The sequence below is a fragment of the Tenrec ecaudatus genome, chromosome 15 (genome assembly GCF_050624435.1).
Source record: "Tenrec ecaudatus isolate mTenEca1 chromosome 15, mTenEca1.hap1, whole genome shotgun sequence".
Taxonomy (NCBI): domain Eukaryota; kingdom Metazoa; phylum Chordata; class Mammalia; order Afrosoricida; family Tenrecidae; genus Tenrec; species Tenrec ecaudatus.
Window position 1 is genome coordinate 47,580,484 of NC_134544.1, and position 72,089 is coordinate 47,652,572.

The window sequence follows — 72,089 nt, forward strand, 5'->3', positions numbered from 1 at the left end:
AGGTGTGAGTGGCGATACTGGGAAGGCAGAGGGAGAGTGGGTTGGAAAGAGGGAACCTATTACAAGGATCTACATGTGACCTCCTCCATGGGGGACAGAAAACAGAAAAGGGGATGAAGGGAGACGTCAGACAGGGCAAAATATGACAAAATAATAATTTATAAATTATCAAGGGCTCATTAGGGAAGGGGAAGTGGGGAGGGATGGGAAAAAAGAGGACTTGATGCCAAGGGCTTAAGTGGAGAGCAAATGCTTTGAAAATGATGAGGGCAATGAATATAAAGATGTGCTTTACACAATTGATGTGTGTATGGATTATAGTAAGAGTTGTATGAGCCCCTAATAAAACGTTTTAAAAAAACTAAACTGAAATGATACGCATTTATTTCTTCCAACAGAAGTCTTACAGACAGACCAGTGAGTCATTCGAAACCTTCTCCTTTGCGCCTTTGTCAATTACAACAGTGTCCGTCCAGCTGGATCTTCTGAGTTTCTAGATGAGCTCAAAAAGCTGCAAGAATTCGTCTCACCCCTCAGGTTCCTGCCCAACCCACTGAAAAGGTTAAGCGAGCACGAAAAGCACGTTCGTTGGGCTCCTACACTGACAGGTAAGGGCTGCTTGTTATTACAGCATAACTCAGAATATCCTGATAGGCAGAGCCCCAGTGAATTGTTTTGCATATGAGTGAATTCAAAGTATTCTGATGAGAGCTGAAAAGGCTAACATCACGTTCCCCAAAAGCACCTTCCAAGTGACTGAGGGACTTTGAGGAATAGAGAAATTATTTGCCTATTTTCTTAATATGAATACTAATCTGGCCCCATCCACATTTTTATCCTAAGAAGAGCTGCCTGGTCCTTTTGGCTGCCAGAACCGTCTTGAGAAATGGATCAGTGCATACTCGAGGTATGGTGATAGGAACAATGGGACTGGAGCACCAGTTGTTAAGTAGCACCAGTGGTTAAGATTTCCTTCACATGAAAAAGGTTTTATCAAATTTAACAGAGAAAAACAGACCACCTATACATTTGCATTCACCATTGCCAGCAGGCTTGCTAGTAATTCTTGCTGCTGACGGTGCTGGGTTTTATCAATGTGTAAGAGATACAGCTCTATTAGCGGACAATTCCACTGTCTCAAAAAAATTAGGTAAATCATATACGGTTCTCTTTCTATCCCCTTAAACTTATGAAGTGAAAATTGTATTAATTGCAAATGTCATGGTTATTTACTTCTCTTCAGTTTCCAAGGAGTGTGCTCTGTTAACTATCTATGATGTTGGACTGGTAGTGTGTACTCTGTGCAAAACAGACTTTCTAATGCTTAGCTAGCCCGGTGACTTTCCTCTGAATATATCTACATTGGTAGGTAGGTAGATAGATAGATGATAAATAGATAGATAGACATATATAACGATGTACTACTGTGCTTTATTTATGTCCAACATTTACTTTTTGGTTTTCTTTTATTGCAGAGATAGAGTATCATATAAGCATACTAACTTTAAAATTGAGTTTCCAAAACTACTGGTGAGTATGGGCATATTACTTAACCTCTCTGTGTCTCACTTTCATCATCTATCAAATAGGAGTAATAATCTCACTTGTCTCATAGATTCTTGTGAATATTATATGTTGACACCTGTAAAGTGCTAAGAACAGTGCCAAGAATATTGTACATACTTAATAAATATTAGTTTTTATTTTGTTATATTTCACTTGTTTTTCAAATGAAGGAAATCTCTTAACTGGAGAACTTAGAACTGTACTTACCTTCGCACCTCTGCTTAAGATAAAACAGAAAATGGAATTAGAGTGTGTAGAAATATTAATAAATATCTCCTATAGAAAAATAAAAATATTCACTTTTTGAAGATTAAAAAAAAAGAAATACCTTTTACGTTATTAAAAATAGCCTTTGGATGCTAACAAGGATCATACATACTTATTCATGGACAATATTTTTTAATTTTATATCCTCTGCTCTACCTCCCAAAACAAATGAACAAGCACAAACAAACTCACTACCATTCAGTCGATTCTAACTCTAGTGACCCTATAGGACAGGGTAGAACTGCCCCTGCGGGCTATGAGATTGAAATCTATACAGGAGTGGCTGGTAGTTCCTAATGGCTGACCTTACAGTTAGCAGCCCAAGCATAACCACTGTGCCATTATGCATAACCAAATGAGAGCCAGTGATTGATAAGATGAATAACAAATATTCATTATTCAAAGAAACCAAATAAATGAATGGATTTTTCAAATCATAAGTCCCCATTACTCTAATGGACTTCAGTGCCCTCCAGTATATTTTAAATAACTTTCCAAATTTAGCTTCTCATCCATTTTAGGAATTTGATAAACATACCAACTCCTTGGCCTCATCCTATTAGATCAAATTCTAATTTGATAAAGTATGACTGGGAAAGACAAGGAGTAAGTATATGTGACAAGCTCTCTATGAATTTCAAACCACCTGTCACACTCAGTAATCACTCTGCAAGGATCTCTTTCTACGCACTCCTGTGCTGTGTGTTGGTGCTAAGTGTAGCACAATTCAAAGTCATGCAAAGAATGTAAAACCTGCTCAACACCATATCACACGGGGAAGCCTACGCTCCTTTTCCTCTTTATAATTTTTTTAATAAAATAAGTTCTCAGATCAAAGAGGGGTCAGTGACTTCATAAAAGTCTTTGGTGTGCCCCCTCCCTCCCTTTAAACCTTTTGAGGTGGGAGCAATGTTGTCTGCTCAGTGAGTCCTTGATAAATTATCATCTCACTGAAAATAGATCTAAAAATACAGCCATTCAGCCAGTAGACGGAGGAACAGTTTGGGTAGAATGGTTATTGAGAAGCCTCAAGCCACCAACAGTTTATTCTCCCACTAAAAAATGAAATCACCTAAGTCCATGAACTCAGATATTTGCCAAGTTTCAGTATTTGAAAGGCTGTAACTTACACAGCAGACATTCCCTTTGACACATGATTCATAACAAAATGTTGTAAGGAATCACAGCCGTCTGCAACTAAATCCCTTTTTGCCTCAACTTTTCAATTATTTATCTTTTCAAGCTACAATAATTAATCAAATTGAGACAGAGGAGGTGGCAGATTGAGTATAAGCTATGTGTTCATAACCAGCAATAAAACTGAATTATTGCCAGTGAACTTTTAGATTGTTTGACCCAACTGAGATCATCTGACTACGTCAGAATGGAAAGGAAAGGTGAATATGTGTTATAATGCACTTTTTACATAGAAACAGCATAATAGTCTCTTAAATCTAAGCAACTAAAAATAGGAAATAATAAGGGAAAATCCACATATCATCTAAAATATGCCACCTACTGTTCTCTATCAGAACCCTTTTTGGTTGCTTTCTTGCCATCGTTGCAGTTTATAATATTTCATTTATTGTCTGGTATGTATTTTCCCCCTTAACTTTTCTACAACTATAACTGATCTTGTTTTGAATAGAGAAAGCCTTCCATGGTGCTTTGCACCTGATATTAGCATATTGTTTAGTACTTAAGAAAATGTTGAAAGAACGCATGCCATTTTTGTTTTGTTTTCAATGGATGTGTCTATGTTCCTGAAACGACACTAAGTACACAGAAATACTTTTATTATCTTAGTCTGTGGAAAAGGTATGGTTTTGTTTTAGAGAAAAGGAAATAATTCAACTAGTTTCCCAAGAATAAAAACTCACTGCCATCAAGTCAGCTCAGAATCAAAGGAAGTTCATGGGACAGGGTAACCATGTCCCTGCAGTTTCCAAGACTGTACCCTTTTACAGGAGTAAAAAGTCTCACTCTTCTCCCCTGGAGTGGCTGGTAATTTCACACTCTTGACTTTGCATTTCTCAACCCAACGAATAACCCAAAATCCCACCAGGACTCCAACGCCGGTGCAATTTGTATTCTTACACACACACACACACACACACACACACACACACACACACACACACGAAACTGGAAGACCTGTGTCTCAAATCCTAAAACTCTTCTCATCGACTTGTTGCCAGTGGGTTTGTTTTTGTTGGTTTGGTATTTCCATGACTTACCACTTGAGCTCCTAAGCACACGGATGAGGCTTTCTACCCCCATAGAGATGCACAGTCTTAGAAACCCACGGATGATATACACTCTGTTGTGCAGACTCACTAGGAGTAATTATCAAGTCAATGGGTGTTGGTGAGTGGGTGGGTGAGTGAGTGAGTGAATGAGTGAGTGAGTGAGTGGGTGGGTGAGTGAGTGAGTGAGTGAGTGAGTGAGTGAGTGAGTGGGTGGGTGGGTGAGTGAGTGAGTGAGTGAGTGAGTGAGTGAGTGAGTGAGTGAGTGAGTGAGTGAGTGGCCTCAGTGGGCCTCGGCTCTAAATTGAAAGGCTGATGCTTTGAACTTACTCAGTGACCATGGAGATGAACTGCCAAGCTGTCATGTCCCTAAAGATCAAAGCCTATGAAGCTCAAACCACTCTGCCATGTAATTCTCAATGAATCAAAATCTACTTGAAGATAAGAAATAAAACTATGACTCTATTTGGTTTCCAACTTCTTCTTTGAGAATAAGAGTGGAAACCCAATAAATTAAAGTTAATGTAAACATTGTATTACAAAATTCCACGTTACTAGCGATTCGTCTTTCTTCTCCACCTCCCCTTTTCTTGAATTTCCATTCATGTGACACTTCAAGTTTATGTCTTTTTTGTTTTTGAGTTGCTATTCCTTTCTCACTCCTTTTCTAGCCTTTTGGAACACAAACAATAACAGCACCAATGATAATGAAACCTGACCTATCACATATTGATCATGGGCCTGGAATTACACTAATTGCTTTCAAGAAAATATGCTCAGTTACTGCTCAAATAGTCCAGGAGGTAGAAATAGTTATTGCCTCCAGGTTTTGTATGTTAAAGCACAATAACATTTCCCAGTGGACTACGGCTACATAATCTTGAATATTAAGGTAATGGTCTAGAGTAGACGGCTCTTAAGAAAGAAACACCAGTTAGTAAAAAGAACCATATTTCATCTGACAATATCCACAGCGTTATGCTACCCAGACTCAACAACTCTCGGCGGTGTGGTGCCAGTGGAAAGAGAGCTAGCTTCAAGCCAAGCAGTCCTAGCCGCCTTGTCTTGCCTCAGTCTTTCAGGACTCACAAGCACAGCAGAAAAGGTCATCGTCTGACACGCAGGGCATCAGGGATTTAAATGCTTAATAATTTTAAATGGTTTACTATTAAATTATTTTATTGGGGCTCTTACCATTCTTATAACAATCCATACATCAATTGTATCAAACTAATTTGTTCCCATCATCATTTTCAAAAACAGTTTCTTTCTGCTTGAGTCCTTGGTGTTGGTCCTCTATTTTCGCTCCCTCCTCCAACCTCCCCCCCTCATGGACCCCTGATAAATTATAAATTGTTATCATTTTCATATCTTACAAATGTCCATGGTCTCCCTTTTATTGGTCCTCCGCTCTTATTCTTAAAGTGGATATTGGTAACCAAATCAAAGATGACGAGGCCAAATCTAAGTCAAAGAAATTGAAGTTAATTGTTTGCTTTTTTTTTGTTGACTTCAAGGTGGATTCTGACTCATTGAGATTCATGTGGCAAAAGTAGCATAAGTCCCACAGAGTGTCTTTGGCTTTGTCCTTTATGGAAATGATAGGTGTTCGTCACCAGAGGCTAGCTGGATTCAAACTGTCAACCTTTCTCTTGTAGCCTAGCATCACCCAGGCTCTGTTAACATCTCAGACTCACTGCTATTGAGTTGATTCTGACTCAAAGTGGCCCTATAGGACAGAACGTGACTACTCTTGTGGCGGTTTTACCTTAACATATTTCACCCCTACCTCTCTCAAAAGTTTACGTCATCCTTCAAGGTTCAACAGCTATAAAGTCACCTTCTATTCCTCAAAAAAAGAAAAAGTAATTACCATCAAGTGGTCTTCATCATTTCAATGTTATAATTTCATTTCATTGTAGAATAGTGCTTGCTAATGTTTATCTCAGTAACTCATATGGATTTAAACACTTTGCATATCAATGTTTTCCTCAGCTCTCTTTTCCACAGGCTCTCAAATTCATAATTTATACCAAGAATAACTCTAAAGAACTTGATTTTTTTAAAGAAAATAAAGTTACCCGAGGCAGACTCCTTGCCTTCCTAATCTTTGTCCCGTAGCTAGTCGAACTGCCAGTGTAGCCTGCCCAAGGACGGAATAGAGAGCGGAGCAGTCACTTGAGACTAACTTTTTGGGAAATGTTCACAGAAATTCCAAGCAAAGGGTAATTGTACTGTAAATTCAACAACAGAAAATAGGTTTATACGAAATGTGCTGACTTCAGTTCACTTATTCAGAATTCTAGTAGCGCTTTAGCACATGTGTAAATTTTACTTGCTTTCTAACACTGTTTTACTATGAGTTAAATGAAGGTCGTGGAGCACCTCATCACTTTCACATGTGACAATGCCCACACGTGTGCTTCATCTCGCTGATTGCAGCCCCTCATTCCCAGCCCTCCTCCTGGTGTTTCTCAGTCATGTTTCTTCTTTCCTAACCCTTCTGAACTGTGTCCTTGTGTGGATGCTGCCTTTTTGATCTCAGCGAGCTGGTTAGTCTAAGGTATACATACTTTCTAATGTTATTACTCCCCTTAGGTTTCTCTATAGTTCAATTGAAAATTGAGCCATAGGGAGAAAGTTCTAGAAATGAAGGGTGACGAAGGGACATAGTCTTGGGGGTTTCACTGGTCTCTGACTGCTAAGCCTGATATGTGGTCCACATTTTTCCCCAACTCTCCCTAGAGCTTTCTAATGGGATCACTTTCCAAGTAATTGGTCGTGGTAGATGAGCATGGTCTCTATCTGCTAGCCTAAGCGCTGTGGAGATGGATTTTCACAAGGTCTCTTAGTCTACTGTACTAATTGTATCCTGTGACTTCCATTTCCATTACTCTTCTTTCCTCTAAATGAGAAGAAACCAATTATTGCACCTTAGATGGGACTTTAAGATTTTAAGACCCAGTTGCCATTCACTGAATAAGATGTAGAAGATTACCTTCGTGGGCTATAATTTGCCAATTAATTAATTTAAAAATTTTGAATGATGTGCCTACTTACAATTCAGATATTCAATTTTGTAATCAACGACTTAAGCTACTTATCAAACCTCTGAATCCCTTGCCTTGCTCCACTTTGATTTCTCTTCTCCCTCTTGTAGGGCATTCTTTCTCCTTCAAGCAAGTTATCAACTGTCTATACTCTCTGGCCTCTTGCTTAGTTTTCCCTTCCTCCAGCATCTTTCCACAGCCCTAAGCTACTTCCAGAAACCATCAGTCTTTTCCTTTGCTATGAAAACCTTTGCCTTGGTTTTCCTTTATCACAGTGGTCTCATACGATATTTGTCCTTTTGTCCTTAACTAATTTCGCTCAGCGTGATGTTCTCCAAGTCCACCTGTGCCATGAGGTGCTTCACAGTTGCTTCCTTATCCTTCAGCAATGCATAAAACTGGACGGTCTGTACTAAAGTTTATTTAGCCATTCTCCCAATGATAGACTTAGGTTTTCAGCTTCTTGCTATTGTGAACAGTGCTACTATAAATATTCTTGATAACATCAGTTTCCAGTTTTTTTGTTTCTTAATTTGCAAAGGAATCGCATAGAAATATGATGGAATGTCAATTGAGAGTCGTTAGAATTGTTATTCTACTGAGCTGGGATTCAGGAGAGCCCTGGTGCTGTAGTGGGCTGCCTATGGGAGTCAGCACTTAGAATTGCCAGCCACTCCTGGGGAGAAATATGAGGCTTTCCACTACCATAAGAAGTGAAAATCTTGGAAAACTACATGGGTCAATCCTACTCTGACCTACAGAGTCACTACAAATTGAAATCAATGGGATTACAGTGAGGTCGGTTTGTTTTTTATCTTGCTACAGGGCATGACTCAAGTCACCAAGTTTGATGTTGAGGGGGATATGATTGAGCCATAAAACCAGGCCAACATCAAAGCCATCTTTGTGATCTCCACTTGACTGCTGAGCATGCACAAAACACTAGTGTTGAGTCACTGATGACAAACACCCATCAAACTGCAGTTCCCACCCAAATAAAACTACTGAATCAGGACTCCGGTAGCATGTTGCTGTGAGCTGCAGCACACATTGGGGCCTGGCTAAGTTAGCTCGACCTGCATTCATTTTTGGACGTTTCACTCTCTTGCTTGGGATCTTACATCTGGCTTGCTCCTCTTTGACCTCTGTTTCTTGCAGCCTGGCACGAGACCTGATTGTGCCAGTTTCCTCTGAGGGATGAGGGTGATCCTTTGCACATCGATCTGATTCTGGATTTGGGATTTACCCACACAACTACAGGAGCCTTCTCTTTGACTGTTCATGAATTCTCTGAGACCTTGCAGTGGATTTCCAAACTCTGGGGAGTGAGGGAATTTACTAGGGACATGAATGATGGCTGATATCTAGAATAATGGAGTGGTATCACATTTTAGAGATGTTGGATATTTGGGACAATTTCACTGGAACTAGTTTTATATTAATCTTGATGAAATAACTTATTGTTCCAAAAGACATTTAGGAGTGTCTATTGCAGAATATTCTGAGCCAAGTTAAAATAATTGACCGAAGACACCGGTAAGCATAGTCATCCGTGGTGTTCATCACCCAGGAGCATCGCGTTGCTCTATGAAGCCCTCTGGAAAACACCAGTCTCTGCCATGGCCCCCCAATCTCGGGTGATCAGCTTCTCCACCTGGAATGGCCCTTTGCCTTTCTTGGGATAATGTTTAAAAATTCTGATGGATTTGACTCAATTTTCCCACCTCAAGTAAACTTTTCCTCACTGTCTTTGACTGCATTAAATGGTGTCCACTCTGCCCAGTGCTTCCTATTATTATGGCTTTGACGGCATTCTATTATAATTTTTCTATTTACTTGTCTGCCTATTTCTAAGAGTATGAACTCCTTGAAGAAAGGCAATGTGCTCTTATTCATTTTGTTTTTCCAGTGCCTAACACAAAGCTTGTCACATCGTGTTCAATATGTCTTTGTGGAACGAAGAAATATGCTTAAATAAAATATCTAAACACAAAGATGTTCTTATAAATGGACCTGGAGGGAGTTATTCCCTCTACTCAGCTATGTTTTATGAGTCTTTGCATAAAACAAATCATCCCACACAGGGAAGGTGAATCTGATCCATTATCTTCCTGTTCCCACATCTTCCATCATTGTCTTAGTATGGGGGTGTGGGAGATTGGCGGAGCATTGACAGGCCTACACAACACAGTTTGCAGAGGCTATTGACACCCACAGAGAGGAACGAATGTCAAAAGGATGGATGCACAAAATCCAGAATCTTGCCCACTTTTTCATAAATGTAAAAACAACTGGCTATAGATAAATGAGGCACATGTCAGGTTGGCATTACAGAGTTATACTGTGTGTGTGTGTGTGTGTGTATTTGGACAACATCAGTTACGAGCATGGGCTGTACAAAGATCAATAAGGCAAAATGAAATGAATGTCTTTAGGATTTACAAACAGAGCCCCTGAAATCACTTGAAGCCTTAGTTTCTTCGCTTAAAAAATTAAAACTAGATTTTTTTAGGCTACTAAACACTATAATTTTATAAAATCTCATTAAAATATAGTATTTTAGGTAGTATGATAAATAAGCTCTAATGTACACTGTAGATGCTTACATGTAACATGCATCTATATTGATATCGAATATGAGAAGAGAAGCCTACTTGTCTGCAGATTACAAACATGTTCAAAATCAATGACAACAACATTGTTTGGATTGAGCTGTCATTTGTCTTATGGTTTAGAAAGGAGAAATAGATGTGAAAATCATAAGATTTATTTATATCAGTTGCCCCTTGGATTTATGAAACCTTGTCTACAGAACATCTAAGATCCTAGTAAGTTTCTTCTTCAACTGATTAGGTAGAGTCGCTACATTAAACAAAAGGGGAATTGGAAAACACAGAAACAAGGCCATTCATAATTACTGATATTACTGATACATACAAGGTTGAATCAGTTGACCATTGTCATAAGGAAATTGCTATACAGAGTGAGAGTACAGTGACAATACCAATATCAAAAGATCAAAATGAATTTTAAAACATGAAAGAAAAGACAGTATAGAACAATTTGGAATATAACTCCACTTAGAAGGGAAACCGCTCAGTCCTCAATGGAAACCAGATCATGTGCAGATGCCCGTGGTGGATGAGAGTGAAAGAGAGGCAAGAAAGGGAGCAGTAAAGGGGACAAATCAGAAGGAACCGTCTACTATTCTCACTTTAAGGGCACTAAAAAGATTCTAAACAAGCAAATCACAAAGGTATAAGAAATTGAGAAAAAGCTTAGTGATGTTTTCCAACAGCCTAAAGATCAGGAAAGAGCAGGGGGAACATGGGTAAGGACCACTGCGGTTGCTTCAAGAACTGGGGTGAAGGGCCAGCTGGCCAGCCTCCTGGTTGACACGTGAAACAGTGTGGAGCCACTGGGTAGAAAGACTGCGGGCTGGCCAGCAATCAAAATGTTTGGTTGGCCCTCAAAATTGTAGCCATTCCTGCTCCCAGACCATCTTATAAGTTAACATCCTGAAATAAAATGTCAGTGATGGGATTTTGGCGTCTTCAAGAGTTAGCACTGTTGGTTTAGTGTGCTAGCGTTCCTGGTACTGCAGCTCAACGGTTAATGGTTCCCTGGAGAGTTGTGCCTTGTGCTTGGAACGTTACCGGTTTCCAAAGAAGGTCTATATTAAATTTCTCAGTTACAGATGCTATAAGTGTGATATATACCACCATCTGTCAGCACTCTCCACGTTACCAAGTAATTTCACTTACATAATAGGTTGAATAGCTCTTCTGATATAGCCTTTGCTGCAGCTCTATGACACAAACTTTTACTTTAATGCCAACAGGATAAATCCATATTTCTTTGCCTATACATTTCATCAGGTAGATTTTCTACACTCAAAAGGTTAGCAGGTGAGAGATGGAATGTTTTTCCCTAATCAATTCAACATCCTGAAAAAGTGCACCATTTTCAAGTGCTTCCTTTCTGCGCATATAGACTTAAGTTATTCATCCACTCATTTCTTTCCCCCGTGTTTATACTTAGCGCCTCCACTCCCAGGCGCAATTCCAGGCAAACGGAAAGCCTTCTTGGAACTGGCATCATCGGACAAATATTGAACAATCAAACGGATAAAAGAAAAGATGATTTCAGGGGAATGCTATAAGTATCCTATGGGGATCAGGGGCAGAGCCTGGGAGAAGAAATCAGCTACGTGCAGAAGAGTGACTGATAATTATTTAGATGAAACCTGAAAAGTGAGAGAAAACCAGCTTCAAGAATGGATACCTTGAAGGCCATCTCAACAAAGGTCACTCTCTAGTCATAAAAGGAGAAAAAACATAGCTTAATTTACTGGGCACAAGTATTTTAAATATGTAGATTTTGCCTTAAAAAAAAAAAACAACCTAAAAGCAAACTCATGGCCATTGGATGGATATCTGATTCATAGCACAGGGTAGTTTCTGAGGCTGTAAACTCTTAAGAGGAGTAGAAAGCCTCTTCTTTACTCCAAGGAGCTGCTGGTTTTGAAATGCTAACTTTGTAGTTAGCAGCCCAGTGCAGAACCAATACCCTACCAGCATCAAAAACTAGAACCAAATTTGATCCCTCTTTATTTTAATTCCCACAAATCAATGTGCAGTTTTGCCTGGTAAGGTCAATAGTTTAACTCCACCAGCCATTCAGGGGGAGAAAGATGAAAGTATCTGTCATAAAGATTTACTCTTATAGGTTTAATATGTGTCAAAATTGACTTAATATCAGAGGTTTGGTTTGTGCTTTGTTTCTTAATTGATAAAAATAAAAATATTTTAAATTAAGTGTATTTTTATAATTATCAACATATGTTGATATAAATGAGGCATTTCACATAAAGAGAAGGCTTCGAGAATTGTTGTGCTTCTCAAATGAGACCTTTCCTTTGATCTTGGAAATCTCTGAAAGTCGAGGCATTGAATCACAGAGAATGGGACTAAATTGTCCCACTAGTCCCCTGTACTGCAAACTTAATTCAGGGCATTTATAAAGGTGAACACAATTGTCAATGTTAAGGACTTTTTTTTTAAGCAGCAAACTAATGATGTATCATTCCTAAGTCATATCATGCTATCCATTAATAGTAAGTTTGAGGAAATAATTGGAACAAGGTACTGCACGGTACTTTAGTTTCTAAAGGAATTATTGTCTGTGAGCAAGAGAAGGTTTTATTCTTTAGACTAACACAAATAATGTTCAAAATATGCTCAGAAGCAAACTCATTTCTCAAGTTTTCTCCGACTCACCATGATCCTGGGAAAATAAAACACTGTTCAATTCTGCACCACCTTCACAATGGTTATGTGTGGAGCAATTAGGCAGACAGATTTGGGGCAAGGAGGAAAGTGGAACAATGGAAGGAATTCCCAGCACAGAGGGGGGTGGGAAGCATGTTTCCTTTACCAATCAGTTCCCAACACAAAAGGAAGTGAAGGGAAGGGGAGGCACATTTCCTTTATCAATAGTTTTCAAAGGGACGGAATTCCTAACACAGGGACAAGGAGACATTGAAAAGGGTACGTGTGGGCTGAGACAGGCCACAGATGCACCCAAGCCCTACAAAGGATTAAGTTGACCCTCGGGTTCTGGCTCTAGAACAGGTGGCAGGAAGAGCTTTGAGTGTACACATATTTGTAAAGGGAGGTGTACCATAAAGAGCTAACCAGTAATAAGAAGGTTCTCCATCAGCAGTAGGAAAAAAAATTGGACTTTCATCGAGTGGAATACTTTCAGACCAGTGAGATGCCCATGTACATTATTACAGCAGGGCATAACTCAAATAAACTCAGTCACTGGATAGGACAATTCAACTCTGTTCTATAGGGTCACAGTGAGTCAAATCTGCTAGATGGCAATGCCCTACGTCCCGGCTCCCAACCCCCGCCACACCCCCACACCCACACAATGGAGTCATCTCTCAAGATATTCTCAGTTGATGTTGGATTTGTCAAGCTTAGTTACCCACACAAGCTAAATGGTTCATCATTTTAAAATTTGCATTTATATACCCAAATCCCACCTTTCACTTTTTACTCATGACGATCCTACGTGTTCCTTGGGACTTTCTTAGCTGTAATCCTTATGAAAACAGTCCTTTTTCTTGGACTCTAAGAATTTCAATAATATTTTTCTTATTAATAGTTGAATTACCTCCCCTCTCCTAAATCTTTGTATTGCTTGTGGAATAACCTACAGAAGCAATTAAAATGGAGCACTTAATATAAATTGATCTCCAATGGTGGACATATTTTAAACTGTGTAACTTTTTGTTCAGCAGTATCTGACACAGTGGGCACTTCTCTCAGAGGAGTCAAAAAGTCAGTGAGGTCTGACTGGCTCCCCAGGCAGGGACATTCTTCCTAGCAGGAAACATGTCATTCCTACAGATGGCGGCTCTGACACTGGCAGCCAAAAGACCATGGTCTTAAACATTTGTAATCTCTGTACATTTTAAATTTCTGGTCATGTTCAAGTTTGTTGTCAGAGGTTAAGTGGTTAAATCTGGAATTGTGATAAGACAGCAATAGACATGTACTTTTGAGTCAAACTTTGGTCTTCTTATAAAATAAATTTTGGAGTCTATTAACAAATATATTTGGGGGCATAAAGAGCTTTAAAAAGAGCTGTCGTAGACGTCTAGTGTTTGATCAATTGTATAGTGATTGATCGTATAGTATTAAGGCTCATAGTAAGGTTTCGTACTGCAGACCTTGCAGATCTCAGTCCAGTGCATAACCACAACCCCATCAGGACTCCTTAATAACAGCAAGGCAGTGAATGTGGTTGTGTTCCCCACCCCTGCTCAAATAGAATTTCTAAAGCACCAAATAGATTTCAGTTTACTATATGAGGCAAAACAGAATAATGAAAAAGATAGGAAGCCAAGATTCTGGATATTTCAGTTACAGCCCTATTTCTTACTTGAAAGAAATAATTTGTACTATTGTTTAATCATTCATGTGATCATTGATTAATTTTAAAAGTCTTAATACTGTGAAATGTGTGTGCTCTGGACTGCCTTGATTTGCCCTTGTTGCAAAAGGTCCATTTGTTGGGGAATAAAATGTCTTAATATGGCTCTTCTATACTTGTCTTTGTAACTCCCACCAAATGGTTGGGTGGGACTTGTAACACGAATAAAGGGGACTGAGTCATTTTAGTTGCCACTACCCTGGTTATATGGAGGAGCTTTCTCAGAAAGCCAAGAGAAAACCTAGGACCATCAGTAATAGAGTACATTCAAGGTCTTTGTCTGAAGTGGCAGAGGCTGCGGCCAGAGGCCATGGAGGCCAAGGTAGGAAGACCATGAGATGGAACAGGATTTTGGCTGTACTTTCCATGAGTTTTCTCATTTGGCAGTTGTGTTAGTTCAGGTATACTAGAGAAACAAATCCATAGAAAGTCACATGTGTGTAGGAAAGAGTTTTACAAACAAGAGACATTGAACATTGAGAAAATTTCCCATCCCAGTCCAGATCAAGTCCATAAGTCTGATCTTAGCCCATATGTCCAATACCAATCTATAAAGTCCTCTTCAGACTCATGAAACAAATGCAGTGACACTGAATGTGGCAGATCACAGGGCAGTTGGTAGAAAGTATTTGGATCCAGTGTCATTAGAAACATCTCAGTGCTGACAGGGGTCTCGGCATCAAGGTGGGTCCATGTGTCTTTTTGTCAGCTGCCATGTCTCCCAGGATGTAGCAGAGAGAGAGAGAGGTGGCTTCCGTCTCCAAGGAGGAAGTGCCAGATTTCCCAGAATTCTCAGAAGGCCATTCCCACAGAAGTCTCACTGGCTATCTCCAGATTGACAGCTTAGAGTCCACCCCCACACGCTTAATCCTTAAATTGACACCAGTTAGGTGACTATGACAGTAGTCCTCGATCCTTCAATATCAGTCACCAACACTGTAATTCCAATGCATCAATTCCTCTTTAGTTTTTGTAGTCAATATCTAACTTTCATATCCATAGGAGGCCATTGAAAAACCCAAGGTTTGGGTCAGGTGTACCTTAGTCCTCAAAGGAACATCCCTGCTATTCAACACTTTCAAAAGGTCTTGTGCAGCAAACCTGCCCAATGCAATGTGGTCTTTTATCTCCTGATTGCTGCTTTCAGAAGCATTGATTATGGATCCATGAAAGGAAAAATCCTTGAAAATGTCAAGGTTTTCTCCATGCATCACAATTTTGCCCATTGGTCTAGTTGTAAGGATTTTGGTCTTCTTTATATTGAATTGTTATCCACCCTTGAGGCAGTAATTCTTGATCTTCATCAGTAAGTCCTTTCACTCCTACTCACTTTCAGCAAGCAAGGTGGTGTCATGAGTAACACAAGGGTTGTTCATAAGCCTTCCTCCCATCCTGATGCTGCACTAGTCTTCATTTAAGCCAGCTTCTGGGATTATTTGGTCAGCATTCGGACTGAATAAGTATGGTGAGGTGATACACCATTCCTGAGTTTAAGCCCCCCAGTATCCCCTTACTCTCTTTGAACCACTGAGTCTGGGTCTTTGTATAGGAGCTGCAGGAGCACAATTAGGTGTTCGGGAATTCCTATTCTTTTCAAGGCTATCCATAGTTTTTCATGATCCATACAGTTGAATGTCAAAAATTCATTAGAGGATTAGAAGGAAAATAAGCCACACATTAGAAAATTAATGTATGTGAAGAATCATTGAAGGAATTATACAAAATACAGCACAAAGAAACAAAGAGAACAAAATATTAAAAAGGCAAGAGACATGGAAAAATTAAGAAGAATTGGTATATATTGATTTGTATTACAGATAAAGAGTATATTGGGAATCAACTGATCTGGACCAAGATGTTTTTTTCCATAAAATCTAAAACCAGACACATGATCTCCTTAGGCTAGCAGCGACAAAATCTGTGACACCACGTCAGCCTTGATAGGTTTTCTTTAATAAAGGCAGCACATCGGTCATTGTGCTGATGTTCTAGGAGCTCAAATCACTGTAGAATTTTGAAAAGCATACACTCCTCCTCCATTATATTCAGGAGGGAAGCGCTGCATCTTACAGCAATAAGACTTAACTATTAAAATTATTGGTGAGCTGAAAGTGTGGTGGCAGCAGCTCCAGCATCATAAGGTCAGGCCTGCGAACCTTGTTGTTCTAGGGAACACTCAGAAACATTACAAAATAATATTTAATGTCATTTCATTGGAGTCCTTCCAGCTGGTCACAAAGCAGCCCAATAAAAATGCATTCCAGCAATGTATACATTAACATAAAACCATTTACCAAGGAGAAGGCAGAAAGGGCTGCTACTTGTGGCAATAAGTTCTGCCCAAACCAAAGATTTAAATATATATATTTTCTTGATATTCATTGCTCTACAACAGTGATTCTTCGCCTTCCTAATGCCACAAAACTTTAATACAGTTCCTCATGTTGTGGTGACCCCCCAACCATAAAATTATTTTCTTTACTACTTCATAACTGTAATTTTGCTATAGTTATGAATCGGGCGACCCTGTGAAAGGGTCATTCGACCCTTTGCCTGGACTAAGGTAAACATCATAGCAATGACACTGTTGTCAGGAGACACTGGCCGATGGTGATTCTGGGATGAAATCCAGCATTACATCCCACAGCCATGTGACTTTGGGTGGGTTACTAAGCAAGTCAATGTTATGGTCCATAGAATTACAATCTGTTAATCTCCATAGAGATTGAGTGCAATATGGAATATGAAAGATGTACTACAAGAACTGCTACTGAAGCACTGTGTTGCTGCACTAATTATCACCTTTTATCATTACCAAATATTTACTGAAACATTGATTTCCATCTGAGGGACCTATTTCCTTATGCAATAAAAAGTAAAGAGATACATTTATTTTAATCTTATATTAAGAAGTAGTAATTCTTAAAAATTCAAAATAAAGACAATCTCAGGAAAATGATGAAACGCTCCTATGGCGCTGGCATGTGGATCTCGTTAGCACTTCATTAGTTAAGTTGTATTTCTGGCTGCTTCCTCCATAACTCAGGCTTCTCCCAGAGTGGTTTCCTGTCTTGTGCACTTGTTCACTCCTGCCCAAGACACATCTTCCCTCTCACATACGTACTCTTCCTTATTTCCACTTGGCAGACCCTATTAATCTATTTACTTTCAAAGTTCAACCCATTGATGATATGTTTCAGTAAAATTTCCCCTAGAATATAGCATACAAAAATATAATCATTTTATTTATTTTAACCATTTATTTACATAATTTATGTACCATGTAATTCAATAGTGTAACTATTATTAACATCTGAACTCTCATCACAATCAATTTTAGAACATTTCCTTCATTCTTTACTCATTAACTACCCATTTCCCCCATTCCCCCCTGCTCTAACCTAAGAAATTATCAATCCAGTTACTCTCACTGTATATTTATCTATCCTAGATTTCATATAAAGAAAAGCATATCCAAAGACCCCCCAACAATAATAACAAATGAAACAGAAATTTTTCAATCCAAAAGAAAGCAGAAAGTACAAAAAATTTTAATTTTAATGAGTCAAAATGGAGAACAAATAAAAAAGTGTTCAATTTTACCCTGACTGTATCAGCATTAATCTGCTTTCTAAAGCACTGTGTCTGACACTACAGCTACTCACACCCCTAAGCAGTGGCCAGAAGGGGTACTCCCAAGACTTAATCCATGAGACGACGCTGCAAATGGATTTTGGACACTTACTATCATTCATAGACTTCTGCAAACCTGATGTTCGCAATTTAAGCTCAAATAGCATTCCCTTCTCTGGTCTTGGGTTTAATTATTTATAGTCCTTGGATTGCACAGACTAGATTGTTTCTTCCATGTGGTTTTAGCTGACACCTCACTTAGAAAACTGCTTATTTTAAGATAAGCTTAAAACTCCAGATGCTATTATTTCTGATAGCTGGGCACCAAAAGATTTCTTCACCACACTTTGCTATAGCACCCAGATCTTCAGTGAAATCTTCCAGAGGGCAAGTAGAATGTGGCCAAGTCATACAAACTAATTATTCTTAGATTAGGGGTCATGATTAAGAAAGAGCTCAAAAATCTATTCATATTTACATGATTTATCTGCCCTTTGTCCACACTAGACACACCATTGCCATTTTATTAAACAATATTATGAATCATCTGCATAAGACATATGGCAATTATACTGATAGTAATATTAACTTAAAGAGCCTTGGCAGCATGCTAGTTACGTGTTGAGCTCTGTGGTAATTCCCTTATCTGCTGTCAATTTGAGACTTAAGAGTGAAGGGGTGGAGCTTAGCCTGTCAACTAGATCACAGTTTGATGACATCATTTGGAGGCTCTAAGGAGATAAATAGCTTGCTTGGAGGTAGGACACAGACTCGCTCCATGCAAGACATGTTTGCTGGCAAGACAAATGGAGCTATGCTAGATGACTGAAATTGTATGAGCTATGAGTATACCCCTGCTAGTGCTTAGATGCTTACAATATCACTGGATCTACAGGACTTTCCACCCATTGGCCTGTGATCTTCCTGCCTTTGGTGTCATTGTATGTGTTTCATGATTCTCAAAGGGAATTTATAGAATGGTATCTGACATATGGGCTAATATCAGACTATGGACTTGATCTGGACTGGGCTGGGATGCTTCCTCAATAATCAATTGCTGTTGTATATAAAGCTCTTTTTTATACACATATGAGTGTCAATGAATTTGTTTCTGTAGTCTAGCCAGACTAACACATTATGGTAGCTTGGGAGTGAGGTACTAGAGAAAATATCATAAAGATGGAGAGTGGATGTTTATTTGACTTCTGCCTCATGTTACTGTTTTTCCTTGACTAGCCAGAACTTTTTCTGGGGAAAAAAAAACATGGAAGCTAACATTTTGATTCTTTTCCTGCTTTGTGGTCTTTGGTTATTCCTGTGTGAAATGGCACAAATGGATGGGGTTAATGCATATTTTGAGGTCAGGGGACAAATTTGCCACTTAAATTTCTTAGAGTGGCTTAGTGAATATAGCCGACAGAGGGTCAAAATGGCTGACAGAAAGCCTGGCTCTGACTTGACACTGTCAGAGGCCTAATCCCATATCTTGAATCAATAGAATAGTTTAGGTAAGTATTAAGATAAGACAGATAAAAATTAAACTTGGCTGTTTTAATAATTGATTTGAGGATCTGATTCTACCTTATTTATACTGATTTATTCTGCTTATTGTTGTTGATATAAGGATAGATAGAAATTATTATTGGGAAGAATGAAAATAGAGAGTTTGTATACCCATTTGCCTTGAGCCATTAAAATGAGATCTTTAAATGGGTTTAGGGCATGCCTGCAAAGAAGGCTCTGAAAGGATAAGCCCTACCCAGTACTTTGGAGAACTCAGGACATTCAAATTGCAAGAGACTTGCTTAGGGAGCTGTTAACAGATTGCAGAAACACGAACTCTTTGACTTTGAATCTTGAACTAATGTTTTTTGTCAGAAGCTGGAAAAAATCTGGAATCATGATGAAAACTCCTCTCTAGGACTGAACATTAAAGGGAGCCTGTGGGAAGGCTGAAATTTTTTCTAGGTGACCACCAGGATCCACTTGTTGATTGGAAGTGAGAGAAATTTAGCAATAAAGAGCTGTGTTGGGTCTGGCCACTGACACCTATGGGCCTGTTTCACTGGGTCTAGAGGAGAAGATGAGAGCAGATTGACTGATCTGAAGTTCATGACCTAACTCAAGAGGCCTAGAATTGTTGGGAATTTGTGTTGTGCCCCATGGTCTAAAGGCAAGGCAGCCAATGGGCATGCTGGTGAGGCTAAATGAGGCAACCCTCATTGAGTTGACCAGAATCCAACCAGATCAAGAGAAGAGTTTTTAGCCTGTGAACTAGTGCATATTTTTGCTGACTTTGTGGATGGCCTTTCTTGATTTGAGTTTCCTTATGGAGGCAGATTCAAAGTTTCCAACTGGAATGAAGATCCTTCATGTCAAAGAATATGACTGTCTCCTCAGAGCACTGGGTTGATGTCATTGAGCAGAATAAAATTGGATACCCAAAATTGGGCAGATAAAAGCATGAAGTGGCTGACTACAAACTTTCATAGGTAGGGGAACATATTCACGGGATTATAGGATTAAAGTATAGGTGTTACTTAATTGCAATTGTTCACTTACAGAATGTTATGTTTAAATGGAGTGGCACATATTGAATTATATGCATTCTGTATCTTGTTAGGTATAGATATGATTTTATTATTGTCTGCTTGAAAATTATATATGGCTAAAGAGTTGTATGAAAGTGTCAAATTGACAAGGGGTGGTCTGTGGTAGCTACATAATCTGTTGTTAGTTTGAGACTTAAGAGTGAATGGGGTGGTACTTAGCCTGTCAATCAGGTTACAGATTGATGACCTCATTTGGAGATGCTAAAGAGATAAATATCTCACTGAAGGCGGGACACTTGCACACTCCCTGCAAGCCATTCCAGTTGAGAAGCTGCATGGAGCTGTGCTAGAGTCCTGAAGTTGAAGGAGTCATGTAGAGACACTTGCCAGTGCTGAGATGTGTACAATGACACTGGATCCACAGGGCTTCCCACGGCCTGTGATCTTCCTGCATTTGGCATCACTGCATGGGTTTCGTGAGCCTGAGGAAGACTTTACAGATTGGTATCAGACATATGGGCTCATACAGGACTTATAACCTTTATCTGGACTGGGCTGAGATGTTTTCTCAATAGTCAATTGTTCTTGTATGTAAAGCTTTCTTGTACACATAGTAGTGTCTATGAATTTGTTTCTGTATCTACCCAAAGTAACACAGGCTCCTAACTGCAAGACCAGCTGTTCAAAACTATCAGCTTCTCCTTGGGAAAAAGTAAGCCTTTCTACTCCTTTTAAAGAGTTACAGCATCAGAAACCCACAAAAGCAGTACTACATTGTTTTCTAGCATTACACTGAGTCAGTATTGACTCGATGGTGATGGGTTCATGAAATTGAATTTCATGTACTGTTGAGAAAAGGTATGTATAGGGAAGCTTTTTAGACTAAAATGCATAAATTGTTGGTTTGTATAAATTAAAAGCCTAATTGTGACTAGACATTATTTGCACAATGAGAGGTGGAGGTAGGACAATGCTTTCAACAATACTCATTCACTAAAGCAGAACTGTGCTTGCTGAATAAGACATGTCATAAAAATGCAAATAGAGTACAAAAATAATAAATGTATGGCAGTCTTAAATTGCCTCTTATTGAGCCCTGAAAATAAGAGATTTGAATCAAAGTCCAAAGGTTTCCAAATCCATAACCTTGAGAGAATAATCATCTGCTTCTTCTCACACTGTAGTATTTCCACCTTAAGTCCAAGGGAATATTTCAGTTTCTTTAATCTGTTACAGTATGATTTAATTGACTGGGTTATAGTTTCTTCTGTGCTGACATAGAAAACAGAGGGAAAGGACTTTCATTGTGACCATGGAATAATTTCCATACTACTGTCAAAAAATGACCATATTTTTGGTGACCTGTTAGCATATTGTTCACCCACTCTATGTTACCTTCACAAAAGGAATATGGTTTTATGCACCCTTGTATTCCCAGCGCTCAATACAATGTTTGTCACTTGTTGTGTGCCAACAAGTCAATTGAAACTCATAGAATTCCTATACGACAGAATAGAACTGACCACGTAGATTCATAGTGGGTTACATGTTCAACTACTAAACACAAGGTTAGCAGTTCAAACTATCAGGACTCCACCAGAGAAGAAATGGTTTTCTACTTATGTAAAGAGTTACAGTTTTGGAAATTCATAGGTGCAGTTCTACTCTGTCCTGTAAGGGTGTTATGAGTGGGAATTGACTTGTGGGCAGTGAGTTTTGTTTGGCTGTGGAATCCTCATGGACAGGAGTCCTGGTGGAATAGCGGTTTGAATATTGGACTGCTAAGTGCAGGGTCAGTGGATCCAACCCACCATTCACTGGGAGAGAGAGTGATTAGCCTATCTCATTTAATGCCATTCCACCAATTACAACCCCAAACAAACTTATTCTGTAGGGTAGAATTGCCCACCTGTGGGATTTTTAGACTGTAAGACTTTACAAGACTAAAAATACCTCATCTTTCTCCTGAGATGAGCCTATATGCTCCCATAAAGACTTATTGCCTCTGGAACCTTATGGCACCATTCTACTCTGTCCAGTTGGATAATTATTAGCTATATTGTACTCTACATCAGTGTATTCACCTTTTAGTTGGAGATAGTCGTTATGGGAGCAGAACTTCAGGTCTTTTCTGATGTGGAGGGACTGACTAGTTCAAACTAAGACATTTTGATTAATAAGCAGTCACATTACCATTGTGTCATCAGGACTCTTTGCCAGATAATGATATAGAATAAATATTACCCTGATCATCAAACAACTCATTTTTACAATATTTATGTCACGTGGACCCCAACCCCAACAACCTGATGGTTATCAGAGTAGATATGTGCTTCAGAGAATTTTTAGGGCTGATTATTATTTTGCAAGACAACATGGCCACAGCAGTCTTTGGCAGTACCTATGAATGGATTCAGACATCTAACCTTCCTCTTAGTAACTGATTGATAGCAACCATTTATACCATGTAGGCAGCCCCAAATGAACAACATCTAAAAACCATACATATTAATATTGGCTAGTTAGATAAATGGAGAGACAAATAGACAGATAGAAGTGTGGGTGGTAGAAAAGATGTATAGAAGGTTAAAATGCATTGCTGTGTCTCTTCTCCTAAAGAATAAATAAATAGAAGTTATATTTCTATTGGACAAAACATAGACTGATGTAAAGCTGACTTTCAGCATGATCAGAGACACATTTTACTAATCTCTCAGAGTAATAAAAATAGCGTTGTGTGTGTTGAAGTTGAAATGATTAATGAAATTGTGCCTCAAATTCTCCTCTTCCCCTGGCCAAAGTGACTCCCTTGTAGTCCGTTAAAGCCGTGATAAACGTGCCCTGGCTTTCTCCAGTCCTCATTTCGTCCTGCAGCTAGCTGCAACCAGGTTCTGGCACAATCACTTTCATCGGAGAAGTAAAGCCATCTTTTAAATTAGAGGGTGCAGTGAACTGAGCACCATACCCAGAGGACACGAATGGAAATCATTTAGAGTTGCCTGATATTTCCTTTCACTCAAAACCAACACAAAACCAGCTAGTTCAGCAAATTGAGGCTATAAATAATATACCACACTTCATCATTTCAGTTACCTCTTTGTATGGCATCCAAGACGCCGGCAGGCCTGCCTGGATCCAGCAGCCTCGTTAGAACACCAACGGGATGTGGTGGCCGCTAGCCGGCTAATCACAATACAGTCAAATTGCTACATCAAACGACAATAATTCACTGAATAGGGCAGTTATTAAAATTCTGAACTCTGTCTACGATGTGACCAGAATGATGACAGCAGTACAGCCAGTCTCCCTGGCAAACAATGAGACACATTCGGAAAGGTCCATGTCCTACTTTGCCTTCTACCTCGCCCCTGACAACTGCCCTCCAATAAATCAGGAGCTTGATCAAAGCTGCGTCGTCTGTGATGTAACAGCATTTGTGCTGAAGAAAATGTCCCTATTATGTTAAAAGTGTTGGTTCAAGTTAGGTCTTAATGTTCTATAAATCACAGCACAGAACTCTACACTAAGATCACCTTTCAAAATTAGGGAAAACAACAACAAATTGTCTTATTAGCATAAGAATGCACAAGCACAGTTGTCTTTTAAATGCCATTATTAAGCCTGCTAAATATAGTCATTTTGATTGCAAAATCACAAAGTATTTTGTTGTTGCTTCTTATAATAAATCTTGGTGCCCTTGTGACAAATGTTTTATCCCCACTAGGCAAAAAAGCCCTAAGAGAACATAAAAATGAACTTTTTTATGAAACCTATGAATCTAGATATGAAACAATTGAATTAATCTTGGCACCAGCCTAAAACACACTTAGACTGGAAAATTACCAAATTTAACTCAATGAAATTCTATTACAGTTTAATGAAAAGCAGTAAAAACAAGTTTTGGATTAATCTTTCTATCTGATCATGAAAGAAAGATCTTTCATTAACACTTATGGCAACCATAAAATCCCCTAACAGTGATTAGAAAATTATTTTGTTCTAAGAGCAAATTAGTTAGAGTACTGTCACCTAAAACCATAATGTGAAATCAGTTAATAATTATAATCTTCCATGTTCCAAGAGAAGACAGGTTGCCAAAGATATGTTGCAGTACCATGTTCATTCAGCAGCGTCATTGGTGGGAAACAGCACTGGTGTGAATTATTGTTTGCTAAAACAATAATTGAATTTGAATGTGTCTTATTAACGTGGTCATTGAATTTTTTTCCTAAATCATCTGAGGGTGTTAGAATAGACAGATAAATAATAGATAAGGATGGATGATAGAAAAGTAGAAAGGTAGGTGGGAAGATAGATAAATAGACAAATAGAGATAGACAGACATAGGATACTGTCCAATGAAGTAAGTAATGCTAAGTAAAAGATTGGTTGAAATCCACCAACAGAAGTATAGAAATAAAGCCCTATGTGTGTACTTCTGAAAATGAGACCTTCAAGACCCTGTGGAGCACAGTTCTACTCTGACCCACAGTGGGGCTGCCATGAGTCAGAAGCCACTCCGTGGCAACTGGAAACTTGTAAACAAACATCCACAGACACACTGAACTTCACTTCCCTCAACCCGGTCGATAAAGCCCAACAAGAACACGAACAGATGAACAACATCAGTTTTTTCTCTGAGATAAATTCCTAGATGCAATCTATTAATTGTCATACTTGTTGCAAAGAGCCTAAAAATCATTTAAGTTTCACCTTAACACATTGGATTTCAATCTATTAAACAGTGGTTTATATATTTGTGGACTGCATTTCTAGATGTTGTTAACAAAGGATGTGTTAATCTGCATAAAGTCAAAGACAGTTTTCAGGTTGGACATGTCAATATCATAAAGACAGTGGTTCTGTCCCAAGTAGCAAGAAACAGATATTTAACCAGAAGATTCCAAAGTTTATGGAAGGATAAAGATACATATCAATGATCAGTCAGGAAGGTTTTCAAAAGAGAAAACTAACACAGCAGATTGGTACTGAACATATTAAAACACATTAAAACTGTACTCTATAATAAAAGGTGTGAGCAGTGTAGCAAGCTTACATAGGCCGTCCTTATGGAGACATCAATTCTTGAATGAGGACTTTTTCCTAAACGATGATAATTAGTATACTCCTATACAAGTAGTTTTTGTTTTAATTTTTACTGTTTGGTCCATGTACAACTTTGTGCTGCTTATAATTTGTTTTAAAATATAGATACCCAGTTGCTTGGGAAGCTGGTTGGCTTTGTGTTGAAACAAGTACCTAGAATGGCATGTTTTATGGCATTTATTCTTAACGTGAAAAGAAACTTGTAATAGTGCTTGAGCTAGGCTGTGAGTGTGAGGGCCAGAGAGAGGTCTACTTCTGGGCATGGCAGAAAGAAACTTTACTGATGATACTGTATCCTGAGCCTATCTTAATTGAATTGTCACTTGTTAATTTCCCTAATTCCCCCAATGATTGTGAGCACCAATGATGAGTTCTTTGTGGCTATTGTAATGAATTAAAGAACCCAGATAAAAATCAGAAAGTGTTGTGCGAGGGACAATTGATATCAGAATTGATAAGAAAGATTGAAGGGTGGAGAAAGGTCTGAGCCCTCTACTCATAAGAAATGACATTGGGCAGCTGATGTTAATGATTTTCCTTCTCCCTTGTGAAGTTGAAAGTCAATATCACCCACACATCATTTCATGCTTTTGTATAACACTAAAACCCCCATTAATATATCTTTGATAGTTAATTTGATCAGCTTAGTTGGTTATTTAGTCAAACCCTGAGGTATTTATATATGATTAGTATTAAAATCCACCACTTATTTAAATCACCAACTCATTATTGTGGGTTGTCTATTGCTCTGGGGAGGAAAGCTTAGTTACTGGTATCTCCAATAGCATCAAGGTTATGCAGCATCAGAGGGCAATTTAAATTATTGGAAGATCTCTCTCAGTTAGCAATGGAAATTGTGCCACCAAATATAGTCGCACATGACGTACTCTAGATATGCTTCTGTAGATGGTGGTCAAATCTCAGAAGAACTTTCTTCCAGACTGAGTCAGACTAAAAGGAAAAGCTGGCGTTAGACTTGGAAAAATAAGCCAAGGGGGGCGGGGACGACGCGGTAACCCACAGATTAGAACGTAATACTGTCCATTAGAATGCCAAAGGATGAACCTCCAGTTTGAAAGCTGCAACAAACAAAAATGATGCGGACTGATGTCTTCTTCTGTTACAAATAGGTTTTCCAAGAGGTGTAGCTGACTCTACAGCAACTAATAATCAAAGTATTTAAATTTTGAAAAGACACAAGTAAACCAAACCCATTGTCATCAAATCAATTCCAACTCACAACAACCTTGATGTGACAGATTGGAAGTGCTCTGTAGGATTTCCTTGGCTGCCATGTCTTCTTTCCCCCTCAGAATATCTAGTGGTTTCAAACTGCTGACCTTGTGGTTAGCAGGCTAGCACATAACTGCTACACCATTAGAACCCCTTATAATAAAACAAACCATCAGATAAAATACACAAATCTTAAATCGTTTCTATATGATGCTGCTGCCTCCAGTATAATAATCATTTAGGTAAGTATTTATCAATCTTACCTATTTGCTTTGTTCATGAAGTAGTTAAATGAATTATTTTGTGTGGAACTCATAATATGAATCAAGTTTTATTCAAAAGATACCAAAAGGAACTTAAATTTAGTCTTTATTTCCATCTTCATTAAATTCTGTATTCATTCTTCCATTACAGTTAGTAAATACCTATCTTTACTCTATCTCCATATCCTTGTGACATGAGATAGGGCATGTTTTGAGCTCACACCTCCAAAATAAAGTGAGTTCTTAGAACAGTATCAATTTTCAGGGAGATGATGATGAAACCCCACACATCTGTATAAGCATATGAACTGAATCAACCTGAACTCTCCTGATCTGGAACAATGGTGTGTGTGTGTGTGTGTGTGTGTGTGTGTGTGTGTGTGTGTGTGTGTTTCTGTCTCTCTCATCATTGTCTTCTCTCTCCTTTTCTCTTTCACTATCATCGCCTTCTCCCTCTGTCCTCTCACCTTGCCATTTCTATTTGTCAGGCCTGTAATCATCTATCTGAAATGTGTTCCATATTTCTTGATGAACAAAAATGGTAACTCATTCTTCTTTTTTTGCGTTTCTTATCCTATCTGAAATGAACTTCTCTACCTGCATTGAAGGGTCGATTTCCCTCACTCCTCCCACAGATTATCAAACCTAGTTGGTCTACTGCCTACATCCAGGAGCGGGGGTGGGGGTGGGGAATGTGCCCTCCTGACAATGACATGCTTTGTCCTTAGCCCATGTTCAGGATCAAGTGTAGCTGTCTATTTTTGCAGCACCCACTGGAGACTTCCAGTGTCCTGCCAGGGGTTGTATCGCCCATTTTGGGAAACGCTGCTCTATATAAATGTGATTACAGTCAATATCCACTATTTTTCTCTGCGTTTGCTCTAAGGTGGTGCTTTTCTGTGTTGATCTGATGCTGGACACTATGCCATCAGGATCGCAAATATTACCAGGCTAAGCTATCGTGCCAGGGCACTTAAGAACAAGGCTGACTGGGGAAAAGGACCTGGTGATCACTTCTAAATGATGGCCAGTACAAACCGAATGAACAGCAGCGTATTCCTTGGTGGGAAGATAGAAGAGGAGCCCCTCAGCCAGAAGGCAGCCCACCTGTGATGGGGAAGGAACTGCCTCCTCCCAACATAGTTGTCTTAAAGGTACAGGAGGAGCAAAGCTGTGGGAACCTTCATTTCTATGATGGCTTAACTCAAAATGAGAAGAAGCAGCTACAAACATTCATTTGTAATCATAAAGAGGAACACCAGGCGTGCACATATAGGAAGATTGTGAGTTGTAAAAAGTTAAGTATAGCAACAATATCAATCAATATCTTAGGCAATAGTAAGCTGAAATGACCTGGTGCTAGCCATTTTGCCTCTGGCAGTCATATAGACCATTATGTCAAAAATGACAAATTGAGGAGGAATCCCACCAGATTCATTGTTCAAAACCTAATTTAGCATTAGTTAAAATAATATTTAAAGGTTTATCTAGAAGTGCAACAACACTGTGAATGATAATACCTAAATATTTGCCACAAAGAGCAGTGAATATGACAGTAATTCAAATTTACTCACCAAACACTAATGTCAACATAAGAATATTGAAGAATTTTCTCAACTTCTAAAGCCTTAAATTGTTAAAATATGCTATCAAGGTGCAGTGACAATTGCTGGTGACTCGAATGTGAAAGTTGGAAACAAGGAAGAAGGATTGATAGTTAGAAAATATGGCCTCAGCAATAGAAATGTTTAACAACAGCTCACATTATGGAAATGCAACTTTTCAACTACACAAAAGGCAACTATGTATGTGGATTTTGCCTGATGCAATGTGCAGGAATAAAGTCAAATATATTTACAGAAAGAGATGATGGCGAAGTTTTAAATAATCAAATAAGGCCACGGCTACTTTGCAAGTGATCATCAATTGCTCTTAGTGTAGTTCAAGTTGAAACTGAAGAAAATGAAATCAAGTCTATGAGCGCCAAAATATGACCTTGATTATAACCTATCTGATTTTATAGTCCATCTGAAGGGTTGATTTGATACTGATGAGCAAACACCAGGTGATTTAAGGGATAACACCAAAGACAGCATACAGAAAGTAACCAAAAGTAGATAATGAGAATAATAAAGAAAATAATATTAAAAGGACTCTGAACCATGTTCTAGACTGTAGAGAAGTTAAAGCAAAGGAAATAAATAATGAAGTAAAAGAGCTGAAAAGATGTTCCAAAGGGCACTTGAGAATAACACACACACACACACACACACACACACACACACACAAACTTATGTCATCAAGCCAATTCCAACTTAGTAATCCTATAGAACAGAGTAGAATTGTCCCTGTGAGTCTCTGAGACTGTAACTCTATACAGGTGTAGAAAATCCCCTTTCTCCTGTAGAGCGGCGATATCAAATTGCTGATCTTGCAATTAAAAGTTTAAGCAGTAAACACAACACCATCAGGGCTTAAGAAGACAATGTACTAAAATAGGGGTTCTCAACCTGTGGGTCATGACCCCTTTGGTGGTTGAGCAACCCTTTCACAGGGTTCGCCCAATTCATAACAGGAACAAAATTACAGCTATGAGGTAGCAACGAAAATAATTTTATGGTTGGGGGTGTAGCAATGAAAATACTTTTACAGTTGAGGGGGTACCACAACATGAGGAACTGTATTGAAGGGTCAAGGCATTAGGAAGGTTGAGAATCACTGTACAAAAATGAGGAAAGATTTGGAAAAAACTTTGTAGGCATTTCGCCAGCTAAAATAATTGAAGGAAATAAAATGTAAGCCTTAAATTGCAGTTTTAACAGATTCTGTGGTAGTTACATAATCGGTTGTCAATTTGAGACTTATGAGTGAATAGGGGTGAAGATTACTCTGTCAATCAGACCACAACTTGATGACTTCATTTTGAGAAGCTACTGAGATAAGTAGCTTGCTGAAGGCAGGAAGTTCACTCCCTAGGAAACATTCCAGCTAACAAGACATATGAAGTTATGCTAATGTCCTTAGCTGGAGGATCCAAGTAGGGAGACCCCTGCCTGGGCTGAGATGCTTCCACTGCCATTGGAGCCACAAGACTTCCCACCCACTGGTCTGTGATCTTCTTGCATTCAGCATCATTGCATGTGTTGCATGAGTCTGAAGAGGACTTTACAGATTGGTATGGGACACATGGGCAAATATCGTACTCATGGACTTGATCTGGACTGGGCTGGGCTGTTTTCTCAATATTTAATTGCTCTTGGGTATAAAGCTCTTTCATATACACATATGAGTGTCAATGAATTTATTCTCTAGTCAACCCAGACTAACACAATCCCTAAGCATAATAAGAAATCTAATAAAATGAATATGCTCTGCTATCTTGAAATATTTTATAATTATGTATATAGCAAAGGGATAAGTTCGTGATACTTTAAATCCTTAATTTAGGTAACAAAGCTAGATTTCCTTGTTTACATTACATAGGGAACATTAACTCTTTTACAGAAAATATTTCAAAATTGAACTTCATAAAACTTACGTTCAGTGTAGCACGACAATCTAGGCCCCTGTTCTGCTTGGAGTAAGAAATGTGGTGAGAAGAGATAGTTTGAGGAGATCATTCTTCCTCAATTTCCGGTTCCCTGTCTGGAACGAGCTCATATGTCAAAGGGCTGGGACTACTTAGCATGTCCCTTTTGCTTTTGATGAATAATACGTGTCATTACTGCTGAAATGTGTGATGCACATGGAGTTGTAATAGAGTTAAGGAACCTCTGTATATCTATATCTGTATCTGTATCAATATCCCTCTATCTACCTATATATATGCCAGAAAATAGACTTTAATCTCACATATACAAATGTTCCCTTACATTCACAAGCATTAGGGAAAATATGCACAAAGCAAGGGTGAAAGGAAATGCCAAGGCATGCTGTAGTCAGCCCAGGAAGATGACCTTCATCATCTCAAAGATGCACTGTCCAGGCTACCAGTCTCCACTCTCCTCATGCACCTCGGGACCACCCCCTTGCCCCCCTTGCCAGTCACAGATGCCAGCAAGCAGGCAGGGAGCAGGCCTCCTCCTAAAGAGTGGCGTCCACCACATGCCAACAACCGATCTTGCACAGAGTAACAATGCAGAGAAAGTCATATGGATCCCTCAAACAGTTCAATGTCCTTTGACCCATCTTCATCCTCCAAGACCTTGAACTTTTGGGATCGGCGAGTTGAAGAGGGTAGTCTTGGCAGCAATGGAGATGGCATCAGACAGATTTCCACCACATTCCACCAGAAGCACTTCCACATAGAGGACCCAGCAGTGCTCTCGAGGGCTGGTGCAGAGGGACCGCAGGGCAACGCTGCTCTGGTTGTTGAGTGTCAGGTGGTGCCGTGTTCAAGATCTCTGTGTCAAGGTCATCACCTTCCCAGCCTCCTTCAAACTCAGGTGTGGTATTGGCTGAGCAATTAACTCTATGAACTCTCAGTAGCTGGCATTCGGTCTCTCCAGCCTTGGCGCCCTCATCTCTGCTTTCATGCCCACCAGGATGGCCATGTGACCCAGCTTGACCCCGGTAGACCCACTGGTGTTGGACACCACCAGCCCCGGCCACCCACGGCGGTCCTCCTGGACACCCTTCAATAAGTGGTCAGGAAGAGAGAGGGTAGCCATCAACTCGCACAATCCTTAATTAGATAGCATATCCCAAGCAAACACCATGTCAGTGTGCAAGATAGGATTCCAAGTGTTTTTAAAAACTAAAATCATTTTTGGACAAAGGTAATTTCAAAACATTATCCGAGACACAAGAATATGACTCCTTTCAGTGTTGGAACGAGAGGAAGAGGCAATGCTAACTCCACAAAATTAGTATGAAGCACTTTATGTAGGAATTCGCTCAGTGGCACTAGAATTTCCTTTCCAAAATAATCTCTGAAGAATCATCCTCCCTCAGTCTGAGTCACTTTCAGATTCTGGGGCAAGGATCCCTTTGTCTCTTCCTCCCCAAGCACTACCTCGGCCTTATTGGTAAGACTGTGGGTGATTTGATTTAATCCCCAACACCTGCCACTTGTTCCAGCCAGCATTCTGCCCCACAATCTAGTCTGATCAATATTTAGCTTTCCTTGACTAACTTGAAAAACCTCGACACATTTCAACTTACATAATATGCTAACACTTCAACTTTTTATATAATGCATGACCCAGCAAGATCCTTCAACCACGCAGCAAAGCATTTGCACTAATTTTGGTATTTATGTATGCCAGGAGTTCAAGTTAAAGACACAGATATAGTCAAGGTAGACTACTATTTTTCTCTTTTTTGGAAGCAACGTAAGGAATTTAAATATGTATTAGTCCATTTGTGTTCTCCTGACTGTTTCATTTTTAGAGTAATGTGACTCTGCTGGCAATTGCCGTTGTGTGATTGATTGTAACTTGTCTGTGGCTCTTTGGGACCTTCCTGAAAATGAAATCGACCATCTTTGAGTGATAATGTCAGTGAGATAGAATGTGTCACTGGATAATGGTCTCCTGCTGCTGTATAAATGCCAAGGCAAGGCAAAGGTATTTATGGGGGAAAGTTCACACTAAGCTAAGATTTTTAATTTCAATGCAAAAGAAATTGGATCTATGGTCAGCTATCACTACTGTAGCAAATGCTATATGTGGAACTGAAGAATCTATAAAATAGGCATGATATTCAATTGACCCATTCGTATGCAAATCCAATATGCTGAATAATTGAAAGACCTTCTCTGTGCATTTAAGCAAACCTTAAATAAGACTAGTTTGCTTTTTTCTTAATTTCAGAACTGAAACAACCTCTCTCCTTCTTATGATTGTTTAACCTTTCACCAGACTTAATTCAAATAGATTATGCACCTGCAAAATCTATATTTTTAACATACTAAAAAAATCGGTTAAATTTATTTAGACATTTGAAAATGAAATCAGTCAATCTGTAAAGAAAATATATAAACTATTAACATGTCAGCCACGCACTGTCAAATGTCAATAAAATTACATATTATTCAAACCATATCTTATAAAATATATGTGGCAAACATTTAATGGAAACTTTATGATTCATTGAGATGACATTGCAAATAAAACATCTATTTGGAAGGTATATGCAATATCTATTAGTAACACAATTTTCATTACATGAATATGGCAAAAAAGAAAAGTCACATTATTGGTTTTGTATTACACTAAAACCATCCAAGATTGGATGTGGTCTGTAAGGAAAGCAGTAAAATGAAACATAGATCCATCACATGGGATATATTGTCCAATGAGAAGTAAAGTGTACGTCTAGAAAACACTATTTCCTCAAACAATCTTGGAGAAGAAATGGCCTTGAAATGTGTCAATACAGTCGCCCATTCTGAGTCTAGTGTGGGTGGCAAGCATTAAATCAGAAATTGATATAATTTAAAATTAAAATGCATGTGTCTATAAAGACATAAAATATTTTGTGAACTATTTGGAAGGTAAGACTCATGTATATGGATCCATACGCCTGTGATATCTGCCTTTAAAAGACCAATATTTTTAGCACAGAAACCTTTCCTAGCATTTACTCAACCTTTCATGGTTTGAAGGTGGTAATCAGAGATGTTATGGGAAATAAAGTTTCTGTCATCTTTAGAGTGCATGTGAATGGCATCCTTTGGCACTGATTATGTATATGAGCAAAAAATTATAATTACATTGTAATTTGCCAACCTACTTCAAAATCTTGGATGCTAAAATTTGTCATTTAAAACGCAGATACTTTTGAGCATCCAGGACAATAAAAGGACAAAGAGTTTTCAAAAGACAAAAAATATATGTTTAAAAATAAAATATTCTAAAATATGGATATAACAAGAATGAATAAAACTTATTTATTTGAAACAATTATTTAGTACACTCATCAAAGAACACTAAAATAACACACATATAAGTATTTTTTCCATATATATATGCCCCAAAGTCAATATGCCTATTAAATAGTGTATTTTTGTGTTTTACCTGAACTTTCCTTTTCTTAAAGGACTTAAATTGCTTGGAATTCCTGTCTTCTTACACTGGCCTTGTCTGGTTTTTCACAACCCTCACCTTCCCTAACTCAGTTTCAGTACTCATTCATATATACTACTCACTTTTTATTGCTATATTTTGTTTTCAGAAAACACATTTGCATAAGGATCTGTAGAAGAAAAAAGTAGCGCACCGGCATGAACATGGAGAAGGTGAGGAACCACTCACTCCATGGTTCAGAAGGCCCAGAGCCAAGTCCACTGGCTGTCACATGATTCCCACATGAAAATCTCTTCTTGGCAGGTTCATATTTCTATATATGCAACTTTTGAGATTTAAATATGGTTTTATTAAATTATTGAAGGGTAATAGTAATAAAAATAAATAATATTTACTTAAAAGAAAAATCTGTCTGTGGTCCAGGTTTTATTTCATCGAAACAAACTTTCCACTGTCATCTCTGTCTACCATTTACCTTTCAACTCCAAAGTGATCATGAACAATCACAATAGGAAAGTTCTGTGTGGACTCATGCTTTGCTTAATTGACCAAACAGCAAGTACACGATTGTGGAATCGGAATGAATGATTGATGGTGTTGTTGTTAAGAGGCCTCCGGTTCATTCTGAAGCCCCGCGGCCCCGCAGACAATGCAGGGAACCACTGAGCGGTCTTATGCCAACATCGCAGTTCTTCTGTGGCTTGAGCTCATTGTTGGAGCCCAGTGTCAATTCACCTTGCTCGGTGCTCTGTCCTTCCCACGGCCCCTCTGCTTTACTGAGCACGATGTCATTTCCTAGGAGCTGGTCTCTCGGGATAACATGTCCAAAACAAGGGAGATGCAGTTCTGCCATCCTTTCTTTCAAGGAGCATTTTGGCTGTATGTAGTGAGTTAAGCATGCGAATGAAGGGATTTGGGTTTTGTGGGTTTTGTTGTTTTTGGTTTCCTAGCATCTCTCTATGTTTGTGGCATATCACAGTTAAGTTATTGATCAATTTTATATATATATATGTCTAACATGCAAGGAGTAACGTAAATCAAGTTCAATAAGCTTCTAAAATACTCTAGGATGTGATTAGATCAAGTGATTTCTAGTTGTCAGGCAAGATTCTACAAAGAAGTATTTACTCTGTTAAACTAGTGCCAGTATTTATAATAAAACTTTTTTAAAAAGCAAATAATATGAAAGAATTGCATCATTAAAATGTATCTGATTAACACTTAGATAGCAGCATTATTAAAAGGGACCTTCTTATGCATAAAGAAAATTCCAGGTGATTATCACTGTTGATGGAAACATTTCCTGTTTCTCTAAATCTTATTTTTTAAATGCATACCTTCATTTTGGCACATAGATTTTTGAGTCAATTCTGACTCATTGTGAGCCTTTAGGACAGAGTAGAACTGCCACACAGGGTTTTATATGCCACATTGTCTTTAGAGTAGATGGAAGCAGTAGATGGATTTGAACTGCTAATTTTTCACTTAGGAGGCAGGCAACTAATTATTGTGACAAAAAGCATCTTACAATATTACATTACTAGCGTCTCCAAATTTGTTTTTTACCAGATTTTTTTTTCTTGTGACAACCCATTGAGAATAGCCCAGTAACCTAAATTCCAGAGACTGGCAAGGGAATGAGAATGGAAACGAACCACCATAAAGGGAAGGATGGGGGAAGGTCACAGAAGAGCAAAGTTATAGAATTTAAGTTGACCTCACAACTTTGTAGTTATTTCCTTCATCAATTTTGTTTTGTTGCTATTCATTTTCCGGCATGTAGTTCAACACTATTTTTCTAAAACTGCATTTATGAATTTATATGATCTTTGTCTTTTCTTAATTTAAAGAAAATAAAATTATAACTTACAAATATAAAGGCAACAAAATCTTCCAAGACATAAATCAAATGATAGGAATAATGATTCAGCCACTGTTTTAACATTTGTGTTGTGCTGCAAAGTGACTTAACAGGGTAACTCACACTTGAGAGTTACTGTTTCCTACTGACAGTGTACAGAATCTACAAACTCTTGATAATTATGGGAAAAAAACATCATCACTAACAACAGTACTAACCAATGTAAAACAATGCCTACTTTAACTCAGAACCATACGATATCTCCTCTTTAAATAAAAAAGCTTGTATTCACGATTTCAAACATTACTCCAAAATCAAGTCTCATGTCAGTGTAAACTCAATAAACCTTCTAAATGATACAGACTCTTACCTACTGGATTTCCACACTTAAACTGCGCAGTCTAACACTTATGCTAAAGTCAAGCTGTTTCCATCTGTTTGGGCTACATATTGCATCACTTTAGTATTACAAAAAGAGCAGTTTTTTTTACACTCCTGGGACAAAAATCACACAGAATTCATAAGAGATCCAGCACATAAAAATTCATTTCCTGAGAGGAAGTGCTGCAATGCTATATAGCTAAAACTATTACTTTTTTTCATTGTACTGATAATGAAGCTGAGCAAGAAATGGGGTAAGACAGTGAAGTGAGTGGATCTTCCTATTTACACCCCACTGAACAATGAATGAATACAAGCACAGACTGTATCTCATGAATGGTAACTGAGGTATTGGAAAATCACAGGGAGTCCACAGTGAAGAGGAGGAGCAGATCCCGAAGTTAGAAGGACCTTCTCATTAACATCACAGGCACTTGGGCACAGTCATTTTGCAATGTAACTGTGCAACATCCCCAAAAGAGAAGACAGAGAATTAACCGAGGAAGCTGAAACTGATTTTTTTCAAGGCGACACATACTGATCATAAGAATGTATAGGCAACCCACCGTATGGTGCAGGCTCTGGCTTCCAAACTAAAGGCCAGGGCCTCTGCCCACCAACTGCTCTATTGGAGAAAGATGCAGTAGCCCAACTTTGTAAACTCTCCTAGCCCTAGGATCCCTGTGGGGCAGCTCCACCACACCCTGCAGCACCACTGCATACCAGCATCAACTCAATCCATGCACACAAGGAAGAACTCTGGAATTTCTAGACTTCTCAAGGCCATTCTTAGATTGTTGTGGTTCACACAGTCAATGGTCTTTGCATAGACAATAAAAGACAAACATCTTTGGGGTTTTCTGCTTTCAATCAAGATCCATCTAGTATCCACAATGATATACATTGTCTCAGATTCTCTTCTGAATCCAACCTGAACTTCTGGTAATCCCTGTCAATGTACTGCAGCAACCAAGGTTGAATGATCTTCAGCAAATTACAATGGCTGGTGATATCAATGGTATTGTTCTATAATTTGCACATTTTTGGAGTCACATTTCTCAGGGATGGGTAAAAATATGGATCTCTTAAAGCCAGTTGACCAAGTATCTGTCTTCTAAATTTCTTGCCAATGAGAGGGTACCCCCTCCCCGAAAAAACTAAAAAAAAGCTCCCCTAGACAGAGCATTTAGTATACATTTTTTTCCTCTAGGTAAGTACCCAGCAACTCACTTTGAGTTAGTGTACCGAGTAGCATCACCTGGGAAGGTTCTCTTTAGTCACAGTGAAATTTTTCATAAAAGTAGTTTCACTCAAATCTCATTTTTTTGTGGGTTTTTTGGTATGGCAGATTTAAGAGAAGAGTGTGCTGTTGTGAAATTTTGTTTCTTGCTCAGGTAAAAAGCCACAGAAACTGCTGTGATGTTGAACACAGCTTACAAGGACAGCGCTATAGGAAAAACTCAAGTGTATGCATGATCTTCTCATTTAAAAAAGGTGAAGTGTTGAATGATGACAAATCCCTTTCTGGATGTACATCAGCTTTGTGAATGGATACAAATGTTGACTCATAGTGCATTTGGAGTTCATTACACCAGGTCATACTGTTAATCAAACTTTCTACTCAGAGGTTCTGAAAAAATGGCATGTTCTTCTTTAATTTTTCTAACTCTAGGTCTGTGTACATTTCATTAATATATTCTTTGTCTTCTCAAGCTGTCCTTTGAAAATTTCTGTTCACTCTTTTGGACTTCATCACTTCTTCCATCTGCCTCAGCTAATCCATGAATCCATGATTAGGAACAAGCTTCAGCCTCTCTCCTGACATTCTTGCTGATCTTGTCTTCCTTTCCTGTCTTTTTAATGATTGTTTGCTTTACTCATGAGTCATGTTCCTGATGGCATCCTACACCGCATCAGGTCTTCTGACATTCATGTTTAATGCATCTAATCTCTTTGTGAGATATTCTTGAAATTCAAGTTGGATAGATTCAAGGTCTTATTGTTTGCTCATGTAGATTTATTTTCATTTTCTTCTGCCTAAATCTGAATTTGCATATGAGCAATTGATGATCTGTTCTCAAGTCAGCCTCTAGCCTGGGGTTAGCTGTTGATATTGAGCTTCTCCATCTTTTTCAATAAATGGAGTGCATTTGTTTTCTGTGTATTCCATTTGGAGAATTCTATGTGTATGGCCCTCTTTTGTGTTGTCGAAAAGAAGTATTTGGTATGAATAAGTTGTCTGTCTGGAAATAGTCCGCCATGTGATCGCCTCCTTTGTTTGTGTTGCCAAGACCATATTTTCCAACCACTGTTGCTTCCTCTCTGTTCCACATTTCTAATTCCAGTCACCAATAATCATAATTGGATTTTGATTGCAATTTTGATCAATTTCAGACTGAAGATATTGGTAGAATTTTTCAATATCTTCATCGCTAGCTTAAAAGGTTAGGGCTTAACTTTGAATGAAAGCTGTATTCATTGCATTTTCTTGTATACAGATATATTTAATCCTATCACAGACAGCATTTTACTTCAAGTTAGATCCTGAAATATCCTTATTGACAACGAATGCTAAGCCATTCTTGATTTTGCCATTCCTAGCATAGTAGATTATGATTTTTTTTGGCTCAAAATGGCCATTACCAGCCCATTTCAGCTCACTAACCCCTAGGAAATTGAATTTTAAGCATTCCATTTCATATTTTATAACTTCTAGTATTCCTAGATTCATACGTTGTACATTCCGAATTCTGATTATTTGTAGATTTTTGCAGCTATTCCTTCTCATTTTGAGTTATGCCCCATGAGAATAGAGAAGGCTTTACACGTACTCCATTCTCGTCGCAACGGTCCAACTCTATTTTGAGAAGGAAGCTGCTTCTCAGTCATATTTCAAGAGCCTTCCAGTCATCTAGAAAAATATCTGACATATACTATGGAACAGAAATGAAATTCTTCTATTTTTCCCAAGTCAGACACTCTGAAACAATAGAAGACAGAGGTATCCCTGATACTATTGTTCTGAGACCCTCTAAGCATGAAACGAGCCCTGAAGTCACCTCTCAATGGAATAGCAGAGTGGCATATAAATGGAAGCTATTACTCATGAGATCAGTGACCTACTTCAAAACTGTCAACCTGAGACTAAAAAGTCAACAATTACCCAAAATCAGTGAGAAGATAGCAAGCTGGGGAATGGAAGCACTGGAGAGGGAGAAACAGAACACAATTCAGAGAATGGCGACACATTTTAATAAAAGTAAATACTGTTACTGAAAATGTTGTATAAAATGTAACACATTAAAATCTAACTTGCTCTCTAAACTTCCACTAAAACCTCAATTGAAGATTATTAACGATATGAAAATTCAAGTAACGTACCTTGTGTCGGTGGACACCTCATCATCTCACTTGAATGCCGCGACAGCCCTTCATCATGGGAATCAGGGCCCTAGGCATCAGGAAAAGGCTAGATGTGACTATTTATTCTGTCCTTCGTGCTAAAGTGAATTCTGTGCCTATGTGCATATTGTACCCCAGGAACTCTGAAAGCAGCGAGGATTCTAGCAAGCACGCCCGAAGGTGGCTCCCCTGCCATTTGAGCTTCATAGGGATATTTGTCTTTGCAGGGAAACCATTTCATGGGGACTGACAATGGCTTTTCAGTCACTGTCTTCCTTCCAGTTCAGTTGGCCTTTGAAACCCAGAGGTTATGCTTCAATGAGAATTTCAACATTGTGTTTGTTTGTTTGTCCAACACCTTGCGGATTTGTCGTCTACGAAGCCAGGTCACTCCAGGAGCAATTTATACAAGCATTGTGCAGTCATGAGAACATGACACTGTGCGATTCTGTATGCACCACAATCCTATTGACTGTTATCTGCTGAAGTACAGGAGCTCATGCTTATTAAAATTTCTAAGAATCACTCCCTGGCAAAGAGCTATATTTAACCCTTTGAGAAGTGTTTTTCAAAGAACAGTACTGTGGTAAAATAATCATGCAGTAACAGAATGCAAACCAAGGAAGCTGGAAGCAGTAACTGTACACTAATGGATTCTATTTGGCAAGCTCTTATCCTCAATTGTATTACCTGTTTCATGCACATTATGAATTTCTTCAGTCACCGCTGTGTCCTTGACCACTCAAATAAAGATAATATGAGAAACCAATTAGCATTCAAATAATAATGGCTTAATATGTTGTGATCGATTAAAAAGTACTATGCCTCTCTGTTTCCTATTTGGACCACATGTATTGTTAATTATGGAGGTGCAACAATAGTTGGTATGTGGAAAGATAAAAGAGGAGAAGAAGAGAAGGGGAAAGGGCAAAAGGAAAAAGTAAGAAAGAAATGTGTGAGAAGGAAGAGAGGGAAGGAAGTACCATCTGAGAAACTGGAAGGTTCTAAAATTAAAATGTTCCCTGACTATGAGCAATTTCATAAACCTCAAAAATTTCATATCATGTCAAAAACCAACATCAAATTCATACCATCCAGTTCTACCACTTATCTGTCTGTTTGTCACATTGTGGTGTCTTGTGTGTTGCTATGATGCTGGAAACTATGTCCCTGGCATTTCAAATATCAGCAGGGTCACCCTAAGTGATTAGGTTTTCGGCAATAAATCTGATGCACAAGATCTCTTTGAAGTGTTGAATATCAAGGGTGTTACTTTGAGGACTAAGGTGCACCTGACCCATGCCCTTGTATTATCAGTGGTCTCCTATGCGTGTGAAAATTGGACATTGAATAACCAAGACTGAAGAAAAAATCTATGTACTATGATGTTGGTGCTAAATACTGGAAATAATATGAACATCCAAAGGACAAATATATTTGTCTTGGAAGAAGTAAAGCCAGACTGCCCTTAATGGCGAGGATGGCTTGCTTTCACCTTGCACACTTTGGACATGCTACCAGTAGAGACCAGACCCTGGCAAAGGACATCAGGCACCATAAAGGAGAGGGGCTGCGAAGAAGAGGAAGGCCCGCCATGAGATGGACTGACACTGGAACTGCAACAATGGACTCAAACATCAGAGCCATGGTGAGGGGAGTGCACGACCAATCCATGGTTTGTTTTGCTGCCCATAACGTTGCTGGCATCCGAACCGACTCGATGTCACCTAACAACAACAGCTGGACAGGTGATTCTGTCTCACACTTATCCTATATGCCCACTACATTCAAATTTTTCAATTTCTTCCAATTCTACTTGAAAAGTGCTTTGTCATATTCATTATGAAAAAGCTCAGTCATGAGTGCCTTTTATTTCAGGAGGTACATATAATCCAGATGGAAAATATGGTTTATTTGAATATTAATCTTACTAAATAAGAAAACATTCATTATTATGCCATGGCTACAACATTATGAGATTGATATGCCTATATCAAGGATCACTGGGAATATTTATAAAAGTTTGGGTCAGAATAAGTTGAGGAAGTTAACTGCTCTTTAATTTTATTTATGGAGAAAAGAAATGAGGTACCAGAAAATAAGAATAGATGCATATTAATATGTATCTTTTAAAATCAACACCATATAGAAAAACAAAATATTTTATGTACTTTATGAACCAAAATGACTTTATGAACCAAAATAATGTGCTTCTTAAACCAAAGAAGAAATATCATTCAATATCAAATGGATCATGAAAGAGAAATGATGAGCATAGCTTAAGGCAGTTATTAAAAGCATTAATCTGAGCAATAAAGAAAAATAGAGAAAGAGAATTGAGAAATGTGAGTAATATAATGTTTATAAATTTCCATCCTCTTCCACCGGAGATTTTAGATTGTAAATTCAGTTGTCACCAATTATATCATTTTTTTCTTCAAATGTTATGTCCCTTCACACACCCTACCCATTAGTATTGGATTTGACCATGTGACCTATTTAAGCCAATAGTATGTGTTTTCCACGTTGAAACTGAAACTTTAATAAACCTTCTCTGGTCTGGAGAAATGATCTTAGTTTCCAAATATGGAGAGATTTGAGGGTTGTTCTCATTGCCTAGGCAAAAATAAATTTCCATAGTTTTACCTATATGCTATGCGTTAGCAGATCAGGAATGCATTGCAATATCCATCAAATCAAATACTGGAGTGCGAATCAGCTAAAGATTGGTAGGAAGGATTAAATAAACGGAGGACGAGCTGGTCTGTTGCCGTGTTTGCCCACGGTCTGAACAAAGAGAGACCAGGACAGAGGCCCAGAATCAGTAAAAAAAAAAAACAAACACACGCACCTGTATTCTACACTTCATTTTATTCTTCTGGATATGCTATGCGATGCCATGCTATTTTTTCCTTGGCCTGTAAAGTCACAGAAAGCTCTGGTGGTCTAGTGAGTCACACAGTGGGCTGTTCACCAGGAAGTCAACAGTTCAAACTCACCAATTTCTCTGAGGAAAAAAGATGTGGCCGTCTCCTCCCTTAAAGATGTACAGCCTCGGGGATCCTAGAATGCTAGATATCAGAATTGGCTCAATGGCAGTTGATTTATTTGGTGGGGTATCTCAGGCTTCATACCAAGTTACTCACCATGGCAAAGAATTTATCACCTATGTATTATGAGATTTAAACAGATTAATGAAAACAACAGATGCTTAAAATAATAAGCATTAATTATCTCACAGTTTAGTTATACATCAGGAATTTCTGGGGAGTTTCACTCAGTCATTCTGAATCTACCTTAGAAAAGTGTAGGGAAGTGTTGGCAGCAGCTGCTTCATTTGAAGCCTTAAGAGTTTGCTTCTAAGGAGCCTGATTCCCTGTAAGGCTAGTGACTACCTTCCTCCCCATGTGGCCCTCTCCACAAGGCTGCCTGAAGGTTTTTAAGACACAGCAGCTTATTTCACACACACACACACACACACACACACACACACACACACACGGGATGGGAAAGGGAGAGAGGGAAACCAATTTTGAAGCTCCAGTTTTATAAAATTAATCTAGGGCCTAGAATATCATCACTGTCACATGCTATTAATTGCACAGATGAATTCTGGGATAATGAGGGAGGAGAGTGCACAGGACCAACATGGAAGCAAACTGGCAGAAAAGAGCTATACAGGTGGTGTGGCAGACGACATTGAGTTACGGTAGTGACATTAGGATCTATCAAAAGTGGGCTGTGTAAAGATGGAGGAAACAAGCTATCTGAATAAAGACAAAAGTGTATCTGCCTCTCACTTTCATTGGAGGCATTTTCCATCGTGATTTTTGGGCAAGGAGTCAGACATCCTTGGTTATCTTGTCCCGTGTCTGGGGTTTTGCCCTTCTGTGTGTAGGTTCTATTGTAGTCGCAATGCAAAAGTTTTCTCTGAATTGTCACTTGACCTTTTCCCTTTGCCTCTGCAGCTATCTTCCTTTCCATGTCAATTCAACAATACATTAAAAATATATTATATTTCAAATAGCATCTTAATTATTGCACATGGAAGGGTCTTTCAGGGTATGTACTTCACTGTGACCCACATTGAAAACTTGCCCCTTTCCACCTGGTCGTATAGCATACTGAGTTACAACAAAGAGACTGGAATTCAACTGACGAGTTTGAATCTTTTGTTTTATAACTTACTAGCAATGTAACTACAAATGTGCTTTGAGCCCCTCTGCACCGTTGTCTATGTAGCTTAGTGATATTATAGTTATAATTTGTGTAAGAGAAATAAAACCTCACTGCCATTGACTCAGGGCTGCTCATAGTGACCCTATAGGACCGGGTAAAATTGCGCCTTATGAGTTTCAGAGACTGCAGCTCTTTATGAGAGTAGATGGTCCTCATTCTCCCGTAGGGCGCTAATGATTTTGAACTGCTGACCTTGCAGTTAGTAGTTCAACTCAAACACTCTGCCCAACCAGAATTCCATAATGTGTATAGCCATTGTACAATCTATAGTAGGTTCAACACATCTTCCACTGAGAAGTATGTTGTAATGTTCTTTGACTTCAGTGCAGACCAGAAACAGCCAACTCCATACTAGCCTACGGAGGATTGTCACAGGGCAGAAAGCAGACCTGCCTCTAGCCTCTGTCCATACTTACCCTATGCTGACACCAACCAGCCCTCCCCCAGCAGTCTCCTTCTCCGCAGGATTCGATAAGTCATTGCAATGACCACAAAGAATTCACAGACAATACTCATGATTATTGCGTTTATTAATGAAGTTGAAAGTTTATGACAAATCATCATCAGAAAACATTAAGTAGGCAGTTCTCTTATCACAACAGCCCCTCTCCTCAGTCATGCCAGAAGATATGTCTCTTTCTAGTCCTCAGTTTCTCTCTGGTCCTCCGTCTCTTAGTCACATGGACTCTTGTCCTCTGCTCAGGCAAGTGTCACAAAGCTCCTTTTATGCTTGTCTGTGCCCAAAGGACACTCTATTCTGTAGGCTAGCCTCCTGCCCATAGATACTCAGCTATACGTGTTCCTTGTGCCAGGAAGCCCACTCTGCAGCCTCAATGGTCTGACTCCTGCTCTAAATCCTCTCTCATGATCTCTGTGTCATGGCGTGTTCTGAATCCTCTCTCATGTCTGGGTGCTGTGGCCTCTGGTGCCTCTGCTGGCACTTCGGCAGACACTGAACACTCTCTACTGGTGGGTCTGCTTTCTGGAAAGACCGGAGATTCTCTGTTTCCATGTGGCTCATTCTTATACCCAGAGGGATAGAAGCATTGACCAACAATCAAATTAAGAGTCCTCTGTACCTTATTTGCATGCTCCCATTCACACAGATTATGAATAAAAGAGCCGTGTCAAACAATTTCCGTTAACAGCAGAAACCTATTAAAATTTCTGCAGATAGTTTTTTATATATATTCTCAAATCTAATTTGTTCTTTATCAATTAGGATACATTTTAAAGTAACTTTATTTTAGGGATCCCTGATGGCCATTGTGCTTATTAGCCGGCTAATCATAAGGTCTGCAGTTCCAAGCCACCAGACAGCTCTGATGGAGAAAGATGAGGCTTTATAATCCTGTACAAAGTTACAACGTAGCCCTGGTGGCACCATGGTGTTGTGATGGACCACTAAGCATACAACTTCCCTCTAGTTCTTCAATGCTTCCTTCCCCACAATCATGATCCCAACTCTACCTTACCAATCTGGCTAGACCAGAGTGTGTACATTAGTACAGATAGCAACTGGAAACACAGGGCATCCAGGACAGATGACCTCTCAGGACAAGTGATGAGAGTGGCAATACTGGGAGCTTGGAGGGAAGGTGGGTTACAAAGGGAGAACTAATTACAAGGATCTACATGTAACCTCCTCCCTGGGGGATGGACAACACAAAAGTGAGTGAAGGGAGATGTCGGACAGTGTAAGATATGACAAAATAATAATAATTGATAAATTACCAAGGGTTTATGAGGGAGTGGGAAGTAGGGAGGGTGGGGGAAATGAGGAGCTGATATTAAGGGCTCAAGTAGAGAATGATAATGGAATGTTTGGAGAATGATGATGGAAACAAGTGTACAACTGTGCTTGACACAATGGATGGATGTATGGATTGTGATAAGAATTGTATGAGCCCCCAATAAAATGATTTTAAAAAAAGATCTGCACTTGAAACCACCAACTGTTCCATAGGAGAGAGACGGTACTTTCTACTTCAGTAAAGAGTGACAGTGTCTGAAATTTAGGCAGTTCTTCCCTGTCCTGTAGGGTCACTCTGAGTCCACGTCCACTGGATGTCAATGAATTGTTGGTGGTGGGTGGTTGGTTTGACTTTGGGTGAAGAGTTACAGTGTCCGAAACTCACAGAGCAGTTCTACCCTGTCCTGTCGGGTTGCCCAGAGTCATAACAGACTCGAGGGCAGGAAGTTTTGCTTTCGTTTATTGTTTTAATGCCACCGAGTCCTGGATTCTCCACCCTGCTGGTGTCAGGATTCCATGATTCAGCTGCAGAGAACGGGTTTACAGTTTAAGGAATACTGAGATATTGAGGCATTAGGAACATTGTTTTAATACACTGGAAGAAATTAATGTGAAATTGTATATTGTTTGGGAAAGAGAGTCATATTTAGGACCGCACCCTATAGCATCCAGTCAACGTGATTTGTATAGTGTTTTCAAAGCTGTTAAGTCTTTACATGAGCAGCTATATTCCTCTTTGTCCAGAGCACGTGGTTGATTTAAATTGTGAGCCTAGGGATTGTCATTCCAGCGTGGACTCTAGGGCATCACCGGAACTTTGAGCAGGGCTACTGATACCTTAGTAATTTTCTTGATCAGTCAGCTTAGTGATTCCAACACTGACAAAACCTAAACTATTAGTTTGCTTCCATGCTGAATAACCTTACTACTCTATTATCAGAGTCCATTTGGGGGTACATTTTTATTTATTAAAATAGCCAGAATTCGAGTTTTCCTCCAGCTTTTTGGGTGGTAGCCGCCGCTGGGCTCCGGCTCGCAGTTCGCTGAGAGCGAGGCAGCATGGACAGCGGCTCCAGCACCCCGCGCCCCGCCGCCAGCAGCCGCGCCGCACCCCCCCACGCGGGGTCCCGCGCCCACCCCTTCTCCCCTCAGCGAGCGGCTGCTGTTGTCTCCCCCGTGAGCGGCCCAGATGCAGGCCATCAAGTGTGTGGTGGTGGGAGAAGGAGCCGTAGGTAAAACTTGCCTACTGATCAGCTACATCACCAATGCGTTTCCTGGAGAATACATCCCCACCGTCTTTGACAACTACTCTGCCAATGTTATGGTAGATGGGAAACCGGTGAATCTGGGCCTGTGGGATACAGCTGGCCAGGAAGATTATGACCGATTACTTCTGCAAACAGACGTGTTCTTAATCTGCGTTTCCCTGGTGAGCCCTGCGTCATTTGAAAATGTCCGGGCAAAGTGGTACCCAGAGGTTTGACACCACTGCCCCAACACTCCCATCATCCATGTGGGCACCAAGCTTGACTTGCGGGATGACAAGGACACCATCAAGAAGCTGAAGGAGAAGAAGCTGACGCCCATCACCTACCCGCAGGGCCTGGCGATGGCCAAGGAGATTGGTGCTGTGAAATACCTGGAGTGCTCCGCGCTCACGCAGCGAGACCTCAAGACTGTTTGATGAAGCCTTCAGAGCCGTCCTCTGCCCGCCCTCTGCACCCCGCCCCCACTCAAGAAGAGGAAGAGAAAATGCCTGCTGTTGTAATTGCCAGAGCCCCTCCCTGCCCCCAGACCCTTTGTATACTTTGCTCAAAACAAACAAACCCCAAACGGTTGAGCCTTTGCACTCAATGCCAAGTTTTTGTTACAGATTAGTTCTTCCTTAAGACCATTTTGACCAATTCTTGATTTGGTTGAGTGTAAGAGTTCTACGAAAACTTAGCCCTAAAACGACAAGCCTTTAATATTAAAGCCGTATTTTTCCAAAGCCCCGATTCTCACATTACGAGTTGCCAAAATACCCTCTGAATTGAGTTGCGTTATTGTGCTGCGAACACTGAGCACGAAGTGGTGGGAAGACCTGTGTCTCCAAAGACTGTGGCTCCTGACCCAAACCGCAGTGGTTTCAGGCGTGTCGCAGAGCAGCCAGCCCTCCCCCATCACTGTCCACCCAACCCAGCCTGACCTCGTACTGTCTGTCCTCACGGGGTCAGTCTGCTGGGTTTTTGTAGATTTTCTAAAAACTCATTTGTTAATTTTTGCTGCGATTTTGAACAGAGATCTGTCTACGGGTTACCTCCAGTGAAGCGTTCTTTGGGGGGGTGGGGGGAGGGCGAAGACACTTGAAGTGATCGAAGACAGTATTTTGACAGAATCTGAAGTGGCAATTGATTTACACTACATTGTATCACAAAACTGAATAAAAGTGTCACGGGTCAAATCTTTCAAAAGGCGAATTTCTGTCCAGTGCAGCAGAGGAGACGGACGGGAGTGGTCTGTGTCCCCAGTCCCCGCTCCCCGTGCCTGCCACCTCTCCCCTGAAAGGCAGCCTCCTTCTGGCCACGTTCGACCCCCATGCAGTCCATGCTTCTCCTCTGGAGCCCCTGCCTCACGAGCAGTGTCTCCTTGTACTATAGACTGAGAACACTCTAGACCGGGTTTTGTAGATTCCAGTCCGTTGCGTGGTCAAGTTTCTTTCCTCAACGCTGATGAAGTGCTTCCCCTTAGGTCCCTAGTAACTAGGCGTAAAGATTGTGTGTGGCTGCCTGACCGTTGATAAAACAGCGGGGGCTGCCTCCACCGGCACCTTCTCTAACCTCGCTGTCTTGCCAGATGACCAACACTAACCTAACTAACCCGACCTCACCTGCGTGGACACGCCGCTTCCCTTCGTAGCTTCTCCTGTGGGTCCGTGAGGTTCTGTAAGCTCCGTGCTAACCACCTTCTCTACACCTGACACCTTGGCAAGAACACAGCGGGGGGGCCTTTCAACCACTAGAGCAAATGTTTTTTTTTAATTGACCGATGCAGAATTGTGGAGTGTTTTTACATTGATCTTTTGCTAATGCAATTAGCACTGTTTTGCATGTTATGACTTAATAAATCCTTGAACCGTAAAAAATAAATAAATAAAATAAAAATAAATAAATAAAATATCCAGAATTCTGCATATTTCCCCTAAGTGTATAAATTCCTTCTTTTCATTATAATCAATCTGCCTATAATATTTAACTTTTCTGGAAAAAATAATATTTCTAATGAAAAGTGTCTTATAAGTTAAATGATGATAGAACAGCTTCAACAATGATAACAATTCTAGTTTCTCTGTTTGATTCTTTATTCTGTTTGATTTCCTGCAAGAATATCCAACTAGGTTTTAGTGCTTCTTAGGACCTAGGTGACTTTATTCTTGTCAGGTGAATAGGAGGTTAACATTTAGAGAACAACAAGGACCAGAGACGGACTTGTCTTTCACTTATGCTAGAGGTCAACCACTGTGCCATCTTGGTTGCCCCATAGCAGCTCACCATACCGTTCAAGATATATTTCTGTGCCATACCTTTCCAATGGCTTGTCGGAAAGAAATTATAGTATTCAGAATCTCTTAATAACTCCAGCCAATACATGCTCCACTACTGACTTCCATTTATAACATAAATGTACATGCATAAAACTATGGCAATCTCATTGGCATAATCGTTGAGAAAATAATGAAATTGAAAACCCATATATGGTGTGTTAAGCAGAGTAGACTAGAGAAACAAATGCAGAGACACTGATGTATATGTGAGAGAGCTTTATATCAAAGAGTAATTGTGTATTAAGGCAACACCCCAGCCCAGACCAGATCAAGTCCATAAGTCTGATATTAGTCCATAAATCACCCTTCAGACTCACACAGACTCATGCAATGATGCCGAATGCAGGAAGATCGCAGGCTGGTTAATTCAAAGTCTCATGGATCCAATGGTGGTGAACGCATCTCCAGGGCTCTGGCTGCCATCAGTGTGGCTCCATGTGGCTTGTCAACAGGAAGGTGAAGCAGAGAGAGAGTGTATGTCCCACCTCCAGAGAGGGAGAGAGGATATTCCCAGAATCCTCCTTAGAAAGCCATACCGAAAAAGAAGCACCATCAGGCTGTGAGCTGATTGACAGGCTGGACTCCACCCCTCCACTCTCTCTTAATATCTTCAAGTTGACACAGGATTATGTAACCACCTCATGTGGTCTTCAATGCTACACCAAATACTATCAGAATGCCTCCTTAAAAAACGTATCAATCAAGTAAACAAACAACATGTCCAATTGATTTTTTAAATACAGCAATCCAGTCTTATTGTTCCATGTATATCATTTGGAGAAGCAAGGACTAGACCACACCTACCTAAGCCACTGATCTAATAGCAAGAAGATCAGTAATGAACACTGTACCTGCGGATCGTCCAACCACATGCCTCCTAGGCAGCAATGATGCTTGCACACATTCTCTGAAATCCGTGAGCCGAAGGTCGTCACATCTGACAGTGTAGCAGATGTGCTCCCACTAACAGAAGCTCTATGGTACCTTTTCTTTTTCTCCTTCAACTTACCACTCTTTCTATTTATTTCAATTTGAACTCTGCAATACCTCATGAGATGAGCGAGCTTTTTCTGAAGAAAAGACAATTAACAGCAGGTTTTCCTATCTAAAATGCAGTTTTTCTGAAGAAAAGACAATATACAGCAGGTTTTCCTATCTAAAATGCAGTTGCCAAATCCCAGGAAGCAACAGGAGCAATCACAGAATGGGGAAGAAAGTACACGTCAGAAAGTCTTCCATTCTACTTGCTACTTTCGTGAAGGAACCTGAAGTACTAGAAGAGACAACCATGATGGTGACACATTGATAACTGTAATGGAGGTGAGATCTCAATGGTTTTCATGAATTGTCCATTTAGTGCACGTTTGACTTAGACTAACTGGTAAATATCAAGTCACTCTGAAAGAAGGCCCAAGTAACTGGGATTTTCATCATAAGAAGTGTGATAGCCATTCAATCCTTTAAGACGGTGTTGTAGTTTTCTGTACAGTTTTCAGAAATTCTAAAAGCATCTGACAACCAGTATTATTAAAAGTTTAATGTATGGCATTAAATATATTATACCACAAAACTACTATAAATGTCAATAAATAGAAGTGTTTATTTTCCAATAATACCAACTTTGTTTCAATTTCTCTTATCAACCCTTCTATCTTATTGCCATGTTGGGCTGAGTTCTCTAGAGAAGCAATCTCAGTAATATATAGCAATATATATACTTGTACACGCAGATAGGACTATTCTGGTTTCAAGTCCTCGGGTCAGACGTTAAGCTGGAGGTTAGCCTTGATTCATGTAGCTTCAGAGGCTGATAGAGCCAGCAGGAACAGCACAGACTGCAGAGTCTGATAAATTCAGGGTCAACAGGTCAGATGGCAGTTGAATCTTCTGGGATCAACAGCCAATATGCAGGCTATTGGTTCAAATCTGAAGAAGGAAGTCAACTAGCCTGATGCAGAAGCAAGTAAGCTGTCCACCATCACTATTTATATAGGAAGTAGACCACTGCCCTGAGGATATATCCTTTCAGTTACATCAGGCCGGTGATCCCAGTAAGGGAGTTTTACTCCACCCTAATCTTCTTACTACTGCCTACCTATTTATGGTAGATCTCATCTTGGAGCTGATTTCCTAGTTGTGTCCCATCCTGGGCAATTATTAAGTCTCAGCTGCCAAACTGCTAAGTATCCTGGCCCAGCCAAGTTGTCATAATAGTAACACAATTCCAAAGCCTCAAGATTCTTGTCATTCATAGTGGTGTGATGACTAGATTTTATGTAGCTAGAGATAGGTGTGGAATGCAACCTACTGATCAGCCTGATTATGCATTCTTGGGGGCATGGTCTTGATATAAAAGGAACACTGGAAAGTTCTCTCCTCTTCTTCATCTTTCTGATTTCTTGGGTTTTATGTATGGTTCCATCCAGGGGTGGCCCGCGTGGCCTGCCATCCTGGGAGCTATCCGGCACCCTACCACAGTCCTGCCACGCTATGATCCATCCCACTCTGTACCCACTGGCTTGTGATCTCCCAGCTTCTTATTTCTCCTGGCTTCAACCACAAACAGAGGACAGTTGGAGAGTCTATGCGAGCAGCAGACCCACAGGCTTGGTTTGGACCAAGCTGGGACTCATTCACGATATAAAATTCTTATGGATATCAAATTCTTTCTTATACATATGTGTCACTGGTTTTATTTCTCTAGAAATCTTAGCCTAACATCAATGTCATTTCTGTTTGATCATTTTTTCAGTCTTCATTTTCCATTAACCTCTATGGATAGAACATCTGATGGTCAGGCATTATTTCTGTTAGTATCATCATTTGCTTTTTTTAAAGACTGATACTGTTTATTGAAAACATATGCCCAAATATATTTGCTATATTAATGGCATATTGGTGGAAGATAGGCTTCTATGTGAAACAGGATTAAAGTCAAATAACTTAATATGTGTTCAAACAAAGATTGAAAACTGACCAGTAATTTATAAAATACCTATTAAAGCCAGTAGAAGCTCATGTGACCCACTAAATGGAAAACTTAAGAGAGCTAAACCACAAGCAAGATCAATTCTAAAACCTTGAGCTTTAAAATATAAGGCTACAAATTTATCCCAAAAAAACCCTAAAATATCATTTCAAAATTTTCTCAGAGTACAAAGAAATTAAGTTTAAAACCTAAAACGCCTTTATTACTGAAATGTTCTAAAGACTGTGCTTCCCAACTGTGATGTGCAGGAGGAATGAGTGGATGTACAATGATAATAACTGCAGCAGGGTCTTACAGGGGATGTCAGGGATGTGGGATGGGTGAAATGGAGGGGAAATGGAGTCTTGGAGTAAATAATGAAAGCAGGAGGGCGGAGGACGCACTGGAGGTAATTATGATTGGGCAACTCACTTTGGGGTGCATCAGCCATGGAGGCGAGAATGCTCTAGCATGGATGTGGTAGTGATTGCACAATTCCCCCTAGATATGTTTGAATGCGTGAAATAGTCAGTTTTATGATATGTAAATTGTGTGTTAACTTGAGAGGACGGCACTGAAGTTGCAGCTAGGGAAGAGGGGCATGTCTGATCAGCACAAATGGGAGCAAATGAAGGGAAAGGAAGAGAGAGTGGAGCACATCCTGGCCCATCAGGCCTGGAGGACGATATCCTCTCTCTGAACAGCCAATGGACAGAGTGGACAATATGGCTGATCCCACTATGAGACACGCCATCCCTTGATATTCAAGGGCCATAAGGGGGACAACACTGGAGACTCAGGGCCAGGAATGGCCTGGATTGACCCTGTGAATCTGAGGCAAACCACTAAAAGCGTGTGACACAGCAATTGTGGGAACAGAGCAAGGAGCCCCGATGGAGTACAAAGGACAGACTCTGGGGCCAAAGCATGGTACCCTATTGGACTTGACAGAAGGACACACCTAGAGATAAAAAATCAGACCTTGATGTATTTACAGGTTTTTCTTTCTTTTCTTTTAATTAATTTATTCTTCTATGGGTAATTGATTTCCCTTTTTATTGTCATAGCTGTGTGCTCACTCATTGCCTATCTTGCAATGACTTGATTTTTGGTGCATATTATTATCTCTATGGATTTATCTAGATAAGATAGACTGGATGAATAGTCTGGAAGAGAAAACAATGGGACCAGTGGTTCCGGGGGGAGACGGAAGAGGTGGGAGGGGGCAAGGAGGTGGTGCTGACCAACCCAGGGAGAGGGGAGCAATAAGTGATCCAAAATCAGTAGCAAGGAGGGTGTGAGTGGCCTGGTAGGAATTCAGCAAGGCCAAGGTAACCTAGAGAAATTACTGAAACCCAAATGAAGGTGGAGCATGATAGTGGGACAAGAGACAAGTAAAAGGAAATAGAGGAAAGAACTAGGTGACAAAGGATATTTATAGAGGTCCAAAGTCTGGAATGTACATATGTAAATATATTTATATGAGTGTAGGGAAACAGATCTATGTGCACATATTTATAGGTTTAGTACTAAGGCAGCAGATGGACATTGGGCCTCCATTCAAGCACTTACTCAATGCAAGAACACGTTGTTCTATTAAATTGGCATGCCAGGATGCACACCTTCCTGACACAGTTGTTGAAGAAAAATGTGTGCATAAATAAATGAGGTGAAGAAAGTTATGGTGATTGACTATCAAAATATATAGCATCTGGGGTCTTAAAGGTTTGAAGATAAACAAGAGGTCATCTAGCTGAGAAGCATCAAAGCCCACATGGAAGAAGCACACCAGCTTGGCTGACCACAATGTGTAGAAGGGACCAGTTATCAGACATGAAAGAACTAAAAATCATATCAATGGGTGCCCACCTCCCTGCTAGGATCAATGAAGACAAACGTGTGCATAAGCAAATGTGGTGAAGAAAGCTAATGATGCCCGGCTGTCAAAAGATATAACATCTGGGGTCTTAAAGGCTCAAAGATAAACAAGTGGCCATCTATCTCAGAAGCAACACAGCCCACATGGAAGAAACACATCAGCCTGTGTGACCATGAGCTGTCGAAGGGATCAGGTATCAAGCATCAAGGAACAAAAAAATCTTATCATTGAAAATGTGGGTGAGTGCAGAGTGGAGACTCAAAGCCCGAGGGTAGCCAACCGGACACCCCCTTACTGAAGGGTTGTGAGGAGGAGATGAACCAGGCAGAGTGCAGGGTAGCAATGATGAAACATATAACTTTCCTCTAGTTCTTAAACACTTCCTCTCCCCAGCCCCCCACTATCATGATCCCAATTCTATCTTACAAATCTGGCTAGACCTGATGATGTGCATATAAGCACATATAGCAACTGGAAACACAGGGAATCCAGGAGAGATGACTCATTCAGGACCAGTGGTGAGAGTGGCGATGCCTGGAGGGTGCAGAGAATGGAGAATGGATTACAAAAATCTACATATAGCCTCCTCCCTGGGGGAGGGACAGCAGAGAAGAAAGTGGGGGGAGACGTCAGACAGTATAATTTATGACTAAATAGTAATAATTTATGAATGATGAAGGGTTCATCAGGTAGGGGGGGTGGGGAGGGAGGGGGAAATGAGCAGTAGATATTAAGGGCTCAAGTAGAAGGCAAATGTTTTGAGAATGATGATGGCAGCAAATGTACATATTTTCTTGACACAATGGATGGATGTATGGATTGTGATAAGAATTGTATGAGCCCCCAATAAAATTATAAAAAACTATTGGGGATAAAGGACATCTACTATGGTGGAAATGTATCTTTCTGTTCATTTTAGCATGAGCTAAAATACATTTTTGATACAGCGGCATGTTCCATGTAAAAGTCTTACTGGATAACTGAATCTCCTAGAGAACTGTGCAATGTTGCTGTTGTTTGTTTTTCACATCGACTATAAATAAGCATAAGATTTTTTTTGGCAAGGGTATATATGCAGGTGTTTTTTCTGGGGATGGGGGGAAAACATGTAACTTTATCATAACCCAAATTAGCTCAGTCATATTTCTCTACAGTACTCTTCTTTGTAAGTCTTTGCTTTATTTCAAAGTAAAATATATCCCTAGGAATTAAATTTTATATTTTAAAGCATGTTTCGTTGTCTATACATATCATACAGGTAGAGTGCTAAGCATGATTATAATTTAAATATAAATATTTATGATATTTAGATGCCAATTCTATATCTGACATATACCTTTGACTAGAACATATCACAGAACACACGCACACACACACACACACACACACAAAACCCACTTTTATCCAAGAGATTCAGCCCTACAGAGACACTATACAGGGTCGTGAGGCTAAAAATCTGCAAAAGGGCAAATGGTTTCATATTTCTCCTTGAGAGGTGTTAGTTGGTTTGAACTGTTGAACTTGTGGTCAGCAGTTCAATACTTACCTGAGAACTCATACAAGGATGTATATATAGAGTGATACACACACACACACATATATGTATATATCCCTGTCATGTTGATTTTGACTCATGTTGTTCATATGATATAGCATTGAATGTCACTAGTTTTTCTCTATAAAACACACAGCCTAACACAGGGACACACATATACACATGAACTCCCACTTATTATGTAACTAAACTGTGTCATATTTTTAAGAGATTGGATTTAACTGGTTGCCACCATCTACTGTCTCATAGCAACCCACCTTAAACTCAGTGACTTAACACAACTCAAAGTATGGCTTTTGCTCATATAATTTCTATAATTTGAATAATGTATGGTAGGGATATTTCACCTCTGCCCTGTGTTATATTAACTGGGAGAGGTCAAAGGATGAGAGGAAACTTTGTGACTGGGCCTGAAATCATCTCATGTACATTGCCTAAAGCTGGCCCATTATGTGCTACCGCAGATAAGATTGTATTGAGAAACAGCCAGGTTCATTTGTTTGTATGCAGTCTGTGATGGCCTTTGAACTCCCACATCTGAGTTGAGGATTTAAAACAGTGACTGCGTGAAACACACACCTGAAAGATTCACTTTCCAAACGTTAAAAATAAGTACACATCTCTGATATCAAAGATCACTGGCTCAAGAAGGTAGAAGTCGATGTTCCCTAGTGGAGGTGTGGGGGCAGGGTGCTCACTTGTGGAGGGGTGGGGGCAGGGTGCCCACTTGTGGAGGAGTTGGGGCAGGGTGCCCACTTGTTGAGGTGTGGGGGCAGGGTGCCCACTTGTGGAGGAGTTGGGGCAGGGTGCCCACTTGTGGAAGTGTTGAGGCAGGGTGCCCACTTGTGGAGGTGTTGAGGCAGGGTGCCCACTTGTGGAGGAGTTGGGGCAGGGTGCCCACTTGTGGAAGTATTGGGGCAGGATGCCCACTTGTGGAGGTGTTGGGTGAGGGTGCCCACTTGTGGAAGTGTGGAGGCAGGGTGCCCACTTGTGGAGGTGTTGGGGCAGGGTGCCCACTTCTGGAGGTGTGGGGGCAGGGTGCCCACTTGTGGAGGTGTTGGGGCAGGGTGCCCACTTGTGGAGGTGTGGAAGCAGGGTGCCCACTTGTGGAGGTGTTGAGGCAGGGTGCCCACTTGTGGAGGTGTTGGGGCAGGGTGCCCACTTGTGGAGGTGTGGAGGCAAGGTGCACACAGGAATCTTAACTCTAAAGGCTGTAGCTAGAAAAAGGCTCAAGCTACACTTTCAGGGGGAAAAAATTTCCATCATAAGAGTGACTGGGTTCCAAAACCGAGAATCTCAGGAAAAAGCAAATGGAAATTTCCAGTTCCTTAAGACATGGAAAGCCATCGTTCCCAGATTTAAATGGGAGGTCTATATAGAGATATAATTACTTAACAAGAGTGTCAGTGAATTTGGGGACAATGTTTGTTTTAATCATTTTATTGGTGGTTCTTACAGCTCTTATCACAATGCATCCATCCATCCATTGTGTCAAGCACTTTTGTACATATGTTGCCATCATCATTTTCAAAATATTTTTTTCTACTTGAACCCTTGGCATCAGATCCTCAATTTCCCCTCCCTCTCACACCTCTCTCCCTCAAAGAACCCTTGATAAATTATAAATTATTATTTTCATATCATACATTGTCCACTGTCTCCCTTCACCCACTTTTCTGTTGTTCGTCCCTCTGCAGGTGTGTGTGTGTGTGTGTTTGAGTGTATGTGTGTTTTATATGTCAATCATTGTGTTTGGTTGCCTTTGCTCCCATTACCTTCCCTGTCCCCTGCTGGTATTGCTATTCTAATTATTGGGTCTGAGGTTTTATCTGTCCTGGATTCCCTGTTTTGTGAGCTCTTATCTGTACCAGTGTACATGCTTTGGTCTAGTCAGATTTGTAAGCTATAATTGGGGTCATGATAGTTGCGTGGAGGGTTAGTAAAAATTAAAGAATTAGAGGAAAGGTTTATACTTCTTCAGTGCTATAGTGCAACATGACTGGCTCATCTCTTCCTTGAGACCCTTCTGTAAGGGGATATCCAATTGTCTACAGATAGCTTTGGGTTTCCGCTCCATCATCCGCCTCATTCACGTCAATGATTTTTTGATCTGGGTCTTTGATGCCTGATACCTGATCCATTGACACCTTATGATCACACAGGCTGGTATGCTGCTTCCATGTGGGCTTACTTGCTTCTCAGCTAGATGACCACTTGTTTATCTTCAAGCCAAGACCCCAGATGCTATATCTTTTGATAGCCGGACACCATCAGCTTTCTTCTACACATTTGGTTATCCAACCACTTTGTCTTCAGCGATCATGTCGGGAAGGTGAGCATCACAGAATGCGGGGTTATTAGAACAAAGTGTTTTTATATTAGGAAGTACTTGAGTAGAGGCCCAATGGAAGACAATGTTTTTATGATATTGTTAATTCATATACATATGAATTATATAAATAATGTATATACATATAATTATATTTTAGAAATATATGTGCATGCACTTTTATGTATAAATACATGAATTTATATATATATAGACACATACAAGCACACACATACATGTATGTATATTATTATTAATACAGATACTCACACGCAAGGTAAGTAAAAATATATTGCCACTAGGGCTCCTGGCCATATGCACATGAACTCATTCCAAACAAAACATGTTTGAAGATAGCTCTATGATCAATAAAAAGCTATAGATAAATTTTATCAGTGACATGCTTATCTTTTTCTTATTAAAGTACCTTCAAAAATGCAGCCTAATCAAAACAGTTGTTTCTAAGGAAATCTGCTGAGTCAGCTAATTTCAAGGTGGTGAGGCCAGCTCAGAAGTGTGTTGTTAACAGGTTTTTTGTTTGTTTGTTTTTTGGCAGTGGGGCAGAAATCTCAAATTGGTATTCTTGTTATATATTCTCAAAGCACACAGAACAATCATAAGAGCTTATTATGAAGAAATTTTGAGAAAATTGAAACTACACTGATGAGAAAAAGATCAGGACATTTATGCTGAGCATTATGTAAATATAGTACATTAGAGCAATGGTCTTGCTCGTTCTTGAAAGTAGCAAGGACTACTTTCTGAGGATTTGGGTGCAACATCGTACCCCATTTGTTATACAGCCGCTATCTTGTTCCTTCAGCCTTTCCTTGTTCCTCAAACTCAAAGAATATTTCAAAGGTACAGACTTCGACTCACTCAAAGAGATCGAAACTGGCATGGAACTATGCCACTGATGTTTGAAATACCAGCAGTCTCCCAGGAAGACCAGGTTACAGGCAGCTTTCAGACTCAAAGTAGACTATTTGGAAGAAATGGGCAGTTGGCTTCTAAGGGATGAGCCACTGAATACCTTATGAATAGCAGTGGAACCAAGTCAAATAAAAGGCCAGAAGAGAGCCCAACAGGGAGGAAAGAACCAGCATTTTGTTTCCTCAAAGTAGATTCATCCTAAACTATTTGATTGGGGTATTTTCCTAGGGGCCTTCATTTTTTGATTGGGTATGACCTAAAATTGGTAAGCAAAGAGGTGCAAGCATTGATTAATAATCAGGACATGTAATATATAAAGTATGAAATTAGGAAAATAGAAGTTATGAGAAATGACATAGAACAAATAAAATTATATGACCGAGGCATTAATGAGCTGTCATGTACTGGTATCTGGCTATTTTGAATCAGATAATCATGTGGCTCACTACTCTGCGAATGACAAATCCAAAAAGTATGGTATCACGTTCACCATCAAAAAAGAAAACTACAAATTTATCTTGAGCTTCAAAACTGTAGGGCGTAGGATAATATCTATACATCTACAAGAAAGACAAGTAAACACATTCATTATTCAAATCTATACATCGATCTCTAAAGTCAATGATAAAGAAGCTAAAGGATTCTGCCAAATTCTTCCATTTAAAAGTAATCAAACCTGTAATCAAGATGCACTGATAAATATTAGTATTTGAAGTGCAAAAGTTAAGAGCAAAATGGAAGGGCTTTTGGTATAAAAATATGGCTTTGGTGATAGAGATGAAGTTAGAAAACACATAACGGAATTTTGTAAGACAAATAACTGCTTGGTTGAAAATATCTTTTTTAACAACATAAACTGGAATGTGGTCCTCTCCAGATGAAATGCACAGGAATCCAATTGACTACCTCTGTGGAGGTACAACTTACAGAGAATTTCAATGTCATCGGACCAAACTAGGCCAGGAAACAACTCTGGAACAGATCATCTATTGGTCATATACAAGTTGAGTTTGAAGATGAAGAAAATTAAATCAAAATACATCCTGGAGTATATCCAACCTAAATTTTAGTGCACTTTAAGAACAGATTTGACTCATTGGATACATATGAAGAACACCAGAGGAATTGTGGGAAAAATACTAGAGGCATTGTGAGATGATTATCATACACGAAGGAAGCAAAAAGTTATTAAAGGCAGGAAAGAAAGAAGAGTGGAAAGTGCATGTTCAAAGTGATTTTGCAACATGCTGTTGACTGCAGAGTAGCTAAAGAACGTGGGAGAATCCATGAAGTAGAAGAGTTGACTAAAAAAATTTTAAAAATCAGCTGGACAATTTGAAAGAAAACATTATAATGAAATGTGCCAACACCAAAAGTTACAAAACTAAAAGGGAAGCTATGTTACCTATGTCTGAAGCTGAAATATCTGAAGAAAATATGCAAGCTTTGAGTTAAATTTTTGAAAGATTCTGTGGGCAAAATATTTAGCAGTGTATGAAGAATCAACAGATGATGGAATGCATAAAGCCACCATACCTAACAGAATGTCTCAGTGTTCAAACATTTCAAGATGTGGCATACAATCAGAAACCGATGATACTGAAGTCCAAGCAGCACTGAAGGCAATAGTTAGAGCAAATAATTCAGCATGCATTATGACCATTTGTATATAATCTCAGGAAAATATTTTTTATTGTTTTCTCTTTTGAGTTGTTAAATTGTATGATTTTAAAATTTTATCCTAGATATTGATTTCCTGATACATGACTTTCAAATATTTTCCTATTCTGTATATTTTCTCACTTCTTGTCCCTTGATTCCTAGTATTTAATATAACTTATCTCAATTTTTTCCTTTTAATCACTCTTACGAATTTAAAAAATCTGTGTCCTAATGGAAGGCACTAAAATTTTGGCTCTATATATTTGGAAATGTTTTTTCATACTTCCTCTTTTATTTAGGTCATTGATACTTTAGATATATTTGCATATATGGTATGTGGGATGGTTCCAACTGAGTTCTTGATTTTGTGCAAATACAGTTATTTCAACAATATTAGTTGAAGAGACTATTTTTTCTCTACTGTATGGAATGCCACCCTGTTAAAAATCAGTGACCTCTGAGTCTGGATTTTATTTATTATTGTAGCTTTGCAGTAAACTTGGAAAAAGAAATGTGAATCATCCTACAGAGATCTTTTATTAAGACAATTCTACAGATATGTAACATTTTACAATCCCAAATCAATTTATATATCCACTTTTCTGTTTTTGTTTAAATGGTATTTTAAAAAATTATTTTATTGGGGCTCTTACAATTCTTATCACAATCCATACATCCATCCATTGTGTCAAGCACATTTGTACATCTGTTGCCATCATCATTCTCAAAACATTTGCTTTCTACTTCAGCCCTAATAGCACCTCTTAATTCCCCCCTCCCTCCACGCTTCCCACTCCCTCATGGACCCTTAATGATTTATAAATTATTATTATTTTGTCATATCTTACACAGTCCGACGTGTCCCTTCACCCACTTTTCTGTTGTCCTTCACCAAGGGAGGAGGTTATATGTAGATTCTTGTAATGGGTTCCCCCTTTCTACCCCACCTTCCCTCCAGCCTCCAGGTATCACCACTCTCACCACTGGTCCTGAAGGGGTCATCTATCCTGGATTCCCTGTGTTACCAGTTCCTATCTGTACCAGTGTACATGCTCTGGTCTAGCTAGATTTGTAAGGTAGAATTGGTATCATGATAGTGGGGGGAGGAAGCACTTAAGTACTAGAGGAAAGAAGTATGTTTCATCATTGCTACTCTGCAATCTCACTGGCTCATCTCCTCCCCATGTTCCTTCAGTAGGGGGATGTCCAATTGCCTACAGATGGGCTTTGGTTCTGCACTCTGCACTCACCCTCATGTACAATGATATGTTTTTTTTTCTTTGATGCCTGATACCTGATCCCTTCTGGACCTCATGGTCACACAGGGTGATGTGTTTCTTCCATGTGGGCTTAGTTGCTTCTGAGCTAGATGGCCACTTGTTTATCTTCAAACCTTTAAGACACCAGACATTATATCTTTTGATAGCTGGGCACCATCAGCTTTCTTAGAAATGTATTTGTAGCTATAAAAGCCTTTGAGTAATATATTTATCTTAAGAATATTGCATAGTTTTATAAGAGGTCATGAATATATATTTATTTAGAACAGCAGTGTTTTATGCCTTTTCATTATGAAGATCTGTCACACCACTAGTTACGGTCTTCCTTCACTCCTTTTTTAATATGCTGTAATGAAAGGGGTGCATTTTTAAATGTCCTTTTGTGATCATTTGCTGTTAGTTTGTGGAAACATAATTGACTTTTGCACGTTGACCTTTATCCTGTGATGCTGCTGAAATCATTTATTATGCGCAATAATTTTTTGTGGGTTATTTGTCATTTTCTATGGGTCTCTGTAAACAGAAAGAGTTTTACTTATTTTGTTTGTTTCTTCCTGACTTGAAGGCATTTTTTTTTCTTGCCTGATTGCTTTGGTTGAATTTCACAGTCAACCATATCTTATTCTTTACCTGAGATGGGACGATTTTTCAGCCTTTCCTAAAAAGTATAATATTCACTTTGGATATTTTATTACTGCCTGTTATAATATTGAGACATTTCTATTCTTAGATTTCTGAGTGTTTAAATCATGAAAGGCTGTTGTAAGTTTCAACTGCCATTTTTGCTTGTTATAATCATCTTGTATTTTTTTTCTCCTTTATTCTATGAATATAACATATCACAGTGGTTGGTTTCACCATTTTCAATCATTCTTACATTCCTTGGATAAATGTCCTTTCATGTAATCATTTTATTATGATGTTAATCTTTCATTGAAGATTTAGCATATATATTTATAAGGCATATTGATCTATGGTTTGCTTTTTAATAGTTTTCTTGTGGTTTGGTACAAGAGTACTTATGGCTTTATTGAATGTTAGAAATCATTTTATCTTTTCTATTTTTATAGTACTTTAGCTAAATAGACTATTAAATATTTTAAGTGCTATGTAGAATTTCATTATTTGAAAAATTAGTCTGATTGCTAGAGGACAATTATTATGGGAGTTGGTCTAAGAGAGGTAAGTAGCCCATGGAATAAGACACACTGAAGTGTAATATATTAAACCAATTTTTCAAAATGTCTAAATGTGTTAATGTCTGGTAAAGTACTGAACCCCTCCCAAGACCATAGTAAATATTAGCAGTGAATTGTTAACAGTATCATTTTTATTTTATTGTAATGTTAGGCCTCTATTTTTCTTTATGCTAACTTTACTTTTTTCTGTGAATTAGACATGTCTCCATTCAAATCTGATCCCCAAGACTGAAATGTTAGCCTGTCTATTCTACCTGGGGTCACCATGGCCTGGAATCAACTTAACAGTAACTAACAATAACAGCATCCCACTGAGAAGTGACTTATGAACCAGCAAAACAAACACATATTTTAAAAAAATGCCTAAGACAAGATTTGTACAATCGGATCCCGTGTGTGCATGTTTGCATTGAGTCTTTCCTCATCTCACTAAATGTGGACACCACAGGTGCTGAAATAATACATGTGGATCCTTCACCATGAATGCGCTGTGACAACATTTCAGGCATTTTCAAAAATACTCTTTTTCTGCTTCAAGATATGGTTCCAAATTCTGATGACGAACAGAGATGCCAATTTCCTTTCTGGGGTATTTGTCTTCTTCGTATTTGCTGAAACATAGCTAAATAAGATTTAGTAAGACACACTATAAATAGCCTTACACAAAAGATTTTAAATCAAATTGCTCTGGTTCTATTTCTAGCTGTCTACATATACCTTTTTACAGTTCTGTCAACTTCACTATTCATTTTATAAAATGGAAGGGAGTCCAACTGCCCTATATTCATAGTTCCTCAGGCCTCACCTCAGGAATTACTCTTCTTTGCCAAGAAAGTGAAAGTGATTCTAGGGCCCTATGCCAGGAGCCTATAAGGAAGCATACATAATAACCCTGTAGATGTCGTCTTCATTCCCTCGAGTGCCAGCATGGCTCGTTGTATGTGTGAGTGACAAAGATGATGGTCACTATTATGGGATTTTACAGAAATTATAAATGACCCTTTGGGTATTCCTCAAAATTTCCCTACATATTTTATGATCTCAGAAAATTTTATATCAATGAAGAGAAAATTAGACCTTATAACTAAAGAATTTTGATGCACTTAAATTTGCATTATGGTAGTAATATATATATATATATATAATTACAGGTGGATCAACCTCAATTCATGGCTATACCCCCTGTGTTCAAATTGATCTATCGCCACAAGTGTTTTGAATGACTGCTCTGCAGGAATTAGAGCACCAGGATGTTTCTTTTTCCAAGGATGTTTCTTTTTCCAGGATGTTTCTTTTCCCAAGGTGTTTCTTTTTCCAAAGTGGTTCCAAGCTCAAACCTCCAACCTCTGAGCTAGCACGTGAGCACATCAACTATTTTCAATACACAGGGACTCTATCTATTATACAGCCCACACGCTCCCTATAAATGAATATTAACCAGGAAGGAGAAGAACCAGGCTCTTATATCTTTCTGTACTCTTCCCTCTTTGAAGGAAAGTCAGGACACAGAGAGGGCAAAATGGGAGCAGAAAAGACAGGTTTGCTCAGCTCAGTCTTTGACTAAAAACAAGTAGTTGTACTATTTTTAACTGTTTAATTCTAAAACGCATGGGTCTTTCATACACGCTGCCTGACTTCTCTATGAAAGTATGATATATGCATAAAATGCTTATTTTATTGGTAGTAACTGATGTTCAAAGAGATGTTTGTACTATTAGTAAAGGCGACATTTCATCTTAATTTTTGAGCTGCCTCCAATAGCTCAACACTTCTCACTATAAACTTACAAAATTCTATGAAGTTGAAGTTATTTTCACTTTTGTGTGTATGAAAATCAAGGCTTAAGAGGCAAGTTATTTGGAGTAGGCCAGATTCCTTAAAAGTTGGATATTGAGGTTCATATTTTAATTCATTGATTCAGAATTGAATATTCTTTCCATTGTGGGGAAAACATTGACACTTTCCCACAATGGAAAATTGATTTCCACTTCAGACTCCGGAGAGAAAATATTCAGGAAAACATATATATTTCTCTTCTACCCCTTCAACTTAACCCCTCTTCAGAATCAGACAATGAGCTTCTCTGTTTGGTATTCTAGATGGACCACCATGCCACCTCAATTATTTTGGCTCTGATTATGCAAAGACAAAACCAGTAGAGTTCAGTGAGGGAAGGGGAGAGTAGAGTAATTTTTTTGTAGAGACTTGGGGTAGAAGAAAGAGCCTAGTGAGCTATAAGATAAGGCCTGGACTGTTAACTATAAGGTCAAAAGTTTGAATCCACTATCCACTTCACTAGAGAAAGAAGAGGCTGCTTGGTCTCCTAAGTCTGAGAAACTGAACAGGACACTTCTACTCTAACTTATCAGATCTCTGTGAAACATCGTCCACTCAATGACAATTGTTTATGTATTTATGAATTTATTTGTTTATTTCTCTTAGATCCAAGTACCAGCTAAAGAAAGAAACAAACTGTAGGGAAAAGAAAAAGCAGTGCCTTGAATCAGGAAATCGCTTGATTTTTAACATTATTCATCTCAAAAAGAGAAAGATGTTGTGTTTCTGAAGTCAGTTAATGATACTTTTTTTCTGTCTGAAGGTATCTGGAAACTATCTTCATTTATTAGAGAAAAAGCATGACAAGATAGATTGACAAATGGTTCTAGACTCTAAAACAATATTCCCTTGCTCCTCATGTTGTGCTGACCCCCCAACCATAAATTTATTTTTGTTTCTACTTCATCACTGTCATTTTGCTACTGTTATGAATTGTGTGACATCTGTGAAATGATTGTTTGACCCCCAAAGGGGTGGTAACCCACAGATTGAGAACCACTGCTTAAAGGATTCTCCAGTTGACAGGTTCTTTACTTTTTCAGTTACACTAAAAGGCAGCTTCATTGCAACTTCTAACTCCTGGGTCAGTGAAGCAGTACTTAAGGAGGGAGCAGTGGGGTGAATGGCTGCTTCAGGTAGTCATAAACTAGGACCAAACCACCACTCTTTACTACTGACAATGGCAGATCTGGTTGAAATTGATCATAATCTTGAAAAAGCACTCTTCCCTATGGAACATTATCAAACATTTTTTGTAATCATTTTATTGGGATCTCTTACAGATATCATTACATTCCATAGTTTAATCACATCAAGCAGTATTGTACAATTGCTACCACAATCACTTTAAAACATATTCTTTCCTCTTGGACTCCTTGATGCCCCTCTTTGTCCCTGCCCCCACCATACCACCCAGGAACAACCCCTACCTTCCCCCCACACCCTATAATAGTCTTTTTTTCGTGGGGGGTGCGTGAGGGTTGGCCACATCTTACACAATCTAATATCTCCATTCACATACACTTCTTTTGTTTGACCACTTAAAGTGGGGTTGTACAATTATCAATGCTCTCACTTTCCCATTCTCTATCCCAGCCCCCTTCCTCTTCCTGTACCCTCAGGGAACCATTACTCCTGTTACTGTTCTTGAAGGGTTATCTATCTTGACTTTCATGTACCAAATGATCTTAAATATACAAATGAACATATGCAAATTATACATGGTTAATGAGGTCAAACAAATAAAACCATTTTCAACAACATAAACACTGATGTGGTCTTCTCCAGATTGGTGGAATTATTACAGAACTAGAGGATAATTATGTGGTTTATCAGTGCCATATAGTACTTTGGATTATCATCCCTCCTGTGTGACCCTTCTGAGGGGAACTGTCTAATTATCTTACAGGTGGGTTTTGGGTTTCCACTATATCCACGCCCTTTCACATCTACTTTGTTACTTGTTTTTGAACATCTGATGCCTTTTCCTGTCCAGGCCTTCTCATATGGCTCACCAGGCTCCTTCCTCTACCCCAAGTCTCTACAAAAAATTATTCTACTGTCCCCCTCCCTCACTGAACTCTACTGATATCCTGTCAACACACAGGTTGGTGTGCTTCTTCCATGTGGACTTAGTTGCTTCCTTGCTAAAAGACCGTTTGTTTAATTACAAAACTTTTAGACCTATATCTTTTGACAGCAGGGCAACATCAGCTTTCTTCTCTACATTTGCTTAAGCACCCATTTGGTCTTCTATAATTATATAGAAGTAATATGAGTGTCATACAATGCCACATTGTTAGGACAAGCCATTCTTGTCCTGTGGTAGAATTTAAGTAGAAGCCCAAAGGCCATCTGCTTCCTTGTTGCATTTGCATGTATATATAAATAAATGCACATATAGTCCTATAGTTACATAGATACTTATATTTTTTTCTTCTTTACTCTTTTGTCCCCTCCTACCCCACGATTATGTTTACCGATCATTCACCTCTCAGTACTTCCTCTCCAATACAATTCAATTGATCAAACATGACCAGAAAAGTTACCCTTCTTCATCATCAATTTTAGAACACTTATTATTCCCCTGTACCCATCATTGTTGTCTCTCCGCTCACCACCCAGCTCTTCCTCCCAGATCACAGACTTTTGACTCTGGGGCAGGGGGGTGGGGATCAGTACTTAGCAGCCCATCTAAACTGGCTGAGGATTACTTATAGGAGGGGGGCACATTGAATGTCTATAAAATGATTTTTAAAACTTCATGTAATCTTCTAATCCAGTCTCTGAAGCAACAAGAGTTTGCCTAACTTCATACCCTCTATAGGTACACCCTAAATACCACTTACACAGAGATCTCAACTCAAATGGGGTCAATTTTTCAACACTGGGGAGAGTGAGAAGACCACTCCATTGCTGTCATACAAAACAGTGCTAAGGACACTCCAAATCAACAGGCACTCCTACCAGAGTGACAGGGAAACCTACTGGAAATTCAAGTCAAATTTGGGGGAAGGAGCCATGTATGTCTTGGAGAAAGTGATTACATTTCTGTTGGTTGGTCAATGAGGAACGGCAACCTCCCATCAAGACAAAACACTAAGGGTACTTAGGTAGAACCAAAAGGGAGAGTGTTCCAATATTATGTTCCTAATTGGACACTTTGGACTTAGTTTCCAGCCTTTGGTGACCTGGGCCATGTGGTACAGATTATGGGGACTTTAGACTGTTCTTTTGAGGTGCACATCAGATGGACTAAATATGAAAACCCCACTAAGTGAACTGGACTTTACCTCAAACTCACCTCTAGCCCTTGAACTTAAGGTTGAAACTGCCTAGTGTGAGAAGAATCAGATGACTACCATCCCAACGTTATGGAACTGTAGGTTGCTGGTCTTTGGTTCAGATCTCTCACCTTGACGGTACACAATGAATGGTGGCCTGGGAGCACCATATATTTACGATTTTAATTCCCTCTTTGCGTTATCAAGATATGTAGTAATCTGGTAGGTGTGGTTCTGCTGTTACAAATTATTTTCATAGACAATCTTGTCCTATCACCAGCACCCATTGTTTGCATAAATCGTGTCCAGTTACTTAAGAATGTTATTTATACAAGTCGACAATGCATGTGTTGCAGTTCATAGCTGGCCTATACTGGTATAATTTCCTTTTATCAACAGTGTTTTAAACTCTATGGTATTGGCTAAATTAATGACAATATCAATATAATTATTTTATGCCCCAAGAGGATGATTGACAATGTTCTCTATTATAAAATGAAAATGATTTCTCTAAAGTGAACTAGAGAAGACATATATAAACAATAGACATAGGAATAAATTTTGAGAACACCCTTAATTCTATTTCCAATCTGAAAATAATTATGCTGTTCTTATGACATGACCCAGCATGATGCTCATCTTCATGAAGAGATCACTGGCAGTATCAGTGTTATCGCAAAGTGTGGCAAGAAACTAGATGATGCCCAACTATCAAAAAAAATAGTATTTTGGGTCTTAAAATCTTGTCTCAAACAAGCAGCCATCTAAGTGAGGTTCATCCAAGTCCACATGGAGGAAGCACATCAGCATGTGTGACCCCAAAATTGTAAATAACCAACTGCAAATCTGTAGGAAGCGATGGTCTCACCATTTAAGGATGACGGTGGAAACCCAAAACCCATGTCAGGGTCCACACATTCAGCAAGCCTTTGTTGAGGCCCCCTGGTCATACTCTAAGAATATAATTGGCCTTGTTCTCAGACAGAGAGCATTGCGAAGTGGATTCTGGCAGATATAGTTAGGTTAAAACGTGATAACATCAGTTGATCTCCTTTTGGACCATTTTAAAGTTGTTTCCGTTTAAAAGGGAGGTGGTGGAGGAAAATGCATCTGGATTCAATCTCCAGTGAATTCCTTATGATCACAGACCAAGGATGCGAATAACCTTCATATCATGCAGAGTGTATTGGAACGTGCATTATTGTAGCTGTGGTGGGCAAAAATGCAACACCTTCTAAATGGATCTCCCTTTGAGCCATTTTAGATTTGTTCGAATATGGTCTGCTTCCTTTTAGAATGAGGTTTTTCTTTGTTATTTTTGTTGGTCTACTTTTTTGTTTTCTTTATGTTTTCCTGGATATGCAGTTCAGAATAGTTAAATTTATAATGATAGTAACTGGATTAATGGTTTCTTGGGACTATGGGAGGGGAGGTTGTGGGGAAATGGGGAGCTAATATCAATGAATACAAGAAAGGAGAAAGCATTCTAAAATTGATTGTGGTGGTGATTGTACAACTATTTTTAAAATGATTGAACTTATGAATTGAATGACATATGAATTATATGGTACTGCAACTCTTAAGTAAAACTAATTGTGATTTTAATAATGTACTACATATATATTCCTGTAGATAAACTTTATATTTTTGATAATTTCTATTGCTTCTTGCCTCAATTATTTCATTGCCATATATATGTATATATATATATATATATATATATATATATATATATAATACTGTGGGTGAGATACCAGGCCACCTATCGAGAGGAGTGGACAAAAACTTAACTTCACCTACTGAGGTAGTTAGTTTATTGTGCCAACCTGGCTGATAAACACATGTGGGATTAATTGAAGGGTGGAGAGATAAATGGTTCTGTGAGCCTCCCCTCCCTTGTCTCTTGCTCTTTCATCATCGGACCAGTGTGAGGCTACCTTGCTTGTTATTTGCCTCATTTTGCAAGCTACACTACCTGTGGAACATCTAACCTGTTGACTGTGTTCCTTTAATACCTGCTCCACCACACCACTGGAATTCATATCTCTTGAGCTGGGGACTGTCAGACCCTGTCATCTGGCTGACTGTTGGTGACCTGCTTGCTGTTTGCTGCCTGTGCCCGGATAGCCTGAATTGCTGTACAGAGGACTACCAGTGTCTCACAGCTGTCTCATGGGAGTGAGTTGCACTGAGCTATTTGTACTGCTCCACAAATGAATTAACTGTTTATTTTTTATGTTATATATCTATCCATATACATATATATATAACTATTAAAATTCAGGTTTTGTTTCTCTAGAGAACCATGTCTAACATACCTACTTTATCTGACCACCTATCTCTAGGCAGAATTCCTTTGGAAAATATTGGCAGAGCATTGAGTCATTTTCCTTGGTTACCGTTAATTAAATCCAATTCTTAGAGAACTTTATGACATTTGTGAACTGATATTCTTTGAGAGGATTAACCAAGCAGCCTTTCATTCGGCAGGAACCTACTCAACAGCACCAACCACAGATTCCCCGACCCTCAGCCCCAAGAAATGTAAATGGTAGCTGGTTGGCTACAGTGGCCCATAGTAGAGGACTTCAATTTGTAAATAAGTAAACCTCCAGGGACAGGTCAAACACATGTTTTCCATGGTGGGAAATGTGCACAGGACAAATAAGTATGCAGATCAACACTAGGTTTTTCAAAAGGGACTTCTCCAATGGAGCACCTTCCAAGAAAGCCTGAGTGGTTACAAACTGCACCAGAGAAAGAAACCATAATGAGTTTGTAATAAACAGCAACTGAAGGAACCCCAATGACTGGTGTCTCTGAAAAACCCACAGATGAATCCCGTGAGTGAGAGTTAGCAGAAGACATCCAGTATGGCCAGAGCAAGTTTGTTAGTCTGGATTTTCTAGAGAAACAAACCAGTGACACTTACCTATGTATGAAACAGAATTTATATCAAGAAGTATCTTTGCATCATGGAGCACCCCAGCCCAGTCCAACTCAAATCCATAAGTCCCATGCTAGTCCAAGCCCTCTTAGACTCTTGTAGTTGTAGCCGATGATGCCCATGGGTGAAATGTAAAGTAAGTGGACCATAAGCTAGTGAGTGTAGTGTAATGCAGACTTGAGGTTGGAGGAAGCTTGGCAAGGCCCCAGCTAAAGCCACCCTTTGAACAGACACGAGTCCCAGTGAAGTGCCAATAAAGCAGAAGGTGAAAGAGCAGAGAGAGTTTGACTCTCCTGGGTATCTCACAGACAAAAAGGCAAGGAGGTGTCAATGAGGTGTGACACAATTGAATGGTTCAGCTCACAACTCACCCAGAAGTATGTCATTGTTACAATCCATAAATGTCACAACAATCAAAGCTCGATCTGTCCTTGTTGGCAATGTCTAAGCTCTCCTTCAAGGAGCACTGGTGACGTAGTGGTTACACACTGGGCTGCTAGCCCAAAGGTCAAGTGTTTAACCCTCTGTTGTTCAACAGGTGAAAGGTGAATGTTACAGCCTTGGACCACGGTAAGTCTGTCTGCTCACTCTGTAATAGCCCTATGCGTCAAAATTAACTGAAGGCGTGGAGTCTCCTTTCCTTCATCCCTGAGGCTCTATAAATTTCAGAGACCCACATTCTCAAGGCTCCAGTGGTAGGGGAGAAGCGCATTCTCTTTCCAGTTGCAAACCTCCACTTACCAAAGTGGGTAAGGTGAGAAATTTTGCATAAGTTTAGATGGTGTTGTTCTATACATGATAATTGTTGACTGTGGTTTAAAAGTTTGAGGAAACCTATTATTGAAAGTGACCGGTGGCCTTCTCAGACTTTCTCCAAGGGAATGAAAGACACTAGCCCAGCCGTCAAGACAGTGAGTGGCTGGTAGGAGTGAAGCACAGCATTGATTTCTGGACCGCCCTAAGAGTCCAATTTCTCTTTAATGAACAGTCACAATTTCTTCTGTCTCCAGTTTTGATGCTTACAATTTACCACATTTTTCCTCTGAGTG

At 39.3% G+C, this 72,089-nt stretch overlaps 2 pseudogenes; one reads left to right on the forward strand and one right to left on the reverse strand.

The window, feature by feature from the left end:
- Nucleotides 1-30,882: 30,882 nt before the first annotated feature.
- On the reverse strand, nt 30,883-31,591 carry LOC142428130 (exosome complex exonuclease RRP42 pseudogene; annotated as a pseudogene).
- A 15,172-nt stretch (nt 31,592-46,763) lies between these two features.
- Nucleotides 46,764-47,453, forward strand: LOC142427427 (ras-related C3 botulinum toxin substrate 1 pseudogene; annotated as a pseudogene).
- The last annotated feature ends 24,636 nt before the right edge of the window (nt 47,454-72,089 follow it).